Below are 71,689 nucleotides of genomic sequence, written 5' to 3' on the forward strand. Positions count from 1 at the left end.
GGCTGTAGGGTAGATCAGTGTGATCCCCCAGTATTCATATGTTGAAGTTCCAACCCCAGTGTGATTGCACTTGGAGGTGGCCTTTAGGGGGCCGTTTAGGTTAAATGAAGATAGAAGGGCGTGGCCCTAATTCGATAGGGCTGGTGTCCTTATGAGAAGAGGGGGAGACACAGAGCCTGTCTCTCTGAGCTCTGTGGGGACAGAACGCGAAGGTGGCCGTCCACAAGCCAGGGGAGCGCACTCATGGGAACCGGATTTGCTGGTACCTTGATCATGGACGTCCAGACTGAGACAAAATAAATGTCTGATGTTTAAGTCGCCCAGTCTGTGGTATTTTATTGTGGCAGCCAGAGCCAACTTATATAATATGTATAACTTTACAAGAAAAGGCCAAACATTTTCCCGTAGCGCCTCTTGTATTTTATACTCCCACAGCAATGTATGATAATTATGTTTGCTCCACAGCCGTCCCAACATTTGGGTGTCAGTCTTTTGAATTTTAGCCAGTCTGTGTAAAAGTATCTCATTGGAGTTTTGATTTTCATTTTCCCAACAACTAACAATATTGAGGAACTTTTTTCATGTACTTATTGACTGTTTGTATATCTTCTTTCATGAAGTGTCTGTTAAGTCATTTGCCCATTTCTATTTATTTGTTTATTAATTTAGTTTTTTGGTTTTAGGAGTCATATATTTCATATAGGAACCTTTTGATAGGTAGATGTTTTGCAAATACTTTCTCCCAGTCTGTGGTTTGCCTATTCTTTAAAAAAATGTTTTTCGGTTTTTTTTTTTTTTTTTTTTTTTTTTGCGGTACGCGGGCCTCACACTGTTGTGGCCTCTCCCGTTGTGGAGCACAGGCTTCGGACGCGCAGGCTCAGCGGCCATGGCTCACGGGCCCAGCCGTTCCCCGGCACGTGGGATCTTCCCGGACCGGGGCACGAACCCGTGTCCCCTGCATCGGCAGGCGGACTCTTAACCACTGCGCCACCAGGGAAGCCCCTGGAGTATTCTTTGTAAGAAGATTTTAAATTATGAAATTCATTCCTTTCGAAAATCTAGAACTATGTAGATTTCCTAAATATTCTCGTTTAGTTTTGGTAAGTTGTTCTTCAAGGAATTTGTCTAATTTATCTAATTTGTTAAAATTTTTGGACAAAGTTTTATAAAATTACAAAATTTACAAAATCTACAGCATCTGTACTGAATTCCTTTTTCATTTCGTATATTGGTAATTTGTGTTCCTGCTCTTTTTTTTATTATGGTAAGATACACATAAAACTTAACCATTTATAAATGTACAGTTCAGTGATATTAAATAGCTCACATTGCTGTGCAACGATCGCCAGCATTCATCCCCGTTAATTCTCATCATCCTGTGAAACTGAAACCCTACACCCATTCACATCGTCTCCCTATTTTCCGCTCTCCCAGGCCCTGGCACCCGCCACCCTACTTTCTCTAGGATTTTGACCACCTTCAACTACCTTTCCGGCTCCAGACACCACCTGCCCCACCCCCATTAGACCACCACATAGCAGTGGCCAATACCGTTATTGTTTTTCTTTAAATCCCAACCTTCCTCTCGGAAGTTTATAAATAAAAAATCACTCTGCTTCCATTTGTCAACTGGAAAGAACGAGACAAGGTTCACACTTCACAGTGTGATTGGGAAGGTTAACTGAATTATTACAAGAAAAGCACAAGAAGGCGGGTCCTGCTCCGGAAATCAGCCGCTTCTGTCATTCATAGCGGGTTTCTGACCCCCAGACCAGGATAGCTCCCGCTCCCCGTGGCCTGCGCCGCCACCCCGCCCCCTCCCCGGGCTGCCCCCAGCGCCCGGGGACGCGAGCCCGAGCCCGCACGCTTGGAGCGCAGCGCCCGGGCTCGCGCAACGGCCGAAGACGGGATCCGCGAGGCGCGCCTGCGCTAGGCGCTCGGTCCAGGACCGAGTCTTCGCCGGGATGCCCCCGAGCGCACTGCGCCTGCGCAGTCCAGGGCGTTGGCTCCCCTCTCCGGACAGCGGGGCGTGTACGGCGGCGCATGCGCGCGAAGCCGGTTCCAGGGCGGGGCTTTCTACTCGGGCAGCCTGCGTACATTGCGCCTGCGCGGGCTGAGGGCGGCGGCTCGGGTTCTTGGTGGGTGCTGGCTGCCCCTCCGTGTCGGAGGTGTGGACGCCAACCTCAGCGGAGAAGCGCGGCTGAGGTAGGTTTCCCGTGGGCAGCTCGGGCGGCTGGACCGCGCGTAGGGCAGGACATGCCAGGTGAGGGGTCCTCGCCCGAAGTGTGCGTCAGCGGGCGGTCCGAGGCCGCCGCCCCCTATCGAGATTTCTCCGCGCCTTCCCGCCTCTGTGCTGACCTCGAGCTTGGGGCCCCGCCCCCGCCAGGGCCACGCCCTCCTTCCGAGCACGCCTACGGCGCCACACCCATCGCCCCGCAGCCCCGCGATCTCCCCAACCACGCCCACAGTGCCCCGCCCTTCCCCTAGCCCCGCCCCAGTGCCACGCCCACATCCCGTCGGCCTTTGGCTTCCGGGCCAATCTCCCACCCTCTCAGAGAGCAGGTCACATTCCCTTCCCTCACTACCCATTCTGCTCACGCGTCACGCCCTGCCCCTCCCTTCATCCTCTCTTCCCGTGTTTCTCTCCCCACCCCGTTGGCCACCTGCCCTTCAGGATCCTTGGCCCTCTCCCCCAACCCTGCCCCGCCCCTCAACCGAGCTCCGCCCCATCCAGGCCCCGCCCCATTATCCCGCCCCGCCCACCCTGGCCCCATCCGTCAACCCGGCCCCGCCCTCCCACCAGCCCAGCCCCATTCTGGCCCCTATGCAGTGTTTCCAGGGAAAATGCAATGCATGTGTATTAGTATTTATAATTACAAACGTCACCCAAAGAAGTATTGGGTCTTGATTGATAAAGTGAAGCCCTCATTTTAAACAAAGAATTGCTGTATAATTGAAAAAAACACACATCCATCTCAGAGCGTAGTATGGGTTACACTGTCACTGGAAAAATAAGATTGAGAATGAGAAGAAAAGCCTCTGGGAGATGCAGACCTTGGTTCCTGTTAGCGGAAACACTTTAAAGCCGCAGATAGGAAATCCTAATTGGATTTAAAGTAGTCAGGGCCCCAAGGAAGGAATTGACATCAATTTATTGTTTTAATTCAACCCAGTGATCTAACAGAAACTAACAGTCTTTGGCCAATGAACAGTTAACACCTTGCAGGCTAGTGATGAAAATATATACTGTTTGGAGTTCATAAATTTTAAATGCTTTCAATTGATTTTGTAAGAATTGTGTTTATAAATTTCATTTCTGTTCATTTACATTTATTTCCATTTGGTAGAGCACCTTTTTCGTGGACTTTAGAAGTTATGTGGACTTAATTATTATGCAACATAACAAGCATTTTCTCATTCTCTTTTTAAAATAGAAATGGAGGGGAAAATGAAACATTAAAGCAGCAGCTATGTGCAGATCCCAAAGGAATTATGGCAACACCAGGTGACTGCCCCAGAAGTGAGTTGCAGGTAATTTCGGTTCTGCTGTGTGAGAACTTGTATTTAAAGACCAGGACCATCACAGAGAGTGGAGCTCAGCCCAGCGTGATGGCATTTTCCTTGGACCTTAGAGGGTGGCCACTAACCAGGGGATGCTTAAATAAAGGAAATGCACAGTGTGTAAAGGTCACACATGACATTCTGAAATGGGCACTGTAAACACTTCCCAGGAATCTAGGGTTCCATTTTTGGCACTTGAGCTGGTGAAGAAAGCACATTTTTTTTTTCGTTGTTTAAAAACATCCCAGACATAATATGTTAGAGACAGGTTGGACATTAGAAAAGATTTATATATTCATACTGTTTATCTGCCTGGGACACACATATAATTTCATTCAAGTTAACAGTAAAAAAAAAAGTCACCTTAAATTTAAAGGAATGTCAATTATGTAAAATTAAGAACCAGAATACTCTAATAAATAATGTTTTTTAAAAAACATTTTCATGTCTGTGATGTCAATTTTAACATTTTTTTCTCTTTACATTCTAATTATTGTTCTAAATTCATTTGGGTTTTTATATATAGAAATTTTATTTATAGTTGGATCATTTCATTAATCTGTTTCTTAAAATTATGAAAATATGATTCTTAAAATATGATTAAAATTAATCATAAAAGTTTTAATTTCATGGATCTCTTAATTTTCTTTTGAGAAATTTAAAAACTACTGGAACATTTACAGAATAACATTGCAGACATCAAGTATCAATACATATTACACAGAAGTGGAAACTTGCTAACATTTTGTTATATTTACTTCAGAATATAAGTATATATATGAATAAAAAAACATAAATAAAGTTTGTTCCCCAACCCCAGTCCCATTCTTCTTCCTCTGTCTCAAGTGCAAACACTACTGTGAATTATGAATTGATATTTGTGCTTCTGCACCATCTTTTATACTTTTATACCTTAAGTAGGCATCTTTGAGCAGCATATGATACTGTTTTTGTGTGCTTTTTAGAATTTACCTAAGTGGTGTCATAGTCTGTGTGTGCTCTGCAGCCTGCCTTTTCCACCTACGTTACTTTTGAGGGATTTGTCTTTAATGTATGGGTACAGCTGGTTTAGTCCTGAAGGATGGTCCCTGTAGTGTGTTCCTTATATGAAATGTATCACATTCATAGGCAGGTATGTAGGTCTGTTCAGTCTTACTGTTGTACGTTAGGTATATACCACATTTTATCTCTTTCCCTTTTGTTGGACACTTACATTGCTTCCAGTTTTTCTCTATTTCAAACAGTGCTGCAGTGAACATCCTTCAGTGTGTCTCTTTGTGCACATGTGCTCCAGGGTATTTACCCAATAATGGCATTGTAGGATGGAAGGGATTGCATATTTTCAGTGTTACTAGATAATGAGCAATTGTTCTCCCAGGTGGTTTACCAGTTCACAGGTCTGCCAGGAGCCAAGTGCTTGCTAACACTTGAGAACATCAGGCTTTTTAATTTTGGTCAGTCTGTGGGTTAGAAATGGTATCTTGTGATTTTAGTTTTCCTGGTTATTTATGAGTCATGGTAGTATTTCAATAATATTTGTGTTCATCCTGGTAATAACATTCTTCATCACAGAAGAGATGCCTGATAGTCACAGTTTGCGTTTTATCTTTTTAGGATTTTATCAATTTTATGTTTCAAAGAAACCTTTGTTAATTTTCTCTTTGTCCATCTGTGTTCTATTTCATTGATTTCTGCTTTTATATCCTTTATTCTATTCTATTTGGGTTTAATTTTCTCTTTTCATAGCATCCTGAGATGGAAACTTGGATCACTGATTTTAAACCTTTCTTTTCATATATATTGTGTGTGTGTGTGTGTGTGTGTGTGTGTGTGTGTGTGTGTGTGTATATATATATATATATATATCTTTAAAGCTGTAACTTTTCCTCTATTCACTGCTTTAGCTGTACCTCACACATTTAAATGCATTGTATTTTCATTATTGTTCACTTAAAATACTTTCTAATATATCACAATGGAAATTAGAAATTTTCCGGGCTATTCAGAAGTGTGTTGCTTAATTTCCAAACGTGGGAAATTTTATATTTTTGTTATTTAATTTTGGTTTGATTATGTTTGGTCAGAAAATATAACATTTCAATCTTTGGAAATTTATTCAGGCCTGCTTTATGGTCTCATCGTAAGGGTTATTTGGTGGATGTTCCATGTGCACTTGCAGAGACTAAGTTGTTCTGCAGTTGTTGGGTGTAGTGTTCAATGTCTTCACTGTCAAATGGGTTATTAGTATTGCTCAAATCTATATCCTGTTTGATGTTTTGTCCATTTGTTCTATCAATTACTGAGAGATGAGTTTCAAAAATCTCCACAGTGACTGTGGATTTGTCTGTTTTTTTTGTTATTTCCTTTTGGATCTATCTCTTTTTGCTTCATATATTTTGAATCTCTGTTATTTGGTGCATATGTTTAGGTTAGTTTTTGTTTTCTAGATTAGTTGACCCTTTTATTTTTATGAAGTCTCTTTTTACCTATTAATACTTCTTGCCTTGCATCTACTTTGTCTTAGTGTTTGCGTGGCACACAGGCACATATATACCTATATTTTCAGCCACACTAACTCCATATATTTAAAGTGTTCCTCTTGTAAAGAGCTTATAGTTATGTCTTTTATTTTCCTGTCGGATAATATTTGCCGTTTAATTGGAGTATTCAGTCCATTAACATGTAACGTAAGTCTAACATGAGCCTAACATCTTGCTGTTTGTTTTCTGTTTGTCACAATTCTTCCTTTTTACCTTTCTCCATTCTTGCCTTCGTTTAGATTAATAAAACATTCTCTGTAATTCCATGTTATCTCCTCTGTTGACTTTTTAGCTGTACCTTTTTGGGCTGGCCAGAAAGTTTGCTTGCGTTTTTCTGAAGATGTTATGGAAAAACCTGAACAAGCTTCTTGGCCACCCCAATATTATTCTGATGGTTACCCGAGAAATTACGATATGCATCCTTAACCTATTCTAGTCTTTTTTTTTTGACCACTTCACAAGAATCCTCTAAATTAGTTCCATTTACCAGCCGCTATTTTTGTGCTGTTGTTGTAACATATTTTACTTCTGTATATGCTATAAACCCACAATAAATTATTATTGTTTCTCTATACTATCAAAAGTCTTTTTTATAAAGTATAAGTAATAGTGTTTCCCTACATGTTTACCTTTTCTGGAGTCTTTACACCTATTCCTCTGGCAAAAATTAAAGACGGTTACTCCATGCACTGCTGCTGAAGTGTGAGGTGCCACATCCTTTATGGAAAGAATCTGACAAATGTTTGAGTGAAAACTATGTTTATGTTTCAGCCCTGTCACTCTGTCTCATAGAGATAAAATGTCATCATGTCAGGATAAATGTGCACAGACGTTGTGGCGGTAGAAGACGACATCCAGAGCAAGTCCATCAGTCGAAGATGACTGAAGGCTCAGGCAGAATCCCCGCTGCGGAATGTTATGTAGCCATATGTTATGTATGTACATGTGTACGTACGTAACATATATACGTATGTTATGTAGAGTTCTGCAGGTGGGGAGTTTGCCACAAGTTACTGTGTGAGTGAAAAAGAAAAAATTTTTTAAACTGTCTGGTATCTTTTACAAAAAGCCATGTCAGGGCTTCCCTGGTGGCACGGTGGTTGAGAGTCCGCCTGCCGATGCAGGGGACATGGGTTCGTGCCCCGGTCCGGGAAGATCCCACGTGCCGCGGAGCGGCTGGGCCCGTGAGCCATGGCCGCTGGACCTGGGTGTCCGGAGCCTGTGCTCCACAACGGGAGGGGCCACAACAGTGAGAGGCCCGTGTACCGCAAAAAAAAAAAAAAGCGATGTCAAAAGAAAAAATACGTTGTGTGCGCGCACGTGTGACACGAGCACGGGAGGTGTGGGGACCCTCCTCCCTCTCCATGTACACCAGGCAACCATGAGGGTCGGGGGTGTGGGGGGCCGGTGACAGACAGCGCGGGTGGAGCCGCACAGGACGAGGGTGAGCAGAAATGAATCGCGTTACTGTGATAGGAAAATGTGCAAAGGATACAAACAGGTGATTATTAAAATAAAAAAGACGACCAGTGTATAGGTAAAATCATGTTTGATCACTAATAATCAAAGGAAGGCAAATGGAGGTAACCAAGAGGTAATTTCTTGCCTTCAGACTGGCAGAGGCTGCAGTGATGAACATCCTCTATTGATCAGGCGCGGGGAACTCACGAGGCTATGTCCTCGCGTGCAGGAGCTCGAGCGGCCGCCCCATGGAAGGCATCAGGTGGTGGTGTCAAAGCCGTAAAAGACCTTGACCCTCAGTGTCATATTCAGGAATTTGTCCTAAGAAAACTATCAGGGACAGACCGATTCATATTAAAGTTCACCTTAACATACTTTATACTAGTCAAAACTGAAAACAGTTTAAATGTTTATAGGAGATTTGATAAATAAGTTACAATAATTCATGGAATGGAATACTATGAGATACTGAAAATGTGCTTAGAAGTGTATTTAATGATGGGGAAAAATGTTCAGAATTTAATAAGTGCAAAATATGTCATGAGGCAGAATTTTATGATCCCGGTAAACACCATATAAGGAGGTATTGCGTGTGCACGTGAAGAAAGCCTGCAGCGCTGTAATGGTTGCATGTTACCGTCATTGATCTCTGACCAATGAGCAAAGCTCACACTTAGTTTTAATTTTCCTCTTTGTGCTCTTGTTCTTCCACACATTTTCTAAAATGAACATGAATGATGGTTACGTTTAGGAAAATCTGTTTAAACGTATGTCCGGGCGGGGTTGCTGCAGTGAACTGGATCGCGAGCTGGGGCCCTGCCGCCTCTGGGGTGGCCTCCAGGGAGACCCGTTTGGACACAAGGGGAGGCGGGCCGCGTGCAGCGGAGACCCGAGACCCAGGGCGCGCTCTCCAGTCCTGAGCAGCAGTGCGCCCCGAGGGCTGCGCCCTGCCCCCTGTCGGCCCTCAGCACGGCCGCCCAGCTCTGCCCTCGGGTCTGACACCCAGACAGGGCTGCTTTCTCCTGGGCCGGTCACCACCTTCAGAGCGTTGCTGCTGATGGGGTCAGTCACTAAGTGGTCACTCACGGTGCCTCCTGTTCTTTCTCTGACGTTCACTTAAGGATGCGAGTCATTTTGTACTAGAGACTAAAGTCAAGGTGGAGGAAGGGTGAGATCCTTTCATTCTGCTGGTGGAGACGACCCCAAGTGTTTGTAGGATGAAAACGTGGTCACGTGAATCTTGATTTGAAACCATCCTAATAACCTGGAGCCAAGAGAGACAGACAGAGACAGAGAGGCAGAGGTGGAGAGAGACAGAAACAGAGATGGAGACAGAGATGGAGAGGGACAGAGATGGAGATGGAGACGGAGACAGAGAGAGAGGCAGAGACAGACAGAGACAGAGACGGAGAGGGACAGAGGCGGAGAAAGAGGCAGAAACAGAGGCAGAGACAGAGATACAGAGAGGCAGAGGTGGAGAGAGACAGAAACAGAGATGGAGACAGAGATGGAGAGGGACAGAGATGGAGATGGAGACGGAGACAGAGAGAGAGGCAGAGACAGACAGAGACAGAGACGGAGAGGGACAGAGGCGGAGAAAGAGGCAGAAACAGAGGCAGAGACAGAGATACAGAGAGGCAGAGACAGACAGAGACGGAGACAGAGATGGAGAGGGACAGAGACAGAGAGTCAGAGACAGCAGAGACAGACAGACGGAGAGGGACAGAGACAAACAGACGGAGACAGAGACAGATGGAGAGGACAGAGGTGGAGAGAGAGACAGAAACAGAGATGGAGACAGACGGGGAGGCAGAGACAGGTGGAGAGACAGGCAGAGAGAAGGGAGGAGAGGAAGGGCAGCCCCACAGTCATCTCCCTTTCTCCCTTGCTTTGAACAGGAGGGAGAGGACCCCGCCGTGCAGGGCGAGGAGGGGAACCTCCAGGGTACTGTGCACCCCGAGGAGTTCGTGGCCATCGCAGACTATTCTGCCACCGATGAGACGCAGGTAGCCATGTGGGTTATGCTTTGTGGATTCAGCATGTTCAGGGACAGGATTAGATGTAAAATTTGCAGAAGTCATAGCAGATTTAAATAAAGAAGTATTCAGATACTTCACTGCCACAGGAGACCTGTGGGTGACCCTCCCAGCCTAACAAATTCGGGTCCCAAGCCTGATGTGAAGGATTCCCGGGTGAGGAACGGGGGTGGAGGTACCTGCTTCAGTTTCTGCTTTGAAACCCTTACTTAGAACCTATTCCAATTAATGAAAAATTGGGTGTAAATAAAAATATCTACTTGAATGAGCATTGTTTACTTTGTAATAGGAATTTCTTAGCATAAGCCTCCAGTAAGCGGATCAGCTACCACCTAGCTGAGTTACGGTGAAGAGGCTGTTAGAAATTTTGTTCTAAGAAATTTACACTGTTTGAAAATGTTTAATCTTTTTTTTAAAAAAATATCAATTAAGGTGTGCTTTTGTTTCGTGTAGATATTCCACAAAAATCTTAAAATCCTGGTATCATTTTCATATCTTGTCAGTTGATGCATTTACCCATTGACTCCTTTTCGAAATTGCTGTGATTTGGGCCCCAGTGATGGGGGATTTATCACGGAAATACGAACTGCAGGTTTTTCTTTAATTTTCATTTCTCTGTATGTTTTTATAGCTCAGCTTTTCGAGAGGAGAAAAAATTCTCATCCTGAGACAAACCACCGCCGACTGGTGGTGGGGTGAGCGTGCCGGCTGCTGCGGGTACATCCCTGCGAACCACCTGGGGAAGCACCTGGAGGACTGGGGCCCCGAGGACTCGTGGCAGGACGAGGAGTACTTCGGCAGCTACGGGACCCTGGTACTGCCTCCCTTGCCCGCCCAGCCAGCTGGCGCTAGCCTCTCGCTAGTTTTAGGTTCTAAGTGTAAAAATAATTTCTGGGCTTCTACGCATCATTCAGAGCAGGGCCCACAGATGTTTTCTTCACCTTAGCTGCACAGCCCTGCCATCCACATGCTGAGGCAGCTGTACAAAATTTCAAGTGAGCAGGGCTGCGTTCCAATAAAACTTTATCCATAGACACTGAAATTTGACTTCCATATGATTTTCATGTGTCATATTCTTCTTTTGATTTTTAAAAACCGTTTAAAAATGTAAAAGCCATTCTTAGCTTGTAGGCCATATAAAAGCAGGTGGAGGGCTGGACTGGCCCACGGGCTGTAATGTGCAGACCACTGGTTTAGAGATATTGTTTGAGCAGTGGAGTTATGAACCTTTCTCAGTATTTAAAAAAAAAAGTAATAACTTTTACATTAAAAATGAAATACAAAAAAATTATATAAATCAACAGTAATACCTATAAATAACTAGCTTATTAGTTTGTTTTTTTCCAATGTGAATAAAGACCCAAAGTCCTGTGGTCCAGACAACCCTGTTTATATTTTAAACTAAATAAAACTAAATGCATGATGAACGTTGCAAATACAATGTTGAGTGAAAGAAGGAAGACATCAAAGAATACCTTATGTTTGATTCAGTTATATAAGTTATAAGGCAGTGTTAAAAGGTGTTGCCTATGAATGTATATATAAGTTGTGGAGCTCTAGAGATCAGGGACCTGATTCCCCTGAGAATCTGGATGGTGGTTACTGGTAAGGGGGTGTTCTATGTTTGGCAAGGCCGGGTGAGATGCTCAGGGGTACTGGCAGGGTTCTGGTGTGGGTACAAGAGTGTTTGGAATGTAACTATGTTAAGTAAACTCTAAAGTACTTTTTAGTGTACTTTTTTGTAGGTGTGTCATATTTGACAATTAAAAATGTTAAAGGAAATGAAAAACCACTGATGTGTGTACATATTTAGAGGTTTCCATCTACTAAGAAAGACATAGTGGTAATCTGAAGTCTGTCTCCTCACTCTGCTCCTTGAGATTTCTTTCAGCAACAGTGCTTATGCTTCTTCCAAATCTAAGCTGCATCTGTTTTATTCTTTTAAATTTATAGAAGAGGAATAGTTTCACACACAGTTTTTCACCTTGCTCTTCTCACGCAGCTGTACTGTTTTGAAGGTCTGTTCTTTACAACAGCTGCGGAGTATTGTGTTGATTTGAAAAGGATCATATTTAGTTTTCATCACAGCAAGCAATGCTGTAATGGATGTCCTCCTACATCAATCCTGCTAAACCTTTGCTGGAATTTCCACTGGGTGAATTTGAAGGGTGTATGTATGTGTTTTTTACTTGGGTGGATCTTGCCAAGTTGACCGCCAGAAAGATATCAACAGCATAGAAGGTGTATTTCACCACCACAAGTCTTCAGAGTGAAAAAAGACTTCCAGTCTTAAAGGTGAAATATGTATCTCGGTTTTGATTTCCATTTTTTAAAGTGAGATTGATCTTCTTTCATATCTTATTGGCCTTTTGTATTTCTTATTTTTTGATAAACTTTCATATAATTTGCCCATTTTTTGTTTGATTTCTGTCAATTTATATGTTAAATAGGCAGTTTAGCTTGTATTTATATCTATCAATCACACTGACCATTTGCTGCTGTTTTTCCCCCATGGAACTTTTTATCTTTATATGGTCTAATTTGTCCTTCTTTTCTTTGTAGCTTCTGCGTTTGTGTCCTATTTTCAAGGCCTTCACTCCGAGATTATAAATATCCATGCTTTCTTTTAGAACTTTTGTGATTGCATTTTTTTAACAATGAAATATTTAAATCAATCCGGAATTTACTTGTAAAGAATAAGGTAAAATTCGACTTAATTTCCCCACAAATATACAGCTGTTCCAGCTTTTGGTTAATCTTCCTTTTCTGCATAATGTGAAACGCTCATTTATCATATGTCAAATTGTTAGGGTCTGTTTTGGGAATCTCTGTTCTGTGTCATTTATCTGGTTATTTCTTCTGCAGGTCCAGATGCTTTTCAATGATTGGAAGAGCTAGGCCTCTAGCAGTTCTCCTAATTTTTAGCATTTTCATGGCCTCGTCTGTTTATTTTTTTGAAACTGTTGCCAGCAAATTTTGGCTCCCTGTGCACCGATGCCGAATAGAAATACAGAGACAGAGATTTGGAGAATAAGAAATAGAGAGGCTTTGTATTTTCTTTGCCAGGCAAAGGGAAGACCCAGCAGGCTAGCGCCTCAAGAACTGTGCCCCCCTGTTCTGGGGAATTACAGGGGGTCTGGTAGGTGGAACTCACAGTCCAGGATAAGTGATAGGATCAAAGTGGTGAAGGTCTTGCATTCTTCTTCTTCTTGCAGTATTTTAAAACAGTCACTGCTGGCGTCAGGCAGCCTGGTAATTGGGTCCATTCATCTCTGGGTTATCGGCCTGCGACCTTCTTTCTGAAATGTAAACAGCTACAAGGGGTGATTTGCTACAAGTGAATGCATCGAGTAAATGCCAGGTGCAGGGTACGATTCATGTGGAATCAGATCATGTGGAATCAGCTAACTTTGTTTAGCTTTGTGAAGGACAAGTCTAGCTACCAGTGTTTGTTAGTAGTAACAGCTAAAGAATAACCAAGATGCCTTAACTCTTTCAGGCCTGTTTATGCTGTTTCCCCAGCCTGTTCATTGTTGCTTATTGTTCTTGTTTATCAGAAAAGTCTCATTTCTATTTTTGCTGCAACGAAACTAGTTTTATTATCGTTTTGTTGTGCTCCTAACTCCACGCCATCCAGTTGTCTGGCATTCTAATGTGTTACGTGGAAAACGTGCATTAATTTACGGAGAAGTGACATCTCTGTGATGACTTTTCTCATTTCTTAAGCCTTGTGTGATGTGTCGGAGTTTTAAGGTTTTGATCATACAGGGTTGTGTACCTTTCTAGGTAAATCTGTTCCTAGATATTTTTGTGTATTATTGTAAATGGCTGGGTGAAGTGTTCTATCAGTTGGATTAAGTTGGCTGAAAGTGTTGTTCACGTCTCTGTCTTTTCTGATTTTCTGCTTCTGTCAGTTGCTGAGAGAACGGTGTCGAAGGCTCTGACTATAACTGGGAATTTGTCTGTTTCTTGTTGCAGTTTTACTGGCTTTTTGCTTTGTGTACTTCAAAGCTCTGTTATTAGGTACAAGAATATTTAGAATTATTATGTCCTCTTGCTGAAGTGATCCCTGTCTTGTGACGACCTGATGCTCTTCGCTCTGAAGTGTATCGTGTCTGAGGCGAATGCAGCCATGCCGGCCTCCTCCCCTGGGGCCTCCGCATCCTGCTTCTGACTCCGCGTCAGGTGGCCCCGCAAGGCAGGACAGCTGGGTGTCAACTCCGTCCACCCCGGTGGCCTCCCTTTGTCCGTCTCCGAGGAGCCATGGGGTCCGCAAGGCCCGTGCAGGCCTCCTGTTGGTGCTGACCTGGTTTGGGGGGCCGGGCCGCCTGTCCCCCTGTGCGTGGTGCCGCTTGAGCTGGGTCTCCATGGCGTGGGGCGTGGGGACGGGTGCTGGGGGTGCCGCCTCGCTTGCAGCCGGGGCTCCAGCAGCCTCTGTGGCCCCAGACTGTCTGGAGGAGCCTTGCTCTGCCTCCCTGGGGACCGGCCGATTCCCGTGGAGTGTGTCCTCAGGTTGGAAGTCCCGCCCGCAGTGCAGCTGGGGACCTGCGCTCAGGCCCGAGCGCCGGCGGGGTCGCTCCTCCCTCCAGTGCTGAGGCTCCTGCTGTCCCCAGGCAGCGAGGGGGGTCACGTGAAGGGCCTTGCAGGGCCCCGCTCGGAGAGGACGCGGCGGGGGCGTGCGCCTCCCGCAGCCTCCCCCAGTCTTGGCCGTTCGCTCTGGGCGGATCGTGGCCACGTTGCGTCTGGTCGGCAACGTGGCCGTTCCTCCGCCGCCGTCTCCGTGGTCCACACCTGCCCCTCCGCTCGCCTGGCTGTTGGGGCGGTGCGGCGCGCTGAGCGGGGAGGGTTCCGGAAGCTTCCCTGTCATTCCTTCACTGTCTACTCTGACTTGTGTCTGCTGCATATTTTGGACTTTTATTTTTTAATCGCTGTCACTCGTAGTTTAGGTGTGGGGTGGTGGGGCCGAGCGGGTAGGTCAGGCTCTAACCCTCAGCCTTAAGCCAGAGCTCCAGCTGCAGGCAGTGACCCTCCCTTCATGTGTATTTCCCCTAGAAACTTCACTTGGAGATGTTGGCAGACCAGCCACGAACGACTAAGTACCACAACGTTATCCTGCAGAATAAAGAATCCCTGAAAGATAAAGTGATTCTGGATGTCGGCTGTGGAACTGGGATCATCAGCCTCTTCTGTGCACATTATGCTCAGCCTAGAGCAGTGAGTAGGAGGCAGCAGCTCTTTCACAACTTCGAAGCCGGGTCTTGGTGAAGCGCCTGCCTCATAGGTGAAACCGGTGGCGCGTTCTTGTAGGCTGAGCCCGCCAGAGGCTGCGACGTGGGTTTCATGAGTCGCAGACAGCACAGAGTGAATAGGACAGAATAGAAAATATCCCAGTGAGTTGCAGCTGGTGGGCTGTGTTTGTGAAACTTATTTCAGTCACGCAAGGAGACACGTGCGTCCACGTGTCTGGGCTGGGCTGCTTGTGTAGACCACCGTCCCGTGTCCTCCCCCGCCGAAAGTGACCCTTGGCAGGGACAGGGTGGACCACTCCCTGGGACTCCTGCTGGGCTCCTGTCCTCCTCCTGTTAAAGTCCGTCCGGGCCAAGGAGAGGTGCCGCCTCTCGACGGCCCCAGCACAGGTGGATGAGGTTCCTAGCTCACAGGTGCAACCGCAGGGCAGTGACCGTCTGAGTCCAGACCCTGCCAGGACCAGGAGGTAGTGTTCAGGACCTCCTGAGAATCTGGATTTGTAATTAGCCGCTGCTACCCTAAAAGTCTGACTGTTCACTTGAGTGCCAAGAATCTCCTGTGTCGGTTACCGAGTGTGTCGCTGCGTGTGTTGGAACCTGGGGCTCTGGGGTGGGCGGCCCACGTGGGTGCAGAGGCTTCTGTCCACCTGCAGCCCTGTGTCTGCGTTTAGGCAGAAAGTGGAGTTACGAGTAGAGGCAGGTCCTCCCAGGGCTCCGTCAGGTGGAGGCGGCACAGCGTGGCCGTCCGCCGTCCAGCACGCTGCCTGCCTTCTGTTGCTGGCTCTGACTCAGCCGAGGAGACTCAGGCTTGGGGGAGTGGACAGCGGGCCGCCGTCTGGGGCTGGGGCGCGCACGGATGGTGCTTCTGTCACGTGCAGGTGTATGCGGTGGAGGCCAGTGAGATGGCCCAGCACACAGGGCAGCTGGTCATGCAGAACGGCTTCGCTGACATCATCACCGTGTTCCAGCAGAAGGTGGAGGACGTGCTGCTGCCGGAGAAGGTGGACGTGCTGGTGTCCGAGTGGATGGGGACCTGCCTGCTGGTAAGGGGCAGCGGGCACTGCTGGGGCGGCTGCTCTGGGCTCTGGAATCTTCATAAATCATGATTCATTTTGACCTTTTTCCTAAGGTGATGTGTAGTTGATTTCTTGAGTGAACATTGGCTCAATGTCTTGAATATTTAACTGATTAAAAAAATGCCTTTATGAGAAATCTAAATCAAAGTTAATGTGACTTTCTCGTGAGTGATTTACATAAACTCTGTTCTCTTTGGGAACCTGCGAATAGCCAGTGCTTGATGTGTGGCTTTTTAATGCCAGCAGAATCTTTGTCTGCAGTGCCTGATTTGCATCCGTGACCAGCTCGAGGCCCAGGCTCTCCCACATCCTCTCCCCAGTCTCACGTGGGTCGGGGTGGAGAGTTTTCTGGTTCTGCCCACCCACCCTGCTTACGAACTCTCTGTGCTCTGAGGGTAAGTGAGAGGTGGGTGGAAGCCGGACCTGCGGGTCTCCTCAGACCCTCAGCCCACCCCCCTTTCTGGCTCACCAGTCTGAAGTTTAGTCTCTGTCAAAACCCAGAAAAATGACATCTGGGGGAAGGGGAGGAGAGCACCACCAGGGTTTCCAGCAAGAAATCCATTCAAATAGTAAGTGAGTAACTTGTATGAATAACAAGAATGCCGGCCCTAACTGCTTACAGATCGCGAAGATGAGGAAAATGATAGTAAATGACATTGGGCCTTTAGCCTCGTTGAAATTGTGTTGTCTGGAGATAGAGTGTAAGTAGACTCAACATCCATGATAGAATTTTGTTGTTAATAACAGCTGTGGATTCCCAAGATGATGCACGGGAAAAAGGGACTTGCTACACCTTTAATCCATGAAGTGGGCATTAGCCTTTGCCCCCAGAACGCTAGCGTTCTTTCAGTAAATGTTATTGAGCACCTTGGGGTGGTGGGGACACAGAGAGCCCGGCTGCGGTGATGTGTCCTTTGGCGCAGTGCGGGTCGGGGAAGCCTGGCTGCCTAGGGTCCCGCTCTGCCCCTGGGAGGGGTTATGTGGAGACAGAGAGGAGGGGTGGGGGGCGGGGAGGGGGAAGAGGGAGGAGGGGAGGGGTGCGGGGGGTGGAGAGGGGGCGGGGCGCAGAAACCTGGGATTCGGTGTCCTTGCCCCTATGTGTCTGAAGCCCAGTGGTGTGGGCCGGGGTAGGGACTGCATGTGTCCAGCGGGGGAGGCTGGACTCGGGCTCTCTGCCTCCCCGGACGTGCGTGTGTCAGGTAGCCAGCCAGCGGCATCCAGGACTTGGAAGGAGTGGGGTAGGGGTCATGATGCGGAGGCCCCAGGACTGCAGGGCACAGTGAGGCCTGCGGAGCAGAGGGGGGACGGTGCAGGGACCCCTGGGGCGTGCGGGGGAGGGGCCTTGGAGGCACAGCAGAGGCCACTGGGGATGCACCGGCCGAGGGGGCGGCTGAGGAAAGGGCTGGAGTGGGGCGGAGGGGTGGGCCAGCGGGGTTGGGGAGGCCTGTTCACCGGCAGATGCCGGGTCCGTGGAGGGGGCGTGGCCGGGCCGGTAGGGGGCGTGGTCACGGGGGACAGCCCGAGCGGAGCACGTGCAACGAAGGGGTGGAGAAAGCCCGCGGCAGTCTGGTCCCCACCTGTCCATTGCAGAACGTGTGGTCAGAGGGGCAGTGAGGACTGTGGCGACAGGACAGTGAGGACAGCCTGGGGTACCGAGTGGCTCAGGGCGAAGTGCCTGACCACGTGGAACTGGAGGGCCTGGTGGTTTTGTGCAGACCGGGAGGGGCCGTGTGGCGGTGGTGGCCGTTGTGGGCCAAGTGGCAGACGTGGAGACGGGGCTGTGAGTCCGGCAGTATCACAAATCCATCAGTTGGACCATACCGTGTCCCACACAGAACCCTCCGTCCCCTGTGGCTGCCCCCCTTCTGTGCTTTTTTGCCTCCCTGGTATCTCCCCTCTTGTCCACTGCCTGTTCTCAGACCTCAGGTCCCCAGTCTCCCTCCCATCTTCCTACTCTGCTGCTGACATGTAGAAAGTTGGGGAAAAAACCCAAATATACGTGTATTTAGTTTATAATAATAAGAGGTTTCTAATCAGTGAGGTACAGCTATATAATCATTCAAAGATGGGGCCGAAGCAATTGATTATTTTGGAGAAAATGATTAGATTCCTCCTCATACCATATGCTGAAATAAATTCCAGATGGGTTATAGAGTTAAGCTTTTTTTTTAAGGAAAGAAACATGAAACAATCACTAAAAATACATCTGATGTTGGAATGGGAAGATCTTTCTAAGAACAAAGCACATAGAGAAACTATAAAATATTTGATTAATTTTATGAGACCAGCATTACACTAATACCAAAACCAAAGTTAGTACAAAAAATGAAAACTACAGACCAGTAGCACTCAGGAACATTGATGTAAAAATCCTTGAAAATCATAGCAAATTGAATTGAGCAATACATAAGATGAATACCACACTGCAACAGAGGAGAGATTATCTTCAGAATTCAAGGCTGGTTCAGTATATTAAAGTCATTCAATGTAATTGACTATTAATAATCTAAAGAAGAAAAATCACATGACTACCAATTAATGCACAAAAATTTGACAAAATTCAAAATACTTGCACAATTTCTGTTATGATTTCTTTTTTGACCCCTTGTTATTTAGAAGTGTGTTTAATCTCCAAGTATTTTGAATTTTACAATTATCTTTCTGTTGCTGATTTCTAGGTTACTTCCACTGTGGTCTGAGAGAAGACACTGTATGATTTCTATTCTTTTAAATTTGTTAAGGTTTGTTCTTGTCCCGGAATGTGGTCTCCCTTGGCGAATGTTCCGTGTGAGCTTGAAAAGAATGTGTATCCTGCTGTTGTTGGATGAAGTAGTCTATAAATGTCAATTATATCCTGATGATTGATGGTGGTGGTCAGTTCAACTATGTCCTTACTGGTTCTCTGCCTGCTGGCTCTGTCCGTTTCTGGGAAAGGGTTGTCAAAGTCTCCAACTATGACAGTGGATTGATCTGTTGGTCTTTGCAGTTCTATCACTTTTCTGCTCATGCAGTTTGATGCTCTGTTGTTAGGTGCGTACACATTAAAGATTGCTATGTCTTCTTGGAGAGCTGTCCCTTTATCATTGTGTAATGCCCCTCACTATCCCTGATCACTTTCCTTACTTTGAAGTCTGCTCTGTCTGAAATTAACATAGCTACTTCTGCTTTCTTTTGATTAGTGTTTACATGGTAAATCTTTCTCCATCCATTTACTTCTTTGTTTGTTTCTTTTGAGCTGCGCCGCACAGTATGTGGGATTTTAGTTCCCTAACCAGGGATGGAACCTGTGCCCCCTGCAGTGGAAGTGCAGAGTCCTAACCACTGGACCACGTCCCCCATCCATTTACTTTTAATCTATAACTGTATATTTAAAGTGGGTTCTTATAGACCGCGTATAATTGTTTCTTGTTATTTGATCCACTGTGACAGTCTCTCTTTTAATTGGTGTATTTAGACCATTGGCATTCAAAGTGATTATTGATATAGTTGGATTGATATCTACAGTATTTATTACCATTTTCTATTTGTTGCCCTTGTTCTTTTCTTCTTCTCTTTTTCTGCTTTTTTGTTTCTGTGTGTGTGTGTTTGTGTGTGTTTTAAGCAGCTAAAGGTAGGGAGTTTAATCAGCATGAATTAAGGGTGAATTAATTCAGTGCTCACACATATGTTGGTTTAGAGCCTGACATGAACATGCTTTGATAAAAGTAAACTTAAGATACATATTTTCACAGGGTATATGTCCAGTAGTGGGATGGCTGGGTCGTATGGTAGTTCTATGTTTAGTTTTTTAAGGAACCTCCATACTGTTCTCCATAGTGACTGTATCAATTTACATTCCCACTAACAGTGCAAGAGGGTTCCCTGTTCACTGCAGCACTATTTACAATAGCCAGGACATGGAAGTGACCTACATGTCCATCGACAGATGAATGGATAAAGAAGATGTGGTACATATATAGAATAGAATATTATTCAGCCATAGAAAGGAACCAAATTGGGTCATTTATAGATATGTGGATGGACCTAGAGACTGTCATACAGAGTGAAGTAAGTCAGAAAGAGAAAAATAAACATCATATATTAATGCATATATGTGGAATCTAAAAAAATGGTACAGATGAACTTATTTGCAAAGCAGAAATAGAGACACAGACATAGAAAACAAACATATGGAGACCAAGGGGGGAAGTGGGGGGTGGGATGAATTGGGAGATTGGGACTGACATATATATACTACTATGTATAAAATAGATAACTAATGAGAACCTGCTGTATAGCACAGGGAACTCTGCTCGGTGCTCTGTGGTGAGCTAAATGGGAAAGAAATCCCAAAAGGAGAGGATATGTGTGTACATATGGCTGGTTCACTTTGCAGAAACCATCACAACGTGGTGAAGCAACTATACCCCAATTAAAAAATATATATGTTTTCATAAATTGATGGGATATTCACTTACTGGCCCATTTCCAAGTTTTAAAAATTCTCAGTTTTTAAATTACTCTCTCCTGAAGCTCACTTCTTTTATCTATTTTCACTTTTATTAAGGTATAACTGACAAAATTGTAAGGTATTTAAGTGTACAGAATGATGATTTGATATCTGTATACATTGTCAATGAATTGCCCCCATTGAGCTAATTAATACATCTGTCACCTCACATATTTACCTTTATTTTTAAAGTGAGAATACTTAAGTTCTACTCTCTTAGCAAATTTCAGTTACATAGCACAGTGTTATCAACTGTGGTCACTATGGTATACAGCAGATCCTCAGACCTTGTTCACCTCGTTACTGAAAGCTTGTGCCCGATTACCAGACCCTCCCTATTTCCTTCACCCCCACAGCCCCTGGCAACCACTTTCCTACTGTTTCTCTGAGTTCAGATTTTTTTAGATTCCACACATGAGTGATACCATGAAGTATTTGTCCAGCTTCTTTCACTTAGCAGAATGCCTTCCAGGTTCATCCATGTTGTTGCAAATGGCAAGATTTCTTTCTTTTTCATGGCTGAATAATACTCCATTGTGTGTGTGAATATATAAAATCACATTTTCCTCATCTATTCCTCTGTCAATGGATAGGTTCTTTCCATATCTTGGTTATTGTGATAATGCTGCAGTGAACATGGGAGTATAGGTATCTCTTTGAGACAATGGTTTCATTTCCTTTAGATATAAACCCAGATGTGGAATTGCTGGATCATATGGTAGTTCTATCTTTAATTTTTTGAGGAGCTCCACTGTGTCTGTCCCACTAACTGTGTACAGAGTTTCCCTTTTCTCCACATCCTCGCCAGCTTTTGTTACTGCTTATCTTTTTGATAATACATATCCTAACAGGTGTGAGGTGATATCTCATTGTGGTTTTGATTTGCATTTCCCTGATGATTAGTGATATTGAGCACTTTTTCATGTACTTATTGGCCATTTATATGTCTTCTTTGGAAAAATATCTATTCAGGGTCTTTGCCCAGTTTAAATTGGTTTTTTTTGGTTATTATTTTTGCTATTGAGTTGTATGAGTTCTTTATATATTTTGCATATTAATCCCTTATTAGATAAGTGGTTTACAGACATTTTATCCAGTTCTATAGTATATCTTTTCATTTTGTTGATGGTTTCCTTTGCTGTGTGGAAGCTTTTTAGTTCAATGTAGTCCTTCTTACTTATTTTTACTTTTGTTGCCTTTGCTTTTGGTGTCCAATCCGTAAAATTATTGGCAAGACCAGTGTCTCAAGGAGCTTTCATTCTTATGCAGGTGGCTATCAAGTTTTCCCAGCACTGTTTTGAAGAGATTATCTTTTCCCCATTGTCTATTCTTGGCTTATTTGTTGAAAATTAGTTGACCTCATATGTATGGGTTAATTTCTAGGCTCTCCATTCTGTTCCATTGATCTATGTGTCTGTTTTTATGCCAATTCCATACAGTTTTGATTACTCTAGTTTGAAATCAGGAAGTGTGATGCCTCTAGCTTTGTTCTTCTTTATCAAGATTGCTGTGGTTATTTGGGGTCTTTTGTGGTTCCATACAAATTTTAGGATTGTTTTTTTCTATTTCTGTGAAAAATGCCATTGAAATTTTGATAGTGATTGCATTGTATCTGTAGCTTTCTTCGGGTAGTATGAACATTTAAACAATACTGATTCTTCCTATCCGTGAACACGGGATATCTTTCCATTTGTTTGTGTCTCCTTCAATTTCTTTCATTAGTATCTTTTAGTTTTCAATGTACAGATTTTTCACCTCCTTGGTTAAATTTATTCCTAGGTTTTTTTTTTTGATATAATTATACATGGGATTGTTTTCTTAATTTCTCTTTCTGATAGTTCATTGTTGGTGTATAGAAATGCAACTGATTTTTGTTGATTTTGTATCCTGCAACTTTACTAATTTTGTTTATTAGTTCTAACAGTTTTTGGTGGAGTCTTTAGGGTTTTCTATATATAGTGTCATGTCATCTTCAAATGGAGACGTTTTTACTTCTTCCTGTCCAATTTGGATGCCTTTTCTTTCTTTTTCTTTCCAAATAGCTGTGCTGGGACTTTTAGGACTGTGTTGAATAAAAGTGGTAAGAGGGGCATCCTTGTCTTGTTCCTGATCTTAGAGGAAAAACTTTTAGCTTTTCACCATTGAGTATGATGTTAGATGTGGGCTTGTCATATATGGCTTTTATTATGTTGTGGTATGTCCCACCTATGCCCAGTTTTTTGAGAGGTTTTATAATGGTAGGTAGTTGAATTTTATCAAATGCTTTTTCTGCGTATATTGAGATGATCATATGATTTTCATCCTTCATTTTGTTAGTGTGGCGTATTACATTTATGGATTTGCTAAGTTGAACCATCCCTGCATCCCAGGAATAAATCCCACTTGATTATGGTGTGTGATCCTTTTAATGTATTTTTTTAATTTTTAATTTTATATTATAGTTGATTCACAATGTTGTGTTAGTTTCAGGTGTACAGCAAAGTGACTTAATTATACATATTCATATATCTATTCTTTTTCAAATTCTTTCCCATGTAGGTTATTACAGAGTATTGAGTAGAGTTCCCTGTGCTGTACAGTAGGTTCTTGTTGATTGTCTGTTTTACATTTAGTAGCGAGCATATGCCAATCCCAACCTTCCAATTCATACCCTCCCCCGACCTTTCCCCCTAATGTATTGTTGAATTGATTTGCTAATATTGTATTGAGGATTTTCCAACTATGTTCATTAGGGATATTGGCCTGTGATTTTCTTTTCTTGTAGTGTTCTTGTCTGGCTTAGGTATCAGGGTAATGCTGGCCTCTTGTAGAATGAGAAATGAATTTGGAAGAGTTCCCTCCTCTTCTGTTTTTGGAAGAATTTGAGAAGGTTTGGTATGAATTCTTTAAATTTTTGGTGGAATTTGTCAGTGAAGCAGTTTGGTCCTGGACTTTTCTTTGTTGGGAGGTTTTTGATTACTGATTCAATCTCCTAATAGTAATTGGTCTGTTCAGATTTCTTGTATCTTCATGATTTATTCTTGGTAGGCTCTGTGTTTCTAGGAATTTATCAATTTCTTCTAGGTTATCCAATTTGTTGGCATATAATCATTCATACTGTCTCTTATGATCCTTTGTGTGATATCAGTTATAATAGCTCCTCTTTCATTTAAAATTTTATATATTTCAGTCCTCTTCTTGGTAAGTCTAGCTAAAGATTTGTCTATTTTGTTTATCTTTTAAAAAAGGAAACTCGTTGATCTTTTCTGTTGTCTTGTTAGTATCTATCTCATTTATTTCCTTCCTTCTACTAACTTTGGGCTAATTTGTTCTTCTTTTTCTAGTTCCTTGAGGTGCAAAGTTAGATTTGCTTATTTGAGATATTCGTTTTTTCTTAATGTAGGCAGTATTACCCTAAACTTCCCTCTTAGAACTGCTTTTGCTGCATCCCATAAGTTTTGGTGTGTTGTATTTCCATTTTTGTGTGTCTCAAGATATTTTTTGATTTCCCTTTTGAATTCTTCTTTGACCCATTGGTTGTTTGGGAGCATGTTGTTTAATCTCCACATATTTGTGAATTTTCCAGTTTTCTTCTTGTAATTGATTTCTAGTTTCATACCATTGCTATGAGAAAAGATGTTTGATATGAATTCAGTCTTCTTAAATTTATTAAGACTTGTTTTGTGGTTTAACGTATGACCTATCCTGGAGAATGTTCCTTGAGTTCTTGAGAAAATGTATATACTCTGCTGCTGTTGCCTGAAATGTTTTACAGGTCTGTTAATCCATCTGGTCTAATGTGTAGTTTAAGTCAAGTGTCGCCTTATGATTTTCTGCCTGGATGACTTATCCATTGTTGAAAATTGGCTATTGAAGTCCCCTACAGTTATTGGATTGCTGTCTATTTCTCTCTTCAGCTCTCTTAATATTTTCGATAGTATTTAGGTGCTCTGTCTTTTGAGGTTTTAATTGAGCATGTTATATGACTCCATTTTCTCAGCATAGCAGTTATACTTGCTGTTTTTTGCTTTTTAAATTGGTTTCCGTACAGTTTTCAATGTGTATTTACAGCTGTTCCGAGTCTGTTTTCATCTAACACTCTTAGGTTTCATGGTTAGTGTGAGCACTTTAGGATAACAGGGTAATCCTGATTTCTCCCTCCTGTCCCTTGTATCATCATTTTCATTCATTTTATTATATATAAGTATAGATACACATACGTACATAAGCATACATGGTTAAATACTGTGTTGCTATTATTTTGGACAAGATGTTAAATTGATTAAGAATAGGAAAAATAAAAGTTTTAGTTTTATCTTCATTTATTTCTGTTTCAGTGATTTTCTTTATGCAGATCCGTGTTTCTGATCTACAGGCAGGCCTCAGAGATATTACAGGTTCAGTTCCAGACCACCGCAATAAAGCAAGTTGCACGAATTTTTTGGTTTCCCAGTGCATATAAAAGTTTTGTTTACACTGTGCTGTAGTCTGTTAGGTGTGCAGTAGCATTATGTCTAAAACAGCAATGTACATACCTTAATTAAAATATGCTTTATTGCTAAAAACTGCTAACCATCATCTGAGCCTTCAGTGAGTTCTAATCTTTTTGCAATAGTAACATCAAAGATGTTAATCACAGATTACCATAGCAAATACAATAATAATGAAAAAGTTTGAAATGTTGCGAGAATTACCAAAATGTGACACACAGACACAAAGTGAGCAAAGGCTTTTGGAAAATGGTGCCGATAGGGTTGCTCGATGCAAGGTTGCCACAGCCTTCAATTTGTAAAGAGTACGGTATCTGTGAAGCACAATAAAATGAGATCTGCCTGTATATCATTTTCCTTCTTTCTAAATAACTTTTTAACATTTCTTGCAAAGCAGGTCTACTGGCAACAAGTTCCCTCTATTTTGTTTGTCTGAGAAAGTCTTTATTTCTCCTTCACTTCTGAAGGATAATTTCACAGGGTGCAGAATTCTAGGTTGGTGGGGTTTTTTCTCTCAACACTTTAAATATTTCACTCCACTCTCTTCTTGCTTGCATGGTTTCTGAGAATTCAGATGAAATTTTATCTTTGTTCCCCAGTAGGTAGGTGTCTTTTCTCCCCAGCTTCTTTCAGGATTTTTTCTTTATCTTTTGAGTGTCTGTAGTTTGAAAATGACATGCCTAGTTTTACTTTTTTTTTTTTTTCCCCCACATTTATCTTGCTTGGTGTGCTCCGCACTCCTGGATCTGTGGGTTGGTGTTTGACATTAATTTCGGGAAATTCTGTCATTAGTTTTTCAACTACTTCTTCTGATCCCACCTCTCATTCTTCTCCTGGTACTTCCGTTTTGTGTCTACTATACCTTTTGTTGTCCTACAGCCCTTGAATATGTTGTTGTATTTTTTAGCCTGTTTTCTGTGCTTTTCAGCTTTGGAGGTTTCTGTTGTCATTTCCTCAAGCTTGGAGGCTTGTTGCTCAGCTATGTCCTAACTAACGAGCCCATTGAAGACATCCTTCGTTTCTGTTACATTGTTTTTCATCTTGAGCATTTTTTTTTTTGGTTCTTTTCAAGAATTTTCCTTTCTCTGCTTACATTGCCCATCTGTTCCTGCATGCTGTCTGCTTTATCCATTAGAGCCCTGAGCATATGAATCACAGTTGTTAAATTCCCAGCCTGATAATTACAGCATCCCTGCTGTGTCTGAGTCTGGTTCTAAGCCTTGCTGTGTGTCTTATACTGTTAGTATGTCTTGTGGTTTTCTCCTGATAGCCAGGCTTGATGACTGGATAAAGGTTCAGTGCAAACAGGCCTGTAGTGATGTGGTGGTGAGATGTGGGTTGGGGAGTGTTCTGTGGTCCTTCTGGGGTCTCAGTGTTCAGTGAGCCTGGGCCTCTGCACTGTGAACTTCACAGGTGCTTCTCAGTTTCTTTTCCTCTTTTAGGTGGGACAGGATGGCTGGAGGGGGCTCAAGTTGGATATTTCTCGTTCTCCAGCTGGTTAGGTTCTGTTAACTAGTTTCTCCTGAGTGCAGACCCTGTTAAGAAGAACAGAATACTCTGGTGTATTTCAAATGCTTCCTTTCGAACTTGTCAGAAGCACGAGGGGGCTTTTCTCTGACGTTTACTGTGGGGACCCTTGTGACTGAGCCCATCTGGAGCTTTGACTCTCAGGCTTGTCCACAGTGGGCCCCAGCAACTTGTCAACCACAGTTCATGTTTCCTCCCCTGGCAAGTTGTGATTCTCTGTACGATCCTCCTCGACTTATGATGGGGCTGCGTTCCAACACACCCATCATAAGTTGAAAATATCAAAGTCCAAAATGCAGGGCCTTCCCTGGTGGCGCAGTGGTTAAGAATCCGCCTGCCAATGCAGGGGACACGGGTTTGAGCCCTGGTCCGGGAAGATCCCACATGCCGCAGAGCAGCTAAGCCTGTGAGCCACAACTACTGAGCCTGTGCTCTAGAGCCCACGTGCCACAACTACCGAAGCCCGCACGCCTAGAGCCTGTGCTCCGCAACAAGAGAAGCCACCACAACGAGAAGCCTGTGCACCGCAACGAAGAGTAGCCCCCACTCGCTGCAACTAGAGAAAGCCCGCGTGCAGCAACGAAGACCCAACACAGTCAAAAATAAATAAATAAATTTATAAACAAAAAACTTCAAAATGCACATAACACACCTAAGTTCCTGAACATCACAGCTGAGCCTTGCCTGCCTTAAATGTGCTGAGAGCACTCACATGAGCCTACAGTTGGGCAAAATCATAACCAAAGCCCATTTGATAATAAAGCGTTGACTATCTCATGTAATTGACTCAGTACTGTACTGGAAGTGGCGTTCACCCTAGCAATCTCATGGCTGACAGGGCTGTGGCTTGTGTGGCTCATGCGTTGCACTGTGTATCGCTAGCTGGGAAAAGATCAAAATTCAAAATCTGAGGCATAGTTTTTACTGAATTCCTATTGCACCGTTGTAAAGTTGAACCATCATAAGTAGGGGACCGTCTGTATTAGTCTCTCAATTTCTCCTATTTGGGGGCAGCAGTTTGCTCCGTGACCTCATTTCTCTTACGGATCTAGGAAGAGTTCTTGATGTTTCAGTTTGTTCAGCTTTTTACTTGTTAGGACAGAATGGCAACTTCCCCCTAAGAGCAGGAGTGATGCAGGGAGGGCCGCTCCACCACTTCTACTCCATATTGTACTGGGAAACCTAACCAGTGCAAAAGGGAGAGAAGAAGTGAAAGGCACACAGAACGAAGACAAGGAAATAAACCATCCCTTTCTCAAACAGCATGATTGTCTCTGTAGAAAATCCCAAGGAATCTCCAAAAACTTTCCTAGACTAGTAGGCAAGTTTAAGAAGATCACAAAGTCAACATACAAAAACCAGTCATATTTTTATATAAATACTAGCACTGTACAATACTATTTACAGTAGCTCCAAAATGATGAAATCTGACAAAACGTACAAGATCTGTATGCTGAAAACTACGTGATGCCGGTAGATACACATTGTTCATGGGCTGGAAGACAACCTTCTAAGGATGTCTCTTCTCCCCAGATTAATCTGTAGATTTAATACGATTCCAGTAAAAATCTAAGCAGGAGTTTTTGTAGATAAGTTCATTGTAAAATTTATGTGGAATGTAAACAAACTAGAATAGCTGATACAATTTTTAAAAGAACAAAATTGGAAGACTTATAGTACCTGACTTTAAAACTTAGTATAAAGCTCTGGTAGTCAAGACTGTGAAACTAGTGAAACGATAGACACGTAAGTCGATGGAACAGAATAGACAGTATATTCCTACAAATACGGTCAACTGATTCTTAACAGAGGGGCAAAGTTAATTTAATGGAGAAAAGACAGTCTTTTCACCTAATTATATTGGAACAGTTGGCCATCCATGTGCAAAAAAAAAAAAGAACTTCATCTTTAAGCCTCATACCTCATACTAAACAATGAACTCAAAATTGATTACAGATCTAATTGCTTAGAACATAAAACTATAAAACTCTCAGAAGAAATCACAGGAGAAAGTGTTCCTGGGTTAGTCAAAGGGTTTTTAGGTGTGACTCTAAAAGCATAATCCATTAAAGAAAAAGTTGATAAATTGGACTTCGTCAAAAGTAAAAATGTCTGTCCTGTAAAAGAGTGTTAAGAGAATGAAAAGACAGGCTAAGGTTAGGAGAAAATATTTGCAAATCACATATCCAGTGTGTATCCTGACTATACAAAGAATTCTCAAAATTCAACACTCCCGAGGGGCACCTAGGGGCGCTGGGCCGCTCTTGACTTCGGTGCAACGTGACCTCTGTGGCACTCCTGCTTTGATGTTCCACTTTTTTTTTCTTTGTTAAATAAACATCAACATTTTATTCAAAATTAGGCCAGGAAATTGACATAGTCAAATATAATCTAGGAACAGTTACTTTTTTTTTTTAACATCTTTATTGGACTATAATTGCTTTAGAATGGTGTGTTGGATGCTGCTGTGTAACAAAGTGAATCAGCTATATGTGTACGTATATCCCCACATCTCCTCCCTCTTGCGTCTCCCTCCCACCCTCCCTATCCCACCCCTCTAGGTGGTCACAAAGCACTGAGCTGATCTCCCTGTGTCATGCAGCTGCTTCCCACTAGCTATCTATTTTACGTTTGGTAGTGTATATATGTCCATGCCACTCTCTCACTTTGTCCCAGCTTACCCTTCCCCCTCCCCGTGTCCTCAAGTCCATACCCTATCTCTGTGTCTTTATTCCTGTCCTGCTCCTAGGTTCATCAGAACCTTTTTTTTCTTTTTGTGATTCCATACATATGTGTTAGGATACGGTATTTGTTTTTCTCTTTCTGACTGACTTCACTCTGTATGACAGACTCTAGGTGCATCCACCTCACTACAAATAACTCAGTTTTGTTTCTTTTTATGGCTGAGTAATATTCCATTGTATACATGTGTCACATCTTCTTTCTCCATTCATCTGTTGATGGAAACTTAGGTTGCTTCCATGTCCTGGCTATTGTAAATAGTGCTGCAGTGAACATTGTGGTACATGACTCTTTGAATTATGGTTTTCTCAGGGTATATGCCCAGTAGTGGGACTGTTGGGTCATATGGTAGTTCTATTTTTAGTTTTTTAAGGAACCTCCATACTGTTCTCCATAGTGGCTGTATCAATTTACATTCCCACCAACAGTTCAAGAGGGTTCCCTTTTCTCCACATCCTCTCAAGCATTTATTTTTTGTAGATTTTTTGATGACTGGTGTGAGGTGATACCTCATTGTAGTTTTGATTTGCATTTCTCTAATAATTAGTGATGTTGAGCAGCTTTTCGTGTGTTTGTTGGCAGTCTGTATATCTTCTTTGGATAAATGTCTATTTAGTTCTTCTGCCCATTTTTGGATTGGGTTGTTTGTTTTTTTTATATTGAGCTGCATGAGCTGCTTGTATATTTTAAAGATTAATCCTTTGTCAGTTGCTTCATTTGCAAATATTTTCTCCCATTCTGAGGGTTGTCTTTTCATCTTGTTTATGGTTTCCTTTGCTGTGCAAAAGCTTTGAAGTTTCATTAGGTCCCATTTGTTTATTTTTGTTTTCATTTCCATTTCTCTAGGAGGTGGGTCAAAAAGGATCTTGCTCTGATTTATGTCACAGAGTGTTCTGCCTATGTTTTCCTCTAAGAGTTTTATACTGTCTAGCTTTGCATTTAGGTCTTTAATCCATTTTGAATTTATTTCTGGGTATGGTGTTAGGAAGTGTTCTAATTTCATCCTTTTACATGTAGCTGTCCAGTTTTCCCAGCACCACTTTTGAAGAGGCTGTCTTTTCTCCATTGTATAATCTTGCCTCCTTTATCAAAGATAAGGTGACATGTGTGCGGCTTTATCTTTGGGCTTTCTATATCCTGTTCCATTGATCTATATTTCTGTTTTTATGCCAGTACCATACTGTCTTGATTACTGTAGCTTTGTAGTTTAGTCTGAAGTCCGGGAGCCTCATTCCTCCAGCTCTGTTTTTCTTTCTGAAGATTGTTTTGGTTATTTGGGGTCTTTTGTGTTTCCATACAAATTGTGCAATTTTTTGTTCTAGTTCTGTGAAAAATGCCATTGGTAGTTTGATAGGGATTGCATTGAATCTGTAGATTGCTTTGGGTGGTACAGTCATTTTCACAATGTTGATTCTTCCAATCCAAGAACATGGTATATCTCTCCATCTGTTTGTATCATCTTTAATTTCTTTCATCAGTGTCTTATAGTTTTCTGCATACAGGTCGTTTGTCTCCTTAGGTAGGTTTATTCCTAGGTATTTTAATTTTTATGTTGCAATAGTAAATTGAAGTGTTTCTTTAATTTCTCTTTCAGATTTTTCATCATTAGTGTATAGGAATGCAGGAGATTTCTGTGCATTAATTTTGTATCCTGCTACTCTACGAAATTCATTAATTAGCTCTAGTAGTTTTCTGGTAGCATCTTTAGGATTCTCTATGTATAGTATCATGTCATCTGCAAACAGTGACAGTTCTTCTTTTCTGCTTTGGATTCCTTTTATTTATTTTTCTTCTCTGATTGCTGTGGTTAAAACTTCCAAAACTATGTTGAATAATAGTGGTGAGAGTGGGCAACCTTGTATTGTTCCTGATCTTAGAGGAAATGGTTTGAGTTTTTCACCATTGAGAATGATGTTGACTATGGGTTTGTCATATATGGCCTTTATTATGTTAAGGTAGGTTCCTTGTATGCCTACTTTCTGGAGAGTTTTTATCATAAATGGGTGTTGAATTTTGTCAAAAGCTTTTTCTGCATCTATTGAGATTATCATATGGTTTTTATCCTTCACTTTGCTAATATTGTTTATCACATTGATTGATTTGCATATATTGAAGAATCCTTGCATTCCTGGGATAAACCCCACTTGATCATGGTGTATGATCCTTTTAATTGTGCTGTTGGATTCTGTTTGCTAGTATTTTGTTGAGGATTTTTGCATCTGTGTTCATCAGAGATATTGGCTGTGGTTTTCTTTTTTTGTGATATCGTTGTTTGGTTTTGGTATCAGGGTGATGGTGGCCTCGTAGAATGAGTTTGGGAGTGTTCCTTCCTCTGCTATATTTTGGAAGAGTTTGAGAAGGATAGGTGTTAGCTCTTCTCTAAATGTTTGATAGAATTCGCCTGTGAAGCCATCTGGTCCTGGGCTTTGTTTGTTGGAAGATTTTTAATCACAGTTTCAATTTCAGTGCTTGTGTTTCGTCTGTTTATATTTTCTGTTTCTTCCTGGTTCAGTCGTGGAAGGTTGTGCTTTTCTAAGAATTTGTCCATTTCTTCCAGGTTGTCCATTTTATTGGCACAGAGTTGCTTGTAGTAATCTCTCATGATCCTTTGTATTTCTGCAGTGTCAGTTGTTTCTTCTCCTTTTTCATTTCTATTTCTGTTGATTTGAGTCTTCTCCCTTTTTTTCTTGGTGAGTCTGGCTAACGGTTTATCAATTCTGTTTATCTTTTCAAAGAACCAACTTTTAGTTTTATTGATCTTTGCTATCGTTTCCTTCATTTCTTTTTCATGTATTTTTGATCTGATCTTTATGATTTCTTTCCTTCTGCTAACTTTGGGGGTTTTTTGTTCTTTCTCTAATTGCTTTAGGTGTAAGGTTAGGTTGTTTGAGATTTTTCTTGTTTCTTGAGGTAGGATTGTATTGCTATAAACTTCCCTCTTAGAACTGCTTTTGCTGCATCCCATAGGTTTTGGGTCATTGTGTTTTCATTGTCATTTGTTTCTAGGTATTTTTTTATTTCCTCTTTGTCTTTTCAGTGATCTCTTGGTTATTTAGTAGTGTATTGTTTAGCCTCCATGTGTTCGTATTTTTTACAGACTTTTTTCCTGTAATTGATATCTAGTCTCATAGGTTGTGGTCAGAAAAGATACCTGATACAATTTCAATTTTATTAAATTTACTAGGGCTTGATTTGTGACCCAGGATATGATGTATCCTGGAGAATGTTCTATGAGCACTTGAGAAGAAAGTATTCTGTTTGTTTTTGGATGGAATATCATATAAATATCAATTAAGTCCATCTTGTTTAATGTGTCATTTAAAGCTTGTGTTTCCTTATTTATTTTCATTTTGGATGATCTGTCAATCGGCAAAAGTGGGGTTTTAAAGTCCCGTACCATTATTGTGTTACTGTCGATTTCCCCTTTTATGGGTGTTAGCATTTGCCTTATGTATTGAGGTGCTCCTGTGTTGGGTGCATATATATTTACAATTGTTATATCTTCTTCTTGGATTGATCCCTTGATCATTATGTAGTGTCCTTCTTTGTCTCTTGTAATAGTCTTTATTTTAAAGTCTGTTTTGTCTGATATGAGAATTGCTACTCCAGCTTTCTTTTGATTTCCATTTGCATGGAATATCTTTTTCCATCACCTGACTTTCAGTCTGTATGTGTCCCTAGGTCTGAAGCGGGTCTCTGTAGACAGCATACGTATGGGTCTTTTTTTTGTATCCATTCAGCCAGTCTATGTCTTTTGATTGGAGCATTTAATCCATTCACGTGTAAGGTAATTATCGATATGTATGTTCCTATTACCATTTTCTTAATTGTTTTGGGTTTGTTTTTGTAGTTTTTTTCCTCCTCTTGTGTCTCCTGTCTGGAGTAGTTCCTTTAGCATTTGTTGTAAAGGTGGTTTGGTGGTGCTGAATTCTCTTAACTTTTGCTTATCTGTAAAGGTTTTAATTTCTCCATTGAATCTGAATGAGATCCTTGCTGGGTAGAGTAACCTTGGTTGTAGGTTTTTCCCTTTCATCACTTTAAGTATGTCCTGCCACTCCCTTCTGGCTTGCAGAGTTTCTGCTGAAAAATCATCTGTTAACCTTATGGGGATTCCCTTGTATGTTCTTTGTTGCTGTTCCCTTGATGCTTTTAATATTTTTTCCTTTGTATTTAATTTTTGATAGTTTGATTAGTTTGTGTCTCGGCATGTTTCTCTTTGGGTTTATCCTGTATGGTACTCTCTGCGCTTCCTGGACTTGATTGACTATTTCCTTTCCCATGTTAGCGAAGTTTTTGACTATAATCTCTTCAAATATTTTCTCAGACCCTTTCTTTTTCTCTTCTTCTTCTGGGACCCCTATAATTCAAATGTTGGTGCATTTAATGTTGTCCCAGAGGTCTCTGAGACTGTCCTCAATTCTTTTCATTCTTTTTTCTTTATTCTGCTCCCTGGAGGTTATTTCCACCCTTTTATCTTCCAGGTCACTTATCCGTTCTTCTGCCTCAGTTATTCTGTTATTAATTCCCTCTAGGGTATTTTTAATTTGAGTAGTTGTGTTATTCATCACTGTTTGTTTGCTCTTTAATTCTTCTAGATCCTTGTTAAATGTTTCTTGTATTTTCTCCATTCTGTTTCTGAGATTTTTGGATCATCTTTACTATCATTATTCTGAATTCTTTGTCCGGTAGGTTGCGTATTTCGTCTTCATTTATTTGGTCTTGTAGGTTTTTACCTTGCTCCTTTGTCTGTAACATATTTTTTTGTCGTTATATATATATTTTTTGATGGGTGGTGCTGTATTCCTGTCTTACTGGTTGTTTGGCCTGAGATGTCCAGCAGTGGAGTTGGCAGGCAGTTGGATAGAGCTGGGTCTTGGTGCTGAGACGAAGACCTCCTGGAGGCCTGGCTCCAACTGATATTCCCTGGGGTCTGAGGTTCTCTGTTAGTCCAGTGGTTTGGACTCCAAGCTCCCACCACGGGAGCTCGGGCCTGACCTCCAGCCTGGGAACCAGGATCCTGCAAGCTTCATGGCACATTAAAAAAAAAAAAAAGGAAGAAATAAAGAAAAAAAGGAGCAGTACAATATCAAAGAATGAAAAACAAAATAAAATTAGAAAGATAAAAAATATATTAGGAAAAATAAAACTATAATTGAAACAACTGCAACAAGGTAAAATAAAACCACAGCAGAAAAAAGAAAAAAAAAGTGGGGGGGGGGAGCAACAAGCCAGGAGGAGAGATCACTAACGAAGTATAAAGAATAAAATAAAATTAGAAAAATAAAAGGTTTATTAGGAAAAACAAAAATCTAAAAGAATCAATGACAGTGAATCAACAAGGTAAAATGGAACCCCAATCTAAAAGAGGACAAAAGAAAAAGAAAAAAAAAAAAAAAAGCCTTGGCTATGAGGGTGGAGTTCTGGTGAAGGTGGAATAGGCAGGGGCGGGGTTTAGGGTGGGGCGGGACCTAGGTGGGTGGGGGGTGACGTTTGAGCGTGGGGTGGGGCCTCTGCTTAGGGTGGAAGGGGAGAGGCAGCACGTGGAATGGAGGGCGTCTGCAGTGTGGAGCTAAGGAGTTTGGAGGTAGGGCCCTGATTGGGGGTGTGTGGGTGGGGTTTAGACCCAGCGCATTGGGGCAGGTCTCAGAGGGGGTCTTCGAATGTAGGGGTGTGGCTTGGGCTCTGCACAGCAGGAGGGAGGCTGGGAGGGCAGAGGATCAGGCTGGGCTTCTGGGGGCCCAAGTGGGCAGGGGAGACCTGGCCACGCTCCCTTTTGATCCTTTGCCCTCCCAACGGTCCCCCAATTTCCCCTTTCGGGTGTGGGATCCCTTCCCCTCCCCCAGGCGCCCCTTAGGGGAGCCAATCCTGTCCCACCTCTGCTTCTCCTTCCCCCTCACTCCCCCCACTTCCTGCCGGTCGTTGAGGGTTCCTCCCGTCCTCTTAGGTGTCCATGGGTCCCCACCGGTGCCTGGTAGGTGCCCTAGTTGTGTGGAGACGCAAATTCCGCGTCCTCCTAGTACGCCATCTTGACTCCGCCCCCGGTGGTCCACGTTTTTAAGAAGTGACTTCAGCCAACTTAAAGGGTGGTAAGAATCCTGAGGATACCCCAGACCAGGTTGATATTGTTGGAGAGTTAACACCCTGAAACACTTGAGGGCTTTAGGAACGTGGGGACAGCTGACTGCTGAGTGAGTGGGGTGGGCGAGAGGCTGATTTCCCGCCCATTAGCCACGCCCAGTTCCGAGCTCCACGCGGCTCGATGGGGCTTAAACCCAGGCTGTGACTGGACTCGGTGACCACTGCCGTGTGGGCGCAAGAGAAGCCCTCCCCTGGGCCGGGCAGCTCAGCCCGTTCTGTGCCTCTGGAGGTGACAGACGTGAAGACCCCAGAATCTGAGCAGCGAGGGGGCTGCACAGACACGGTGTCTCCTGTGCGTCTCCCTCCCTGCAGTTTGAGTTCATGATCGAGTCCATCCTCTATGCCCGGGACGCGTGGCTGAAGGAGGACGGGGTTATCTGGCCGACCACGGCCGCGCTGCACCTGGTGCCCTGCAGCGCCGACAGGGACTACCGCAGCAAGGTGCTCTTCTGGGACAACGCCTACGAGTTCGACCTCAGTGCCCTCAAGTGAGTGTCACCGGGCGCTCCCGGGCTGCGGGAGCATGCGGGGCGGGCTGCAGGTCTCAGAGCTGCCACCGTGCTGAGCTCAGTTTGCTCACGTGACTAAGAAGTTTGCACGTTGCCTTACAGGTCTTTAAACCAACAGATGTGATGGGAAATTGAAGTGTCCCATTTATAAGACCCCAAATATAATGGGAAAAATAAAGTCACGTTTATAAATGCGTGGGCTGTTAAAACAAATGGATGTTCCCACTAAGAGCCGTAACTTTTTAACAGGAGTCAGAAAATGTGTTAGTGAAGGCATCGCTGGCATTTGGCAAAGAAAGCGGTGCTCCACAAAAGTTCAGTTCCTCTTGTGTAACATACGTCAGGCTTGTGGTAGAGCTTCAGGTTTTAACATAAAACAGTCTTCTCTCAAGGCCTTCATGGTTGTCACATTGCCTCCTCTGAGAAGGATAGTGACGCGTGTCGGCTGCGTCCCCTCTGAGGTGCCGTGGGACGTGGGCAGGAGAGACCCAGCAGCAGCCCTGGAATTAGGGAAGGGCCCCTTTGTCAGAGGCAGAAAGAAGCTTCTGTTCAATGAGCCTGGACACCTGCTAAGTGTCCAGCTGGGGAGTTGGCAGCAAGATGGGGGCCTCTGGGCCTTTTTGTTTTTTGTTAAAAAACTCAAAAAAAGAAAATGTATCAACATAAAGGTATGGAATCTTCCCTAGTCAATGTACTCTCGACCCAAATCCCAAAGGGGATGGAGAGGAAGGGTCTCCAACAGAGTCGTTCCGTGGTTCATGTAGGACTAATGTGTGGGAAGGGCTGGGAAGGTTTGAAAAGAGCAGGGGGTTGGGGTGGGGTGTGATTTCTCATGCTGCCCGAATTAACGCTCCGTAATGAAAGCGACAAGGAAAGATGGAGGAAGCTCTGAACACGGTCTGTGGTGTCCGGAAAAGGCGCACCGTGAACTGGAGGGTGGGGGGATAACGTGCTGAGGCCGCACGTTATCCGGGACACTGGTTGGCCCCTTGGAGGAGATGTCTGTTCTCCTCTCACACCATTCGTTAACATTTAATTTCCCGTGGATTCCGTGTTCTCTGGGTGTGTGCTGAGACGCCGCGAGTAGGACACTGAGGGTCCCCGGAGGGCTGGCCGTCTCAGCCCCGCCTCTCGCCCGGTGAGTTAGAATTCCTGCTGACGCAGAGGAGGCGTGATAGCCTGAGATGTGGGTAAATGATATTGAGCAAAATTACTTTGACTTTTCCCCAGATCTTTAGCAATTAAGGAGTTTTTTTCGAAGCCCAAGTATAACCACATTTTGAAACCAGAAGACTGTCTCTCTGAGCCATGCACCATATTACAGCTGGACATGAGAACCGTGCAGATCGCCGACCTCGAGGTGAGAAGAGGTGACCCTTCCTTCCTGTTCAAATAAACAAGTTAAACTTGTTGCTATCGATTTTCCCACAGTCTTTTTTTTTTCCTATTCTGATTTTTTTTTTTAGGTTATTTTCTTTATAGTTAACCTCTTTAACGTCTTCAGTTACTTTTAGATTTATGTGTAATATTCTCAGCATCTTCAGATTCAAATAAATTATATGTTTCATCATGGAATTTGAATTAAATTTTTTTTCTAAGTTTTTTTAACTCCCATTGATGATAAAATTCTTAAAATTCTTTTACTTACCCTCTGTGGCCACGAGGTGGCGTGTGTGGGCTCCGGACGACCCCATTATAAGGGCTGCTCTGAGGTGGAGGAAGCCCCTTCTGGAGCTTAGATGGGCAAAATCACGTGCAAACTGAACTTTTGAGGCTTTAGTTAGTTTGGGGATTGTAGGGACTCAGTCTGGAGCTTTATATTTGTACAAAGAATTGAGAAAAGGAAGTATTCCACCTGAATTTGGGGACAGAAAATTAGGCAGATGAGACCCAAATTGCTCAAAACCTTTTCTGATTATCTGCAGCCTTTGAGTTCAGGATGCAGGTTTTAACATTTACTTTCCCTAGGAGGAGATACGGTTTTTGATGTGTTCAGCTAAACTAGCAAGTTACAGATTTGTGGCATAACTACTGCAATAGACGGCGTGGCTGCCTGGGGCAGTGCTGTGGGATCCGGGACGGAGCCCCATGGAGGCGGGAGCTGCTTCCCGGTCCCCAGCGCCCTTTTCTGACTCATTTGCTTGAACACAGATGATGAAAGGTGAGCTGCACTTTGACATCAAGAAGGCAGGCACCCTCCACGGATTCACAGCCTGGTTCAGTGTCCAGTTCCAGAACCTGGAGGAGGATGAGCCACAGCTGGTGCTGAGCACGGGCCCGCTGCACCCGTGAGTGTGCCCCTCCTTCTCCTGGGGCAGCACACAAAGCCTGGCAGAGCCTCGAGTTTCAAGATCTAGTAATATCGGGAGTGGGCCCAAATCTCTCCAGACGCGGTTGAGCCCTGGCCCAGGGGCGGGAGGGCTGGCGGTGAGTCCGGGTTGCCCCCCCTGGCATCGGGCTTCCTCGGGGCCGGGGTCAGGGGTCCCCGACACCCTGGATGGTCAGGCTTCACCTTCTCTCCGTGGCCCCAAACACTGCTGCAGCTCTTCACCATCTGACACAGAAACAGCCCACAGGGTTCCAGGGGCTTTTACTCCGACTTCTGGGGAAGGCAGATGTTTCCCGAGATGCATCTTCTGAGCAGTAAGGTTTCGAGGCTGCACGCTTGCTCCTGCATGTGGGGAAGCGCACCTTGTCTGTCGTGCTGCCGGACACAGTGGCCCCTCGGGGGGGCGCCACCTTCATTCGGGGACTTCCGCTGCCCCTTTCAGGGACGGCCCCAATGCTCCCCTGCACCGTGTGATCGGCAGAAGTGAGCAAGGCCCAGGGAGGGGCGCAGATGCCTGAGTCAGACGCCCCGCGGTCTTGGGGCCCAGGGGTCCTCAGCGTCCTTTGTGGAAGTTGAGCAGGAGAGCGAGCTGCCTGGCCAGAGCCTCCTTCCAGGGCCCGCAGGAGAGGGGCCTCAGGGGCCCCCACGAACTGTGTGTGCCCGGCGTTTCCCACCTGAGCGTCTGCGTGGGGTCATCCACACACAGGTGGCATGGGGACGGGATGGGGGGCAGGGCGTGGGCCAGGGAGGGAGACCCCCATCACGGTGGCTGAGGGGGTGGCCCAGCGTCAGGGAGGATGTGACACGAAGGGGAGACACAGCAGAACCTCACTGCGGGGTGTGACCTGGGTCCTTTCAGGCGCTTGGGTGTGAGAGTCACAGGACTTACAGAATCCGGGGTGTCACTGCTCCCCCAAATGCTGCACCTGTTTGCTCACACTCAGCTGAACCTTCACAGGAATTATGACTTTTTTTGGACACGATTTCAGCAGCGTGTATCTCACTTTAACTGCAGAAACTAGAACCGTGGGCGTCAGCAGTTCAGAGAAGGTGGCTTTGGGTGGGCACTGCCGTGCCGGCTCATGGAGGCTGGGTCGACCCCACGAGGGGCTGGGGACAGGCGGCCCCTGGGGACCTGGGTCTGGCCACGTGCCCCTGAGGCCCAGCCTCCTTGGCACCAGGGAGTCTGTGCAGCGTCCAGGAGGCCCCCCGGGTTGTGGGTCCACGCGGGTCCCATGAAGCCGTCTGATCACAGGGTGGGGGCATGGCAGTCCCGATGGGCTCCCTGAGGGGTGACACCACGCCCCTGTCTTGCAGCACCACCCACTGGAAGCAGGTGCTGTTCATGATGGACGAGCCCGTGTCCGTCCTCGCGGGAGACGTGGTCACAGGCTCAGTGGTGTTGCAGAGAAACCCCGTGTGGAGACGGCACATGTCTGTCACTCTGAGCTGGTCCGTCACTTCTAGACAAGACCCCGGGTCACAGAAAGTAAGACATTTAGCTGTGGAGTCACGGGCTGTGGTGCCGGTGCGGGCAGCTGGTGGGTCTGTGGCGGTTGCAGTGGCAGATGCCTAGTCCCACCCGGCGGACCCCGTGGCCAGAGCTGGGGCCGAGGGCCGGGCCATGGTGCAGCCTCGCTCCCCCCGCATGCCTTGCCGTGGGCAATGTGGACGTGCGGTGGAGTCGTGTTCTGGCCGTGGCAGCAGTTAGAGGGCTGAAGTGAGCATGTGGCCAGGCGGGGCCTTAGGGCTCACGGCTCACAGAGCCCACGGGAAATCCTCCTCTCCAGACTTAGGGTTAATGCAGGGGAGGGAAGAAAATAATCAAATGGTTTCCCTTTATTTTGTAGTACCTGTTTTGCGCTTTGCTTTATGCTGATTTACGTTAAAAAAGTTTAAATGTTTGTTGTTGAAAGTCTGCACCTGAATACCAGACTCTTGTCCACTATTAAATTATTATTAGGAAATACTGTGTGTTAATCAAACTGAAATGATTTATCATCTGATTGGTTTGTTTTCGTTGTCTTTCTCAGGTTGGAGAGAAAGTCTTTCCCATCTGGAGATGACAGGTGCAGCTCTGTGCGGGATGCAGCGTTGTGGAGGGACAGACACGACTCAGTGGCGTCGGCCCTGGACGGGAGCGCGTGTCCTGTGGAAGTTGCGGACTTGCACCAGGATGGGGTGGTAACACCCTTACACGAGGGCGCGGGGCCGCGGGCCCTCCCCAGATGCGCCCGTGCTCCTCGGGGTCCACGCTCGCCATTGTCACTGTCCTGCCTGTCCTTAGAACTGGGCTGTGTTTCCAGGTGTCCACCTGTGGGTAGTTGATGGCCCAGTGTCCCTCAGCCAGGTCTAGTTCTAAGCTCGTAGGACACTCTCGTCAACCCTGTGCTCCTGTGAAGGTGGCTGTTCGTGCGTCGTGTGTGCGTGTCCTTCCCGCCCTCGGCTCACCCACTCAGCTCGCGGGATGTGGGGTCACACAGAGCCTCGTGGGAGCCTGAGGTGCGATGCATGCGATGGGGCTCTGCATGGGGTAGTCCACTTGTAGAGACGTCTTCCAGATAAATTATGTGTCGGCACATAGTACATGCTCAATAAATATTTTTTAATAAATGAATGTTGGTGTATATCCTGGTTCTGTGCACATACATTATTTTGCAAAAGCACAGATCATACTGTGTGCATTGCTCTGTAACCTTTCTCATCTAATATTATGAAGAAACTTTCATGCCAGTAGGTACATGTCTGCATTTTTTGGTGTGTGTGGTTTTGATTTTTAGTTAACTTTTTATTGAAATATAAATTATATACACCAAACCGCGTAAGTCATGAGTATACAGATGGATGGAGTTTCACAAAGTGGGCACACGTGTAACCAGTGTTCAGGCCCAGACCCTCTAACACGCTGGAGGCCCCAAGTGCCCCTCCCACTCAGAACCACCCCCAAGGCTGATACCTGGCTTCTATGACCAGAGAAGACTTGAGCCTGGTTTCAAACATTGTGTGAATGGGCTTGTACACTGTGAATTTGCTGTAGACTGAAGGTTTGTGACCTCTCAAAATTTATATGTTGAAAACTAATCCCTAATATGGTGGTGTTAGGAGATGGGGCCTTTGGGAGGTAATGAGGTCATGAGGGTGGAGCCCCAAGGATGGGATTAGTGTCCTTATAAAAGAGGCCCCAGAGAGCACCCTGGTCCCGTTCCTCCATGTGAGGACACAGCAGGAAGACTGAACCAGGAAGGGGGCCTCACCAGACACTGAATCTGCTGGTGTTTGACCTTGGACTTCTCAGCCTCCAGAGCTCTGAGACAGATGTTTCTGTTGTTTATAAGACACCCAGCCTATGATACTCTGTTACAGCAGCTCAAACACAGGCCTCAGCATGTGAATTTTGGAGGGACACAGACCATAGCATTCTGCCCCCGGGTCCCCCAAATTCATGTCCTCACCTGCAAATACATTCCTTTCCATCCCAACAGCCCTAAAGTCTTGACTCAATCCAGCACCAGCTCCGAAGTCCAAAGTCTCCTCTAAATCTCATCGAAACCAGATATATGTGAGACTTGAGGTAGGATTCATCCAGAGGTGACTCATGGAACCACATGAGTTTGTGCTTCTAAAACATAGTGACAGGACAGGCACAGGACAGACACTCCCACTCTGAAAGGGGAACTTGGAAGGAATAAAAAGGTGGTGAGTCCCAGGCATGTCCAAAACCTAGCAAGGCAAGTTCCATCAGTATTTAGGTCTGGACAATAATCCTCTTTGGTTTGATGCTCTTCCCTCCAAGCCCACTGGGTGGCAGTGACCCTTCCGCTTGGGCCACCCAAGGAGCTCTCTGTGAGGGCCCCACTCTTGAGGCCCTGGGCTGGGTCATCCTGGTGCCCTGAAACCGAAGAGGCACCGCCCCCAGCCCTGCCCTGTGAGGAGGAAGCAGCCTCACCTCCTGGGCCTGTGGGGGCAGTGGCAGCCGCTGGGGTCAGTCTTCCCTTTCCTTGAAGGATAATCGTGTTCGCAGTTGAACAGCTCTGTGCTGTCGAATCCAATGCTCGGTGCCTTTTTTTGCTCCTCCTGCTTTAATATTTGTTCTTTGTCTTTGATTTCAGCAGTTTTATTACATTGTCATGGAGCTTCTTGAATCTGTGGGTTGATATTGTTTGTCAGTCTTAGAAAATTCTGGGTCATTCTTGCTGTACATGTTGTTTCTGCCCTACTTTCTCTCTTCTGTGTATTAGATTCAAGAAGCTTTACACATTTGTTGGAAACTACTCACTGTGCCCCACGTGACTCACAGGCATCCTGGCGACTTTCTACCAACCTGCTGTCCAGCTCACTCACCCATCCTGTCTTTCACTGTGTTGGATCTTGAGCTCCTGGGCCCTTCCCTGGTGTCGGCCATGGGGGGAGTGTGGGTCCTCTTCCAGCAACCGGGAGAGCCAAGCAGATGGTCCAGACGGGCCGTCACCCTAGGGGGATATCCAGACCTGAGCGAGCAGGCAGGACTCCTCTTGGGGCCGCTGAGTAGGAGGCACCCTTGGATATTCTCTCATATTTTATCAGAGAATAAAAAATGAGAGAATATTCTCCACTTGTTTTATTGAACCAATACAAATGTACCAAACGTATACAACGACATTGTGGAAAAAATAATTATAGGTGAATACCAGCAAGTTAAAATCAGTGATATGTAAAAATAAAATATCATCAACAGGTATATTTGAATTCCAGGACTAGAAGACTGAATCAACATTTAAATATAAACTACTCAAATGCAGTGGGGAAGTAAATTGCCCACATGAGTAGGAAAGAAGTAAAAATCATGTAATTTTTAAAAATGTAAAAATGATAAAATTCGAAACACATTCATAATAAAAAATTATTAGCAAAGTAGGAATAGAAGAGAGATTTCTTAATCTGATAAAATTCAGAGGAATCCTGCAGCAGACATAGTTTTCACAGGGGTTAATTAAACTTTAACTATATTTTTCTATTACCTTTTGAATAGAGCCCAGAGGCAGAATAAAAAAACCCCACACTTTTCAATACTGTGTCTTTTCTTTCAAAACACTTTTATGGCAATGTATCCTTCTATTGAGAGGAAGGCTGGGTGGTGACCATGCCATCACTATTAATTCCCTTTCATTAGAGAGCATTCTCATCTTGGCACGGGAGGAGTTGAGGCAGGAAATTCTACTGGCATTTTTCAGCATCACCAAAGGACACATGGCTGGGTAGCAAGAGGACAGAAATCCAATGATGCTCTCTAGCAACATGTTACTTTCAGATTTTAAGGACAAGTAAGTGGTAAGGCAGCCAAGAAAAGAAGACAAAGCAGCTTACGAGCAGAATGGTGTTGGTGGCTTTGGTTTCAGGAGATGGCCTGGGAGAAAGGTTGTTGCCATGAAGATTCTGAATTGTCTTGTGGTGATTGTAGAGGAGCATCACCATGCAGCCACTGGTCCAGACCGTGAGGTTGATGCAGAGGAAAACCCGGATGAGCATGGCACTCTGAAATACTGCTGACTCCCTGTAATCCCCTCGCTTTGTTTTACAGTAAACCGGAGAATAACCGGGTTGAGCAGCTGAGGCATTGGTGACGGTCTCATTGTTTGTGATGATCCAGATGCAGATGAGCATGTTGATGACCCAGAAAAAGAGGAATGAAGGCAAAACGCATGTGGAGGTTTGGGGTTTGAGCCACGCCCACTTAGAGTTTCCGGGGCTAATTTTGATGGCCTGAAAAGTGTTCAAGATAGAAATTGTGCAGAGAGAAATGCCTTGAGTCACGCTAGGAATGTACAACAATGATTTACAGCCAATATCACCCATTATAGGCCAAATTCCAAAAGATGACATTGCATCTTGAATGCCCCTGAACATAATGGTCATGATATTAGCTAGGGTTAGGTGCATGAGAATCGTATCTGTGGGCTTCTTCTGGCGTGGATGAATTTTTTAAATGCACATGTATAATATTAATACGAACAGGTTTCCCAGATTCCCAATGCCAACTTGAGAGATGAAGAAAATTTCCAAAATGGTAACAGTTGAATATCTAATTCTTAGAAATTTTGTACAACAGTCTAAAGAGGACCACACCTCTGTTATACGAATAAAAATTGGCAATAGTTGAGCCCCAGGAAGAAAATATCAATGTAATGATTCTGTCTCATAGGAAGAGATTTCTCAGCTACTCAGAATTCCAACCATGAGTCGTGTTTCAGGAGTCTGAAAGCAAGGAATTGATAAGGTCTCTACAGTAAAGAATCCAGGGCTCAGAGGAGGTGAGCTTCCTGTTTTATCCCTATTAATTTAGGCTTTCTCTTGGGAAATTCTAGGCCTTTCCCAAAGGTCAAATTTGCAATTGGCAATTGACAATTTTTCTCCTAAACATTAGAGTTAAGTTCAACTATACTCTTGTATTTTTAAGTAGTCTGGCTAAAATATCCCTGAGAGCCATTACCTATTGATTTTTTAGGACAATTTCTGTGTTTTTTTAAAATTTATTTCAGTATCTGATTTATTAGATTCATGGAATATTAAGGATAGAATTGATGGTTGCTACTGTGATAAAGTTACTTGATGAGCTTATTTATGTAGATTGTTTTGAATTTGTGTATCTAAAATCTTTCTCATCAACAATATTCTTCTCATTCAATAAAATAGTGAGTTCTCTCTTATTGGCACTTACCTTTCATTTGGCTGTGCAGCATCACCCAAGTGTTTCTATTCCAATCGAATGTTTTTCAGAGCAAAGCTACTTAAAGAGCTTTTCTAACATACAAGGACCAAGCCTACTTCTTTAGCTATAATACTTCCTTTAACACCCTTTCCCATTTTCTTCACTATAATTTTTACCATCTAGGAATATAATCTTATATTAATGCAGGATCTAGTATGTAAGACATTCGATATCACAGATCTCATTTTCCTCACTTGGTTATATAAACTTTGCATTGTTATCTTTATTTTGCAGGTAATGCAACTGAATTTCAAGAAACAAACACCTGTGTCTACATTAACTGTGCGTGTGGTTGCTGGTATTGTTACTTGAACCCAGATTCATCTAATTTCAAATCTTCACTGATGAGCTGGGAGATAAATACATTGTCCTAATCAATATTCAATGTTCAATCAGTGTTCAATGCTTGTTTCACAATATCTTTGTGATGTTTGATTGCTGTTTTTAATGAAAAACTCTGTTATCACTGCTTCGATTGCATGACATTTTCCTATAGCTATTTTAAAAAATTTCCAAAGACTTTTGCTAGCATTGTATGCATACAGTTCCATTTCTGCCCTAACATTTAATTATGTAGGGCTCCAACCTCACTTTTACTTTACTGTGATGCATTCTTCCCTCCACCCGCCTATTAGTCTATGACCCAAACACTACTTGTAGTTGATCTATAACCCAGACCACTCTCTTGAGTTCCAGAATAACAGACAGTGGCCACAAAGGTCTTCCCAATCTCTCCTGCCTATGTTCTTCCTCTCCTAATATTCTTTTCTTGATCAGTAAAATTGATTGAGTTGCAGAAAATTCTATTATTGGACAGTAACCAGGTCAACACATGGACGGTAGAGGTATCATGTGCACCTAAAACTCTGAGGGATCCATTCCACTCAGATTAAAGGAGCTGTGGTCCCAAGAGGATGAGTAACATATTATTGGTTTTTTTCTGTATCTTCTTACCACTTGTCCCAGATACACATGCAGTCACAGGAAAGGTGCAGAAGGGCAGGTAAATCAAGTCCTAGCATTCTGGCTGGAGTGCCAAAGAAGAGAGCTCTAGGGACCCAGAAAGTACTGAGGACATCCAGAAAGGGAGGATCTGAGAAAAAGAAGGTTACAAGCTTGTTGCTGAACTCCCGGCTTGCCCTCAAGCTGTGCATGCGTGAATGTGACCTTAGGAATGTACCACAGACTCTGAGAATAACTTCAGGATAGACCTCTACCTAGGTGTCAGAGTGGCCACTGGGTGACACACATGTGACAAATCCAAAGAGTCAAGCCTTTGAAAACATAACTGACATTGAAAGCAGAATCCACTGAAGTCTGGCCAGAACTGTGGCCTGGACATAACTTGGTCAGTTGCCGGCGAAAACATTTTCTCATATTCCATTGTACTTCAGCAAGATCCAGAGGTCATAACGTAATATTGAAAATGTCCTGGTTACGTTACATATTCACTTAGCAGGTAATTACTCAGAAGAATCAGGAAAACTTCAATTCACATGGGAAAAAAATACATAAGTCAACATTTAGTTAGCCCAGATTTTGGAATTATCTAATAAAAAACTTGAAAGAAACCACCATAAATATTTTATAACGCAAAATGACAAAGACTCTTGAAATGGATAGAACGACGGAAGGTCTCAGCAAAAGAAATAGAAAATATAAAGAAGAACCAAACTGAAAATTTGGAACTGAAAAAGCACAATGGCCAAATTTTAGAAATAACTTCACAATATAAGCTCAATAATAGGAAGGAGAGGAAAATTTACAGAGTATACTATAAATGAAAAAGGGTCTCAAACATTTAATCTAAACTTCTTCCATAAGAAACCAGAAAAAGAAAAGAAAAATAAATCTAAAGCAAGCAGAAGGAAAGAAATAATAACTGTAAGAGCAGAAGTAAATGAAAATAGGAAAACAATAGAGAAAATCAATGAAACTAAAATCTGATTCCTTGAATAAACCAATAAGATTGATAAACCTCCAGCAAGGATGACAAAAATAAAGAACATGCAAATCATCTATGTCAGGACAAGATGGGGGATATTGAGAAAGAAACTCCAGCTGTGAAAAAGATAATACGGAAATACTATAAACCTTTTTACACTCATACATTTAAAACTTAGAAGAAACAGTCATGCTGAATTCCTCAAAAAACACAAATACCAAAACTCAACAAATGAGCTAGATGATCTGAATAGTCCATTAAAGACATTGAATTTATAATTAAGTAGCTCCCAACAAAGAAATCTCTGGGCTCAGCTGGTTTCACAGAAAAAGTCTTCCAAACATATAAAAAGAATGAACATGAATTTTACAATCCCTTCCATTACGGAGAAGAAGGAATGCTTAAAACCATATTTTATGAGGCTAATATAACTCTGTTACCCAAACCAAACAAAGACGTTGCAAGAAAAGAAAACTCAGACCAATATCTTTTACCAGTTTAGATACAAAACTCCTGAACTAAATATTAGCAAACTAAGTCCAACAATATAAAAAAGAATTATATACAGATTAAGTGGAATTTATGCAATGTAGCAAGGCTAGTAAGTATTTGAAAATAAATTGGTATAATTTATCTTCACTGTAAACCATCAGTTCAAAGAGACAAAGAATAAAAGTCGTAACAAAGAAGTGAGGCAGAAAAACAATTTTATAAAGTGTAATACCTGCTCATGGTAAAACCTCTCAGGAAGTTAGGAAAAGAGAATTGCTTCACTTTAACAGCATCTACAAAAGACCTACAGGTAACGTCATACTTAATAGCGAAAGAGGAATACTTTCTCCCTTAGGTCAGTAACAAGGAGAAACAACAGAGAAAGTTAATGCAACAAAAATTTTGTTCAATGAAAAGATTAACAAGGATGTTCATTTCCGGTACTCTATTCAACATTATACTAGATGAATTAAACCAGTCACAAAAAGACAAATTCTGTATGTTTCCATTTATACGAGCTACTTAAAGTATTCAAAATCATGGGGACAGAAAGTAGAATGGCTGTTTCCAGGGGCTGAGAGGAAGGAAGAGTGGGGAGTTCTAGTTTACAGGTATACCTGGTGTTATTGTGCTTTGCTGTATTTCGCTTCACACAGATACTGTGCTTTTTGTTTTGTTTTACAAATGGAAAGTTTGTGACAACTCTGTCAAGCAAGTCTATCAGTGCCATTTTCCCAACAGCATTTACTCATCTTGTGTCACATTTTGTAATGCTCACAACACTTCAAACTTATTTTTACTGTTATGATATTTGTTATGGTAATCTGCGGTCAGTGGGTTTTTTTTTTTTTTTTGGTAGTACGCGGGCCTATCACTGTTGTGGCCTCTCCCGTTGCGGAGCACAGGCTCCAGACGCGCAGGCTCAGCGGCCATGGCTCATGGGCCCAGCCGCTCCGTGGCATGTGGGATCTTCCCGGACTGGGGGCTCGTACCCATGTCCCCTGCATTGGCAGGCGGACTCTCAACCACTGCGCCACCAGGGAAGCCCGGTCAGTGGTTTTTGATGTTACTACTATGACTCACTGAAGGTTCAGATGGTGGTTAGCATTTTGTTAGCAATAAAGCATTTTGTAATTAAGGTATGTACTTTTTTAAAGACATATTTCTACAATACACTAGACTACAGTATAAACATTACTTTTATATGCTCTAGAAAACCAAACGCTTTGTGTGACTCTTTACTGAGGTGGTCTGGAGTCAGTCCTGTAATATCTCCAAGGTATGCCTGTAATGGGTATAGAGTTTGTGTCACAAGATAAAAGAGTTCCATCCATCAGGAGATGGATGGTAGTGATAGTAGCACAGCATGATTGAACGTATTCAGTGCCACTGAACTGTACACTAAAAATGAGTAAGGTGGTAAATTTTGTATTATGTATATTTTAGCAATGTAGAAAAATAAAAAATTACTTAGAGAAGAATGAAAATGAGAACAATACACCAAAACTTGTGCAAAACAGTGAAGCAGTGCTCAGAGAGAAATTTATAAGGGTAAATGTGAATATTAAAAAAAGAAAGCTCTCAGTCCAGTGAATAACTTTACACCCTAAGGGTCTAGAAAAAGAAGAGCCAACTTAACTCTAGGAAGCAGAAGGATTGAGCTCTTGAGACATGCAACAACTTGAATGGATCCAGAGAATAATGTTGTGATAAGAGCAAATCCCAAAAGATTGTATGCTGTAAAATTATATGATCATATTTAGATAGTGTTCTTGAAAAAACGAAGTTATAGTGAATAAAGAGGTAGTAGCATGAGGGAAATCTTTGTGTGGATGGAACAGTTTTATATCTTCGTTTTCTTCTTTTTTTTTTTTTGGCCACACCACGACTTGTGGGATCTTAGTTTCCCAACCAGGGATCAAACCCGGGTCCACGTCAGTGAAAGCCCAAGTCTTAACTACTGGACCTCCAGGGAATCCCCAACAGTTTTGCATTTTGATGGAGATGATGGTTACATGAATCTACACATGTGATAAAATGATGTGACTATACATAAACATTACATCAATGTCAAAAATTTTTATATTGTGCTATAATTATGAAAGATGCAGCCATTGGGGAAACTGGGTGAAGGGTTAATGGGACTTCTCTGTACTACTTTTACAACTTCCTGTGAATCTACAATTATTTCAAAATAAAAGGTTTAAATTTTAAAATGTAAATTTTTCATGTGTTTAAAACTGCATAAGTTATATCATTGAGTAAGTACTGGGAATTCAAATAAAAACTAGGATTTGGTCATTGACCAAGAAAGAGCAATACGCTTGTTTTGTATGGAAATGATAGAAACTTGAAATTCAGCTCTGAATAGTCACCACCCCAGCCTCAGGGATGCTACATGGTGGCCAGTGTAACACTGAATATTGGCATACTGTTTGTCAGCTGAGAGAATTAAACTTATGATTACCTTCCAGGCATTGTTCTGGAACCCTGAGAAATAATTACCAAGCTTAGTTCAACTCAGGAACAATCTATCACTTCAGAAGGTAATTGCACACTTGAAACTGTTGAGCCTAGGGAGGGCAGTTTAGGCTTCCCTGGGCATGCCAGGTTGAGTCCCTGTACACAAGGCCATTTCCATTTTGGATAACAAACTAGTTAGTGCCCAGTGGGAGATAAATCACACAGCTCCTTCCCCATAACTCTTGCATCCGGTCATTGCTTTTCAGCACAGCGTATGAGATTACCCTCCTGCACCAGGGCAGCGGAGACTGGCTTTGGTCAGGATGCTGGTGTGACTGGGGTCTCAGGGCTGTGAAGGAGATGTTAAGCCTTTTCTAGAATCTCTCCTACTCACTCTATTCTCTTCTTTCTAAATCTGAACTCATGCTCATATCTCTTGCATTCTCCCCTCTATTTCAATTTCTTCTTTGTATTAATTTTTTATGGTACGATTACATTGTGGTTTTACTATAGCAACTTTAAAAATTTCTTCTGTTTATTTTTTTTTCTATTCTACTAGTAATTCCCCTTTAACTAAATTCTTCTTTCCTGTTTAAATTTATTTCTTGGTTTCCCTGGTCATTTCCATTTCTCTTCTTTAATATTTGTTCATTTTCAAAAAAAAAACAAAAATCTCTTCCATGTAATTAAGATAATCAAATATACTTGATTATAGATCAAAATATATCATGTACTGATTGCATAACCTTTTTGTCCTTTTTCTTTTATTATTTCTTCTTGGCCCTTTACACCTTAAGAATGTGTTTTAACCCCTGTTGTATTTCTATTCCTTGCTTCTTTTCTTGGTTGTGTTTTCTCTTCAACTTTCATGCGCTCTTTTTTTTAGAGTCTTTTGTTTCTTTTAAGTATATATCCAATCACTTTTCCTATGATTAATATTTCAAGTAATTTTCTTCATTCTTCCGTTTATCTACTTCTGCAACGTACATCACCCTTTTCTCTTTCTGCTACTAATTACAGTATTTCTGCTGTTCCATGATTTTCCACCATCTTCTATTTTCAGAGGAGTATTTGTTGTCCTTTTGTTTTTCTTTCCCTTGTTTTCCTTTGGTTTATACTTAACTCTAATATCTTTTAGTCTAAACACATCTGCATACCCTAATACATCTGCACACCCTAATGCATCTGCACACCCTAATGCATCTGCACACCAGAATTTGCAGTTATGTTTGTGGCAAATATCTTCCTCCTCCATAGGGCTGGTTATTACACTCGCTTTATAGTCTTAACTTTAATGTGGTCAAGTCTTTTAATATTTTTATCTTTACTTCTATTTTTAAACACTTGAGGGAAATGTATCTGGTCTAAACTCTTTAAGATATTCTCTATATTAATTCCAAAGTATTTAATAGATTTGTTTTTATAATTCGATGTTCAATGCATATGAAAATGATGGCATTATATCAGAAATATCTGAGATCATTTGTAGAAAAGAACATCATGTTTGTGAAAGACTCTTCCCACTTCTCTTCTTTACTTCCTCCATCACATATCAGGACTAGAAAAATGTGTAGGGTGATTTCCAGGAATTCTAATGTGTTTTGTAGGGGCCTCCTGGACCAAAATGATTGTATTTAATGATTTAACTTTATAATGATTTCTCTTGATACCTCCTGGAAAAATTGTTTACACATTTTTCTTCTGTTAAAAATTGCTTTGCCTACTCTTGACATTATGCATATCATAGACATTCTACCGTTGGGAAAATCATTTTTCAGAATTAGATTTGGATTCTGTAATATCCATATTATCATTTCTGAAAAATTGTCATCATTAACATATTAAAGCTTTGAGTCTTTGAATGTAGTGTATCTTTACATTTATTTAGGGTTTTAATATTAAGAAATTGATATACTTTTACTGCTCTCATGTCTTTTGTATTTAAAGTTATTTGATACTTTTATGCTATTTAGAGAGTATCTCAACCTTAAAATTTATCTTGTAATAGAGTTTGTTTCTGATATAAACAAATACAAGTGATTATTGTATAGTGATATTTTTATCCACTTACCTTGTAAAGCTCTCTTATTTCTACTTTTTAAATCCTAGGTTATTTGGAGTTTATGTACACAAAATAATAACATCTAATGGGAAAATTGTGTTTCTTCCTTTCCCAAACTTATGCTAGTCATTTCCTTGCCCTGTTTTGTGGATCATCTCCTCTGGTACAAAGATGATGAAAAGAGTTATCCTGTTTTCTTCCCATTCACAAAGAGTGAGTTCACAGGGTTTAACCATTATACAGGATGATTATGGACCAAGGGTTTTAATTACTTTTACTAGGTTAAGCATGTACCATTTTATCCTTACTTTTCTACAAGTTATTTTAATTTTGAATCCATTTTGGATTTTATCATGGAATTTTGAGGCAAATACTGGGATGGTCATACTTTATTTTGACCTGTGAATATAGTTATTTCATTGACTAATTTCTTTTTAATATTAAGGTTAGGGTTAGGGTTAGGGTTTAGGGTTAGGGTTAGGGTTAAGGTTTAGGGTTAGGGTTAGTGTTTGGCTTTGGGTTTAGGGATTAGGATTAGGTTTAAGCATAACTGGCCCTCTTCACCTTCCTCTCTCCCCGTCTCTCTGAGACCTGCATGAAGGACAGGACTAGTCCACAGTCACAAATGGCTCAGGGAGTTGACCTGGACCATTGTTTTTCTGACCCCTAGTCCTGGGCATAGTTTTGTGTACTGTCTGTGTATCTTCTTTGGCCAGGTGTCCATTCAGATGTTTCCCTATTTTAATTGGGTTGTTTGTGTTAGAGTTATTTGTATGTTTTGACACAAAACCTTTATTAGATATGTGTTTGCAAGTATTTTTCTCCTAGTTTGTGACTTGTCTTTTGATTTTCTGAGTAAGGTCATTCATAGAGTACAAATCTTTAATTTTATTACGTCCATGTTATTGCTTGTTTTCATTTTTAGATTGCCTTTTTGTGTTGTGTGTTAAAACTCCAAAGCTCATGATTTACATGGGCAAATCCAAGCTCATGTCAATTTTCTTCTATAAGTTTGAATAGTTTTGTATTTAAAATTTGTCTGTGGGGACTCCCCTGGTGGTGCAGTGGTTAAGAGTCTGCCTGCCAACGCAGGGGACATGGGCTCGAGCCCTGGTCCGGGAAGATCCTACATCCCGCAGAGCAACTAAGGCTGTGCTGCGCTACTACTGAAGCCTGCGCGCCTAGAGCCGGTGCTCCCCAGCAAGAGAAGCCACTGCAATGAGAAGCCCGTGCACTGCAACGAAGAGTAGCTCCGCTCTACGCAACTAGAGAAAGCCCCCATGAAGCAACAAAGACCCAACGTAGCCAAAAATAAATTATAAAATAAAATAAAAACTGACTCTGAATAACTTTGAGTGAATTTGGTATAAGTTGTAAAGTTTGCATCTACATTCATTTCATTCCAAATGTTTTCCAATTAATTGTTCCTTAACTAATTTTAGAAAACGTTTGGGATAGAGACTCCATTTCAGTTTGAATTTCCAGTTTAATGGATTCAGCAGTTCTGTCAGTAGGGGCCGCTGTCTCCAGTGACCTGTGAGGGAGGCGCGGCCTGCACGTCCTGCACTGACCACAGGGTGGCGCCGAGCTCGCCTCTCTGACCCACAGCGCATGCGCGTTCCCTGCGAACTGGATTCTGAGCGCAGCTGAGAGGCGTTGTGCCTCCTCAGGCGCGGGGGCGGGGGCTTCGGGTGGGACGCCCGGCTCAGCGTCTCTGCCGACAGGAGCTCGGTCTCCTTAGGACTCGCTGGGGTTTCGGCTTCAGGACAAAGTGGGGCTGCGTCCACGCTGACTAGGGAACAGGTTTCCTGAGGACCCAGGTGATGCCTGAGCGAAAGGTGAAGAGACAGTGAGGAAAAGTGGGGAGAAGCTTCCTGTGGGCGACTGACGGCCGAGAGGGTCCGTCTTCATGTGACCGAGGAAGGGCTCGGTGTGCAAAGCTGGGTTTTGGGTCAGGTTTGTGTGCAGGGTAGCCAGCATGAGTTATGGGGTGTCCAGTTTTCCCAGCACCATTTACTGTGGGGAGTGTCGTGCTCCGTGGTGTGTCCTTGGTCCCTGTGTCATGAATTAACCGACCCCGTCCGTGTGGGCTGAATTCTGGCTCTCCGTCCTGTTCCTCTGGTCCCTGCGCCTGTTTTGAGCCCGTTCCGCGCTGTTTTGGGGACTGTAGCTTCGTGATGAAGTGTGAAGTCAGGGAGGGAGATGCCTGCGGCCCGTTCTCCTTTCTCAGGGTTGCCTTGGCTCTTCGGGGTCCTTTGTGGTTCCACACAGATATTAGGAGGATTTGCTCTATTTTGGGGGAAAATACCATGGAATTTTGGGAGGGATTGCATTCACTGTGTCCATTGCTTTGGGTAGAATGGGTATTTTAACAATATTAATTGTTCCATTCCCTGAGAACAGGATGTCTTTCCATTTATTGGTGTGTTTTTCAATTTCTCCATCAATGTCTTAAAGTTTGCAGTGTGCAGATCTTTCACATCCTTGGTTAACTTTATTCCCAGGTATTTTGTTCTTTTTGATGCAGTTGTTAATAGGGTTGCTTTCTTTGTCTTTCTGATGGTTCATTATTAGTGTTTAGAAATGCAACTGATTTCTGTGTATTGATTTTGCAACTTTACTGAATTCATTTATTAGTTCTAATAGCTTTTTTGTGGAATGAAGTGGAAAATTGGAATTCAAAAATCCCACTGTTTCTACCGTATCCAGGTCGTCCGCAACACGGAGGACAGTGGCTCCTAATATAACCTTCCCCCAGTGCCTCTAAATGGCATGTGGACTTTGGGTGAACTGGATCTGGGTAAAGCTTGGCTTCTATATGGAAGTTTGATGTTTTCTCTGCTTTTCTGGCGTGCTATTGACATACATGATGTTTTGAAAAGTAATTTACTTTCCAGTAATTTCAAACATACAACTTTATATACATAAAACAAGTCTTGTACCTTGATTAAATATACTCCTAAGTATTGATGTTGACATTATTTAAAATGGAATTGTTTTCATAAATTCTTTTTCAGATTATTTTTTGCTAGTGTATGCATATAAGACAGATTTTCATGAATTGGTATTTTGTTCTATAACTTTGCTTAATTAGTTGATTAGCTCAAATAGTTTCTTTGCTGATTATAGGTAGTTTTATATATAAGATGATGAGACCTATGTTTTGTGAAGAGACGCAGTTTTAATTTTTCCATTCACCCACGGATGCCTTTCATTTTTTCCTCAAGAGTCTGGGTAGAACTTCCAGTCACCACTGAGTAACGGTGATGGAGGCCAGCTTCCTGGCCTTGCTCCTGATTTCAGGAGTAAATCTTTCAGTCTTCAGCATTGAGCATGATGTTTGCTGTGGCTTTTTGTACTACTCTTTTCCATATTGAAATAATTTCCTTTTAGTCCTGCTTTCTTGAGTGTTTGTCATTAAATAACACTGGATTTTCACTGTAGTTTTTCTGCATTAATTGATATGATTATGTGTTTTTACTTCACACCATTATTGTGATTTGATACATTGCTTACTTTTAATATGTTGAGCAACCTGAAACTTCTGGTGTAGAGATACTTGCTTATGGCATTATCCACTTAAAGTTCTGTTGGTTTCATGTTGCTATTATTTTGTGATAGATTTTTACATTCGTATTTATAAGTTATAGTGGGGAAGTTTTCTTTTTTTTTCTTTCTTTCTTTTTTATTGTATTTTATTTTTTTGCGGTACACAGGCCTCTCACTGTTGTGGCCTCTCCCGTTGTGGAGCACAGGCTCCGGACGCGCAGGCTCAGCGGCCGTGGCTCACGAGCCCAGCCGCTCCGCGGCATGTGGGATCTTCCCGGACCGGGGCAGGAACCCGTGTCCCCTGCATCGGCAGGTGGACTCTCAACCACTGCGCCACCAGGGAAGCCCCTCAGTGTTCTTTTTACTCATGAGCACAGGGTATCTTTCCATTTATTTTTGTCTGTTCAGTTTCCTTTATCAGTGTCTTCCAGTTATCAGTGTGCAGGTCCTTCACGTCCTTGGTTAAATTTACTCCTAGTTATCTTTTTGGATGCAATTGTAAGTGGGATTTTTTTTTTTTTTTTTTTTTTTTTGCGGTACTCGGGCCTCTCACTGTTGTGGCCTCTCCCGTTGCGGAGCACAGGCTCCAGACACGCAGGCTCAGCGGCCACGGCTCACGGGCCCAGCTGCTCCGTGGCATGCGGGATCTTCCTGGACCGGGGCACAAACCCGTGTCCCCTGCATCGGCAGGCGGACTCTCAACCACTGTGCCACCAGGGAAGCCCAGGATTTTTTTTTTTTAATTCTTTTTCTGATGGTTCATTATCTGTGTATAGAATCACAAATGATTTTTGTGCATTGATTTTTCTTTTTTTTTTTTGTATCCTGCAGTTTTACTGAATTCATTTTTTAGTTGTAACAGTTATTTGGTGGTTGAATGTGGAAAACTAGAATTCAGAAATCCCACTGTTTCATCTACATCCAGGTCATCCACAGCACCCAAGACATAGTGGCTTCCAATATAATCTTCCCATGGTGCCTCTTGTAGTATGTGGACTCCTACAAGGGTGATTAGCGTCCCCACTGTGGGCGAACTGGATCTGGGTAGGGCTCGGCCTCTGTAACAGAGTTTGATGTCTGTATTTCTGGCATGGTATGACATGGTTGTTTTGCTAAGTGCTTTATTTTCTAGTAAATTTCAAGTATATAAAAAACTTTAAATAGCAGTATAAAGTTTTCCACCTTCACAAAATACTCCAGTTTGTTTTACCCTGTGAGACTGGGAGGGCCACTCTCCCAGGGAACCAGCACATAACCCCAAAATGAGGAATAATTATGGTTTCCACATTATAATCCTATCCACAGACCCGCTTCAACTTTCACCAGTTTTCTCTTTTTGGAACCATCGGTGGGGCTTTTCCTCACTTTCCTCACTTTAAAAACCTTGCTGGATTGAAAGTGTACAAGATGAGCATGATCTGGGTGGTTTTCTGTATGGCTTCTTTCACTTGGGATGTTTTCACTGTTTATCCGCATTGTAGCATTGATCATTATTTCATTCATTTTTTCCATTGGGATTAAAAACACATAACATTTACCATTTAAACCATTTTTTAAAAGCTTTTTAAAAAATATTTTATTTTATTTTCTATTTTTTGGCTGTGTCAGGTCTTTGTTGCTGCACGCAGGCTTTCTCTAGTTGCGGCGAGCAGGGGCTACTCTTCGTTGCCGTGTGCAGGCTTCTCATTGCGGTGGCTTCTCTCGTTACGGAGCACGGGCTCTAGGCGCACGGGTTTCAATAGTTGTGGCACGAGGGCTCAGTAGCTGTGGCTCGCGGGCTTAGTTGCTCCACGGCATGCAGGATCTTCCGGGAGCAGTGCTTGAACCCGTGCCCCCTGCAATTGGCAGGTGGATTCTTAACCACTGTGCTACGAGGAAAGCCCCATTTAAACCATTTGTAAGGCCATAGAACTGGAGGTTCTATGGCCTTAAGTACATTCACATTGTTGTAAAATTATCCTCACCATCCATCTCCAGAACTTTATTTTCCCCATGTGAAGCCGTAGCCATTAAACACTAACTCCCGTCAACCCCTGGCAACCTTATTCTACTTTGTCTTTGGATTTGACTTATCTGCATACCTCATACTAGTGGAATCATAGAACGTTTGTCCTTTTTGTGTCTGGCTGGTTTCACTTAGCATAATGACTTCAAGGTTCATCCACATTGTAGCATGTGTGAGAATTACCTTAGTTTTAAAGGTTGAATCATATTCCATTGCGTATATACTACACTGTACTTATCCATTCATCTGTTGAAGGATGTGTTGTGTTGCTTCCACCTTTTGGCTATTGTGAATAATGTTGCTATGAATATGGGGTACAGATATCTGTTCCAGTCCTTGCTTTCTAATATTCTGGGTGTACAGCCTGGAGTGGAATCAAGGGATCATACATTTTCCATGTTTCTGAGGAGCCACCATACAGTTTTCCACAGCGGCTGTATAATCTTACTTTATTCCTTTATATGACAGAATAATGCAGCTTATGGATCTACCTTATTTTGCTTATCCGTTTACCTGCTGATGGACATTTAAATCTTTCCTACCCTGGGCTATTGTGAACAGTGCTGCTATGAATAATTGGTGTACAAGTTTTTGTTTGAACACCTGTTTTCCATTTTTTTGGTATATATCTAGGAGTGGAGTTGTTGAACCACATGGTAATTATATTTTATATTTTTGAGTAAATGCTAAAGGTTTGTACACATAGACTGCACCATTGTACATATCCACAAGTAACTTTTAAGGGTTCCAATTTCTCTGCATTGTTGCCAACATTTATTATTTTTATTTACATATTTTAAAATTTATTTTAAAATTTATTTTTATTCTAGTGTGTGTGAAGGGGCATCACACTGTGGCTTTAATTTGCATTTTCATCACGACTCCTGACGTTTGACATCTTTTCATGTCCTTGTTGACCATTTGTATGTCTTGCCTGGAGAGCAGTCCATGCAAGTTATTTGTCTGTTTCAAAAATTGTATTGTTTGTCTTTTGTTGATGAGTTGGAAAAGTCCCGGGTATATTCTAGGTAAAGAGTCTTATCAGATATATAATGTGCCAATATTGTCTTCCATTCTGTGGGCTCTCGTTTTACTTTCTGGATAGCCTCTTTTGATGCACAAAGGTTTGTAATTTTGAGGAAATCCAATGTATCTATTTTTCTCTTTCATTTCTTATGCTTTACTGTCAAATCTAAGAAATCATTGCTAAATTCGTGGTCGGGAAAATTTAATTCCTTGGTTTATTTGAGAGTTCATAGGGTCCTTTCTCGGTACCCACTAGGCCAGGCTTTAGGCCTGGGGCTGAGTTAGTGTGAGGGTTCAGTGGTCACGGTTTAGGGTTATGGGTCATTGTTGGAGAGTCAGGGTAGAGGGTTGTGGTTAAAGGGTCAGGGATTAGAGTTTAGGGGTCAGTGGCGAGGGTCTAGGGGTCTGGGGCTAGGGTTGTTAGGGCATTACAGTTAGAGGTTAGGGTTCTTAGGGTAAAGGTTAGAGTTAGGTTTAAGCACAATTGGCCCTCATTGCCCTCCCCTCTCCTTCTCTCTGAAGCCTCCAGAATGGATAGGACTTGCCCAGGGTCAAACAGGAGTCAGGGAGCTGAGGTCAACAACTGTTTTTCTGGCCTCCCTTCGCCCAGTCCTGGGCTCTGAGAGAAGAATGAAATGTCTGTTCTTGTCTCGGACTGTTTCTTATCCACCTCAACCTCTGTCAAGCATTGGGGAGGGTGTCAGAAGTCACGCATGGTTTCCTTCTGCCCTCCTACCTGGGAAGGGTGATGCTGGCCCTACTCTGCCTGGGCAGCCCCAGGTTCCAGCACAGCCCAGACTGGAGGGCACTCAGTGGACATGTGTGGATTTATAAAGGACTGGGTGCAGTGACCTGCCAGCCCCCAGATGCTGCCTTATTAAGGGCTGGTGGGGCCCTCCTGGCACTGGAGGCATCCTTTGTCCCATCTGAGTGGGCATGAATAGATGATCAAGTCTCAGGCAGGACAGCCGTCGACCTCTGACTATGCAGGCAGGTATCTGTGGTCCTCTAGCTCAGTCCAGCCTGGGCATTGTCAGGCCCTCATGTACAGTTACGGAGCTGATCATGATGCCGGGCAATTCAAGAGCTACCTGGGCAGTGTAGACATTCCTTTGAGAAGTTTCAACTACCAACATGCATGTGGCTGAGAAAAAGGCCTCCTGCTCACGGCCTCATAGGCTGCCAAGAGAGGTAATAATCCTCTAGACATTGGAGTGTGGCCCTGACACAACACCCATGCAGCAGACCATGGCCCTGCAATCCTCTGTCCTTTCAGAGGATTGGGAGCAACTGGACCTCCCAGTGTGAGGTTTACACTGCCACTGCCATTGTCTTGGAGAGCCATATGCATCCATGTGGCCTCTGGAAAGTCTGCCGATTATGGGTTCCATGGCATGGAATAATTCTTGAGCCTCCCGTTACTTCATTGCACAAGAGTTTCCTTACCAACCTGGCATTTGGTTTCTTCCTCTTAGTAAAGGAGAGAGAAGAAACTGGAAAAGGAGCAGTATTGTTTTTCAGGGATGGGCAGTTAATATGGCCAGGGAGATGGCATAACTCAAGGACTCCCACCTCTCAGGGGCAGGAATGAGGTCTGTGTGTCTTCTGACGGCACATGGGCTGTTCTGGGCCAGCCTCTGAGATGTGAGGACCTGATGCCCAAGGAAAGAGACTAGAGTTTACCACCACCAATGATCCTGACTTTTCAGCAAGTGAAAGAACTTGCAGTCTTGGGAGGGACAGTAAGAGCACTGGATGAGTTGCTGCAGCCCCTGACCCTAAGTGAACCCCTTTCTTTCTTTTGTGTCAGATTCTGTGCTGTGCAGTGAGCTGTCATTGACATAGAATCTGTTGCTTTCTCCCAGCCAGCATCTGTTCTCAGGCCCAAGGGCCTCAGTTTTCCTTTGGGAATTATATCTCACCTGCTTCCAGTCCAAACAGTTGCAGAAGGATGACCCCATGTTCCACCCAGCTCGAAGATGGGTTTACAACCCACATCTAGCCAGTCCCATTTTCCATCTTCTGGTGATGGGTCAAGGATGAGAATGCAACCCAAGCCAGACCAAAGGCATTTAAAACCATGAGTTTCTTGGAATCCAAGAAAAGGAGAAACTCTTTCTCGGAAAATGGATGGTGAGTGGTTGTCAGCCTAGAACTGCTGTTGGCCCAAGAGCAGTGAGAGAGCCTGTGCCTGTGAATGGGGTCCCCCAAAGGCACTGAGCGGGACAAAAGTTTGCAGAGAAGCAAGGTCACACTGAGACAGTGTGAGCCACTGGACCTGCCAGGTCCAAACCCATTCTTCAACTTGCCACTTGCAAGTATTAATGTATTTCTACCCTTACAATAAATACTAATTTATTTTACTTCCGTAAGTGTGTCCAGTCGCTGGGAAAAGAAAAAGTCCTGGTTGATACATCTGAGTCAATAATCCCTGACCCTTCCTCAGGTGTCCTCACTGGGTAGGCATGGCTGGGGGAGGTGAAGACACTGGGTGGGGTCATATACTAGGGGAGCTGCCAAACAGCTCTGTCCCTGCTTCTTCCCTGTCCTGGGAGAGGGAAAGCCTGGAACAGTGATAGGATAGCCAGTAGGGGAAGAGGTTCCTCAGTGGTTAATTGGCCTTTTTGTGTTTTCCTTAATTTAGGGTCCATTTGGGTAATGTGTTTTTACAAAGAAATCCCCCTTTTCCTCTAGATTTCCAGTTTGTTACAGTAGGTTTCTCTTATTTGACATTTAATTTTTCCTGTCTAATTTTCTACAGAATCATGACAAATAATGAACAAATACTCGTACTTTACTATTAACTGAAGTCCCTATTCACGTTCCCTTTGTTATACCTTTCCTTATTCCAGGATCTGAGAGGACATGCGGTCATCATGTCTGCTTAGACTCTTCTGGGCTCTGACAGTTGCTCAGACTCTCCTTGTTTCCATGACCTTGACAGCGTGGAGGAGGGCTGCTCAGGTATTGTATAGACTGCCGGGCGCTGGGATTTGCTTGGTGGTTTTGTCGTGGTTAGACTTGGCTTTGAAAAAGCAGACCACAGAGGTGAAGTGCTTCCTCTTCACTATATATCAAGAGGACAGGCTCTTAAGGGAACTTCTCCCTTATATTCTTAATTTTGGTCACCTAGCTGAGGTAATGTTTGTCAAGTTTTCCCACAGTGAGGTTAATTTTTTCCCATGTCCATCCTGTGTGTCTTATGTAGGAGGAAGTCATAATGCAGAAGCCACACTTGAGGAGAGAGGGGTGAGCTTCACATCCTGATGGACAGCTGAGTGGCTATATACATTGTTGAGAAGCTTTCTGCACAGGAGATTTCTGTTTAACACCATTCATCAAAAACTATGTAATTTATTTTTACCAGTTGGGACACGTGAATAATTACTGTAAACTTTTGGTTATGATCCAGCACTACATTATTAGACTGGTTAGTTCATTCTTGCTTTGGCTGTTGAGAGCTTTTTCCATTTGCTCTTGTTTTCATTTTACATAATTTTTCTTTTGTGGGTTTTAAAAATTTTTGGTACTTCTTTACTTTCTGATTTTTTTTTTTTTTTTTTTGCCGTATGTGGGCCTCTCAGTATTGTGGCCTCTCCCGTTGTGGAGCACAGGCTCCGGATGCGCAGGCTCAGCGGCCACGGCTCACGGGCTCAGCCACTCCGCGGCATGTGGGATCTTCCCGGACCGGGGCACGAACCCGTGTCCCCTGCATCGGCAGGCGGACTCTCAACCACTGCGCCACCAGGGAAGCCCAACTTTCTGATATTTTAAGATTATCCTGCTTCATATATTTACTGTCTCAGTCCTAGCATCAGCCCTTTCTTCAAAGAGGCCTTGTTCCTTTTATTAGAGAATGGTATTAAAAACTTACATGTGGGAGCTAAATATGCTCAGCTGACAGTACATCGAAATATATGCATGTATCCCAGCCTATGCATATACACATAATTATAAAGATTTCCATGTGGAACTATGTGCAGGCTAAAGATAGTTTATACTGATATCTCCAACCGGATCTGTTATGACATGGATATTGTAATACTTCTCCCTTTGTTTGACTGTAACATCCAACTCCAGTGGTAAGAAACCTGGCTTCCACCATTTGTCATTTATTAAATTCAGTGCTTGTTCCATTTGGCGACTGATATCGTAGTTTCAGTACTGTTAGCTGCTGCCCCTCATGGGAAAGAACATAGAGTCCACTGTGTATGTATGGCACATTTTGTCTTTGGCCTACAGATTCTGTACCTTTCCAAAGTTAACTTAGGTCAGCCCATTTGTCCCACTACCAACAGCGAGTTTTTTCATACATTTCTGAATCAGTTAGATTCTTTGTTACCTTCTGTATTCCAGTCTTTGACACTCCCATATCCTAGGTAGCTAAGTTTGAATAGATTGTAAATTACTTGTTGGGTTGTAAAAATCTGTGGGTGTAGCCAAATGCATAGTGACAGGTATTCACCACTAAAGTATCATATGGACTATTTCAACCACATATTCCGTAAACTGTTTACCGTGTCAGTTTTGCCTTTTCTAGAATGTCATATAAATGAGGTCATACAGTGTGTAGCTCTTCAGACTGGATTCTTTCACTTAGCAATGTAAGTGTTAGATGCATCTATTTATTTTTTTTGCACGGGTTGATGGTCGTCCATTCCTTTATATCTCTGAATAGTATTGCACTGCATGTATATGAGAGGAAAAATAATTTTCCCTCTACACTTCTATGTTCTTTATTGAGATCCCCCTTGTAATGAAAAAGAGATGAACTGGAGAAAAAAACCAGAAGTTTAATATATACCATGCGTACCTCCTGTATACTTGAAAGATACCCAGGAAAACTGAGTCACTCCCTGAAATGGCCCAAGCCGTTACCTTAAATGCTATCTTCAGAACAAAAGCAAGATGTTAGGGAATGGAGGCAGCCATTTAAGGGATGTTATTAGTCAAAGCCCAGTAAACAAGGGTATGGTTGTTACACAGATTTACATCCAGGTTTATTTCATTGAAAAACTTTTTTTAATTTTTTAAACATTTATTTATTTGGCTACGCTGGGTCTTAGTTGCGGCCTGTGGAATCTTGAGTTGCAGCATGCGGGCTCTTAATTGCAGCATGCGGGATCTAGTTCCCTGACCAGGGATTGAACCCTGGTCCCCTGCATTGGGAGCATGAAGTCTTAACCACTGGACCAGCAGGGGAGTCCCAGCAAACTTTTCTTGATATTTAGTCATCATTCAATTCCTGGTCCAGAGAGGGACATACTCTTACAAATGGAGATATCCTTAATAAATGTAAATGTACCTCCTAAAAGGGCATTTTCTACTTGGTTTTGAAAGATTCTCCTGGGTCTGCTGTTTCTTAAATTAATCAGTCCAAAATAATCCTTTTGTCAAATGGGCATATTTTGGGGTGGTGTATTCTGCTCCCCTTGACATGTATGTGCCCTAATTTGCTTATGAATTCATCTACAGAAGGACATCCTGATATCTTTAAGTTTTTAGCCATTATGAATAGAGCTGCTGTGCATTACTTGATGCTAGTTTTGGTTTGAACACAGTTTTTCAAAGCAGTTGTCTAAATACAAGAGGTACACTTCTTGGATCCTAAGGTGAGACTTTTTAGATTTTGAAAAAACTGCCAAAGTGTCTTCCAAAGCTGGTTGTACATGCATTCCACCAGCATCTTGAGTATGTTCTTGTATGCTTATTTACTGCCTGTTTATCTTCTTGGGGCAGGTGTGTGTTTCTACCTTTACCAAATTTTAATGGCGTTGTTGGCATAATTTGAGTGCAAATCCTTTACCAGACATGTGTTTTGGAAATAGTTTCTTGCAGTTTGTGGTTTGTCTTCCGGTTTTCTGAATAAGGTCACCAGACCCAAAGTCATGTAGATTATCGTTTTTTTTCCTAGGATTTTTATAGTTTGGTAATTTAAATTTGTCTATGGGCATTTTGAGTGAATTTTGGTTTAAGTTGTAAAGTTTGTGTCTACATTAATTTCTTTACATATGGTTTGTAATTAATTGCTCCTTAACCCTCTTTTGAGAAGATACAGTGAGATACTTGGCTCCATTTCAGTTTGGATTTCCAAACTTAGTATATACAGCAGAACTGCCTTCCAGATGAGGCCTCTGGGTTTGTGAGTGTGGCACTCCCGGCACTTTTCTCACATCCCACAGGGGGCGCCGAACCCACCTGTCTGACCCTGGGGGCACAGGTGCACCCTGCCCACGGACTTTGCTCTGTGAAAAGCAGACAGGTGCTTTGTCTCCTGTCAGGGCTTAGGTTTCTGGACCATGAGGCATTCTCCACACTGACGAGCTGGGTTTTCTCAGGAACCACTGGTGAGGAGACTCCACAAGAGGAAAAAATGAGCAAGTGTGGAGAATCCTCCTGTGCAGCTGACCGCTGGGTGGGCGGGGTGCATCTTCAGGGCACTCAGGAGAGAAAGGGTTTAATGTGGAATACTGTGCGCTTTTAGTTAGTTTTATGTGCAGTGTACATGGTGACCAGTGTCGTTCTTTGGAGACTGGTGTCTAGTTTTCCTGGCACTGTTTGTTGATGGTTTTAGGTAGAATAAACTTTTTTTTTTTACATCTTTATTGGAGTATAATTGCTTTACAATGGTGTGTTAGTTTCTGCTTTATAAAAAAGTAAATCAGTTATATATATGTTCCCATATCTCTTCCCTCTTGCATCTCCCTCCCTCCCACCCTCCCTATCCCACCCCTCTAGGTGGTCACAAAGCACCGCGCTGATCTCCCTATGCTATGCGGCTGCTTCCCACTAGCTATCTATTTTACGTTTGGTAGTATACATATGTCCATGCCACTCTCTCACTTTGTCACAGCTTACCCTTCCCCCTCCCCATATCCTCAAGTTCATTCTCTAGTAGGTCTATGTCTTTATTCCTGTCTTACCCCTAGGTTCTTAACGACATTTTTTTCCCTTAAGTTCCATATATATGTGTCAGCATATGGTATTTGTCTTTCTCTTTCTGACTTAATTCACTCTGTATGACAGACTCTAGGTCTATCCACCTCATTACAAATAGCTGAATTTCGTTTCTTTTTATGGCTGAGTAGTATTCCATTGTATATATGTGCCACATCTTCTTTATCCATTCATCTGATGATGGGCACTTAGGTTGTTTCCATCTCCGGGCTATTGTAAATAGAGCTGCAATGAACATTTTGGTACATGACTCTTTGAATTATGGTTTTCTCAGGGTATATGCCCAGTAGTGGGGTTGCTGGGTCATATGGTAGTTCTATTTGTAGTTTTTTAAGGAACCTCCATACTGTTCTCCATAGTGGCTGTACCAATTCACATTCCCACAAGCAGTGCAAGAGTGTTCCCTTCTCTCCACACCCTCTCCAGCATTTATTGTTTCTAGATTTTTTGATGATGGCCATTCTGACCGGTGTGAGATGATATCTCATTGTAGTTTTGATTTGCATTTCTCTAATGATTAGTGATGTTGAGCATTCTTTCATGTGTTTGTTGGCTGTCTGTATATCTTCTTTGGAGAAATGTCTATTTAGGTCTTCTGCCCATTTTTGGATTGGGTTGTTTGTTTTTTTTGATATTGAGCTGCATGTGTTGCTTGTATATTTTGGAGATTAATCCTTTGTCAGTTGCTTCGTTTGCAAATATTTTCTCCCATTCTGAGGGTTGTCTTTTGGTCTTTTTTATGGTTTCCTTTTCTGCGCGAAAGGTTTTAAGTTTCATTAGGTCCCATTTGTTTATTTTTGTTTCTATTTCCATTTCTCTAGAAGGTGGGTCAAAAAGGATCTTGCTGTGATTTATGTCATAGAGTGTCCTGCCTATGTTTTCCTCTAAGACTTTGATAGTTTTCTGGCCTTACATTTAGGTCTTTAATCGTTTTGAGCTTATTTTTGTGTATGGTGTTAGGGAGTGATGTAATCTCATACTTTTACACGTACCCATCCAGTTTTCCCAGCACCACTTATTGAAGAGGCTGTCCTTTCTCTTCTGTACATTCCTGCCTCCTTTATCAAAGATAAGGTGACCATATGTGCGTGGGTTTATCTCTGGGCTTTCTATCCTGTTCCATTGATCTATCTTTCTGTTTTTGTGCCAGTACCATACTGTCTTGATTACTGTAGCTTTGTAGTATAGTCTGAAGTCCGGGAGCCTCATTCCTCCAGCTCCGTTTTTCGTTCTCAAGATTGCTTTGGCTATTCGGGGTCTTTTGTGTTTCCATACAAATTGTGAAATTTTTTGTTCTAGTTCTGTGAAAAATGCCAGTGGTAGTTTGATAGGGATTGCATTGAATATGTAGCTTGATTTGGGTAGTAGAATCATTTTCACAATGTTGATTCTTCCAATCCAAGAACATGGCATACCTCTCCATCTCTTTGTATCATCCTTAATTTCTTTCATCAGTGTCTTATAATTTTCTGCATACAGGTCGTTTGTCTCCTTAGGTAGGTTTATTCCTAGATATTTTATTCTTTTTGTTGCAATGGTAAATGAAAGTGTTTTCTTGATTTCACTTTCAGATCTTTCATCATTCGTGTATAGGAATGGCAGAGATTTCTGTGCATTAATTTTGTATCCTGCTAATTTACCAAATTCATTGATTAGCTCTTGTAGTTTTCTGGTAGCATCTTTAGGATTCTCTATGTATAGTATCATGTCAGCTGCAAACAGTGACAGCTTTACTTCTTCTTTTCCGATTTGGATTCGTTTTATTTCCTTTTCTTCTCTGATCGCTGTGGCTAAAACTTCCAAAACTATGTTGAATAGGAGTGGTGAGAGTGGGCAGCCTTGTCTTGTTCCTGATCTTAGTGGAAATGCTTTCAGTTTTTCACCATTGAGGACGATGTTGGCTGTGGGTTTGTCATATATGGCCTTGATTATGTTGAGGAAAGTTCCCTCTATGGCTACTTTCTGGAGGGTTTTTATCATAAATGGGTGTTGAATTTTGTCAAAAGCTTTGTCTGCATCTATTGAGATGACCATATGGTTTTTCTCCTTCAATTTGTTAATATGGTGTATCACGTTGATTGATTTGTGTATATTGAAGAATCCTTGCATTCCTGGAGTAAACCCCACTTGATCATGGTGTATGATCCTTTTAATGTGCTGTTGGATTCTGTTTGCTAGTATTTTGTTGAGGATTTTTGCATCTATGTTCATCAGTGATATTGGCCTGTAGTTTTCTTTCTTTGTGACATCCTTGTGTCTTTTTGATTTCAGGGTGATGGTGGCTTCGTAGAATGAGTTTGGAAGTGTTCCTCCCTCTGCTATATTTTGGAAGAGTTTGAGAAGGATAGGTGTTAGCTCTTCTCTAAATGTCTGATGGAATTCGCCTGTGAAGCCATCTGGGCCTGGGCTTTTGTTTGTTGGAAGATTTTTAATCACAGTTTCAATTTCAGTGCTTGTGATTGGTCTGTTCATAGTTTCTATTTCTTCCTAATTCAGCCTTGGCAGGTTGTGCATTTCTAAGAATTTGTCCATTTCTTCCAGGTTGTCCATTTTATTGGCATAGAGTTGTTTGTAGTAATCTCTCATGATCTTTTGTATTTCTGCAGTGTCAGTTGTTACTTCTCCTTTTTCATTTCTAATTCTGTTGATTTGAGTCTTCTCCCTTTTTTCCTTGATGAGTCTGGCTAATGGTTTATCAATTCTGTTTATCTTCTCAAAGAACCAGCTTTTAGTTTTATTGATCTTTGCTATCGTTTCCTTCATTTCTTTTTCATTTATTTCTGATCTTTACGATTTCTTTCCTTCTGCTAACTTTGCGGGTTTTTTGTTCTTCTTTCTCTAATTTCTTTAGATGCAAGGTTAGGTTGTTTATTCGAGATGTTTCCTGTTTCTTGAGGTAGGATTGTATTGCTATGAACTTCCCTCTTAGAACGGCTTTTGCTGCATCCCATAGGTTTTGGGTCATCGTGTCTCCATTGTCATTTGTTTCTAGGTATTTTTTGATTTCCTCTTTGATTTCTTCAGTGATCACTTCGTTATTAAGTAGTGTATTGTTTAGCCTCCATGTGTTTGTATTTTTTAACAGATCTTTTCCTGTAATTGATGTCTAGTCTCATAGCGTTGTGGTCAGAAAAAGATACTTGATACAATTTCAATTTTCTTAAATTTACCGAGCCTTGATTTGTGACCCAAGATATGATCTATCCTGGAGCATGTTCCATGAGCACTTGAGAAAAATGTATATTCTGTTGTTTTTGGATGGAATGTCCTATAAATATCAATTAAGTCCATCTTGTTTAATGTATCATTTAAAGCTTGTGTTTCCTTATTTATTTTCAGTTTGGATGATCTGTCCATTGGTGAGAGTGGAGTGTTAAAGTCCCCTACTATGAGTGTGTTACTGTTGATTTCCCCTTTTATGGCTGTTAGTATTTGCCTTATGTATTGAGGTGCTCCTATGTTGGGTGCATAAATATTTACAATTGTTATATTTTCTTCTTGGATCAATCCCTTGATCATTATGTAGTGTCCTTATTGGTCTCTATTAATAGTATTTATTTTAAAGTCTATTTTGTCTGATATGAGAATCGCTACTCCAGCTTTCTTTTGGTTTCCATTTGCATGGAATATCTTTTTCCATACCCTCACTTTCAGTCTGTATGTGTCTCTAGGTCTGAAGTGGGTGTCTTGTAGACAGCATATATATGGGTCTTGTTTTTGTATCCATTCAGCCAGTTTGTGTCTTTTGGTGGGAGCATGTAATCCATTTACATTTAAGGTAATTATTGATATGTATGTTCCTATTCCCATTTTCTTAATTGTTTTGGGTTTGTTATTATAGGTCTTTTCCTTCTCTTGTGTTTCTTGCCTAGAGAAGATTCTTTAGCATTTGTTGTAAAGCTGGTTTGGTGGTGCTGAACTCTCTCAGCGCTTGCTTATCTGTAAAGGTTTTAATTTCTCCATCAAATCTTAATGAGATCCTTGCTGGGTAGAGTAATCTTGGTTGTAGTTTTTTCTCCTTCATCAGTTTAAATATGTCCTGCCAGTCCCTTCTGGCTTGCAGAGTTTCTGCTGAAAGATCAGCTGTTAAATTTATAGGGATTTCCTTGTGTGTTATTTGTTGTTTTTCCCTTGCTGCTTTTTTTTTTTTTTTTTTTTGCGGTACGTGGGCCTCTCACTGTTGTGGTGTCTCCCGTTTTGGAGCACAGGCTCCGGATGCGCAGGCTCAGCGGCCATGGCTCACAGGCCCAGCCACTCCACGGCATGTGGGATCTTCCCGGATTGGGGCACGAACCCGTGTCCCTTGCATCAGCAGGTGGATTCTCAACCACTGCACCACCAGGGATGCCCTCCCTTGCTGCTTTTAATATGTTTTCTTTGTATTTAATTTTTGACAGTTTGATTAATATGTGTCTTGGCGTATTTCTCCTTTGATTTATCCTGTATGGGACTCTCTGTGCTTCCTGGACTTGATTAACTATTTCCTTTCCCATATTAGGGAAGTTTTCAACTATAATCTCTTCAAATATTTTGTCAGTCCCTTTCCTTTTCTCTTCTTCTTCTGGAACCCCTATAATTCGAATGTTGGTGTGTTTAATGTTGTCCCAGAGGTCTCAGACTGTCCTCAGTTCTTTTCATTCTTTATTCTTTATTCTGCTCTGCAGTAGTTATTTCCACTATTTTATCTTCCAGGTCAGTTATCCATTCTTCTGCCTCAGTTATTCTGCTATTGCTCCCATCTAGAGTATTTTTAATTTCATTTATTGTGTTGTTCATCGTTGTTTGTTTCATCTTTAGTTCTTCTAGGTTCTTGTTAAATGTTTCTTGCATTTTGTCCATTCTATTTCCAAGATTTTGGATCATCTTTACTATCATTATTCTGAATTCTTTTTCAGGTAGACTGTCTATTTCCTCTTCATTTGTTAGGTCTGGTGGGTTTTTATCTTGCTCCTTCATCTGCTGTGTGTTTTTCTGTCTTCTCATTTTGCTTATCTTACTGTGTTTGGGGTCTCCTTTTTGCAGGCTTCAGATCGTAGTTCCCATTGTTTTTGGTGTCTGTCCCCAGTGGCTAAGTTTGGTTCAGTGGGTTGTGTAGGATTCCTGGTGGAGGGGACTAGTGCCTGTGTTCTGGTGGATGAGGCTTGATCTTGTCTTTCTGGTGGGCAGGTCCACGTCTGGTGGTGTGTTTTGGGGTGTCTGTGAACTTATTATGATTTTAGGCAGCCTCTCTGCTAATGGGTGGGGTTGTGTTCCTGTCTTGCTAGTTTTTTGGCATAGGGTGTCCAGCACTGTAGCTTGCTGGTCGTTGAGTGAAGCTGGGTGCTGGTGTTGAGATGGATATCTCTGGGAGATTTTAGCCGTTTGATATTATGTGGAGCTGGGAGGTCTCTTGTGGACCAGTGTCCTGAAGTTGGCTCTCCCACCTCAGAGGCACCGCACTGACTCCTGGCTGCAGCACCAAGAGCCTTTCATCCACACGGCTCAGAATAAAAGGGAGAAAAAGTAGAAAGAAAGAATTAGTAGAAGTAGAAAGAAAGAAAGAAGGAAAGAAGGAAAGAAAGAAAGGAGGGAGGGAGGGAGGGAGGAAGGAAGAAAGGGAAGGAAGGAATAAAAGAAAGAAAGAAAGAAGATCAAGTAAAATAAAATAGAGTAAGATAAAATATAATAAAGTTATTAAATTAAAAAATAATTATTAAGAAAAAAATTTTTAAAAAACCCCCCCAAAAAACAAAAAATACAAAACCGGATGGATAGAACCCTAGGACAAATGGTGGAAGCAAAGCTATACAGACAAAATCTCACACAGAAGCATACACATAAACACTCACAAAAAGAGGAAAAGGGGAAAAAATCATAAACCTTGCTCTCAAAGTCCACCTCCTCAATTTGGGATGATTCGTTGTCTAGTCATGTATTCCACAGGTGCAGGGTACATCAAGTTGATTGTGGAGCTTTAATCCGCTGTTTCTGAGGCTGCTGGGAGAGATTTCCCTTAGTCTTTGTTCGCACAGCTCACGGGGCTCAGCTTTGGATTTGGCCCCGCCTCTGCGTGTAGGTCGCCGGAGGGCATCTGTTTTTTTGCTCAGACAGGACGGGGTTAAAGGAGCCGCTGATTCGGGGGCTCTGGCTCACTCAGGCCGGGGGGAGGGAGGGGCACGGAGTGTGGGGCGGGCCTGCGGCAGCAGAGGCCAGCGTGATGTTGCAGTAGCCTGCGTTCTCCTGGGGAAGTTGTCCCTGGATCCCGGGACCCGGGCAGTGGCGGGCTGCACAGGCTCCCCGGAAGGGAGGTGTGGAGAGTGACCTGTGCTCGCACACAGGCTTC

General features: G+C 42.7%; 1 protein-coding gene across 3 annotated transcripts; it reads left to right on the forward strand.

The window, feature by feature from the left end:
- Window positions 1–2,094: 2,094 nt before the first annotated feature.
- On the forward strand, window positions 2,095–40,740 carry PRMT2 (protein arginine methyltransferase 2). 3 transcript variants are annotated; one of them, XM_060151157.1, is made up of 11 exons: window positions 2,095–2,205; window positions 3,435–3,531; window positions 9,461–9,568; window positions 10,230–10,412; window positions 14,651–14,812; window positions 15,723–15,887; window positions 35,598–35,773; window positions 37,025–37,154; window positions 37,946–38,082; window positions 39,441–39,612; window positions 40,157–40,322. In XM_060151157.1, exons 2-11 carry the CDS (start codon window positions 3,493–3,495, stop codon window positions 40,187–40,189), a joined length of 1,305 nt encoding a protein of 434 aa, XP_060007140.1. In that variant the 5' UTR covers window positions 2,095–2,205; window positions 3,435–3,492; the 3' UTR covers window positions 40,190–40,322. The 3 variants fall into 3 exon arrangements, with proteins under 3 accessions (XP_060007140.1, XP_060007138.1, XP_060007141.1); XM_060151155.1 differs by lacking the exon at window positions 39,441–39,612 and having other exon boundaries at window positions 40,157–40,740; XM_060151158.1 differs by lacking the exon at window positions 40,157–40,322 and having other exon boundaries at window positions 39,395–39,584.
- The last annotated feature ends 30,949 nt before the right edge of the window (window positions 40,741–71,689 follow it).

Source organism: Lagenorhynchus albirostris, chromosome 5 (assembly GCF_949774975.1).
Source record: "Lagenorhynchus albirostris chromosome 5, mLagAlb1.1, whole genome shotgun sequence".
NCBI classification, from domain to species: domain Eukaryota; kingdom Metazoa; phylum Chordata; class Mammalia; order Artiodactyla; family Delphinidae; genus Lagenorhynchus; species Lagenorhynchus albirostris.

Excerpts from the sequence above, each read along its gene's own strand:
- PRMT2 (XM_060151155.1), top strand. The coding sequence starts at position 3,493 with ATGGCAACACCAGGTGACTGCCCCAGAAGTGAGTTGCAG. Across the intron at positions 9,569-10,229 it reads CTGCCACCGATGAGACGCAG|CTCAGCTTTTCGAGAGGAGA; the intron begins GTAGCCATGTGG and ends ATGTTTTTATAG. Across the intron at positions 37,155-37,945 it reads TGCAGATCGCCGACCTCGAG|ATGATGAAAGGTGAGCTGCA; the intron begins GTGAGAAGAGGT and ends GCTTGAACACAG.